Source organism: Lacerta agilis, chromosome 11 (genome assembly GCF_009819535.1).
Source record: "Lacerta agilis isolate rLacAgi1 chromosome 11, rLacAgi1.pri, whole genome shotgun sequence".
Lineage (NCBI taxonomy): Eukaryota > Metazoa > Chordata > Lepidosauria > Squamata > Lacertidae > Lacerta > Lacerta agilis.
The window spans coordinates 50,058,658-50,130,746 of record NC_046322.1 but is presented as its reverse complement, the minus strand read 5'-3'; the positions used below and the strand labels follow the sequence as shown (position 1 = coordinate 50,130,746).

Genomic DNA, 72,089 nt, shown 5'->3' with positions numbered 1-72,089 from the left:
TCTAACATTGCCCTTGTAGCCCCAGTAAGTGCCCTTGACACTTAATTGGACTTAATTGGTGTTGGGAATGGCGCTCTCTTGTGAGACGGCGAACTCCAAGACCCCTGAGCATCTTCCCAATGGCTCTCTCTGGCTGGCATGTACCTTCAGTCCAGAATGCCTTAAATCTGCGACCCTTCTCTTATGAGAAGAGCACACAAGTCTTCTAGCATCATGCAGCAAGAAGGAAACATCCGTAGATCTAAACTACGTTTATTTAGTCTATATACAGAGAATCCATTTTCCATGTCTGTGTTCTTCAACCTCTTGCAGAACAAGCTACAAACTGTGACAATGCAGAAGTGAAACTAAAATTTACAATAACAACACTTAGGCGGAAGAGATAAGATAGTCTTCTGTTCCCACACTCTCTCTCAGGCACTCATGTGATTTATACTAATCACAATAGCAAGCTGTAGCAGCTGAGGATATATAAAATCCTAACAATTGGGTGCCTGTGAACTCTCCGACCCCACCACGACATTGATAGCTCCTTTCATCATGAGGTGGTAGCTTACCTTCCCCCAGGGCCAGTTCAAGACATTTTGCTGCCTAAAGTGAAGGACAGGATGGTGTCCCTCTCCCAAGGCACAACCAGAAGCCATCTGGATTAGCAGTTGAATCTGACAGGCGAAAGGGCAGTATCTTCTACTGTACTTGAGGACCACAGACTTGAGGTGGGGTTGGACAGGGAAGGGCTCATGGCACGCACATCTTCAGCCACTCCTGGCACCTCAGCATCTGCTGCCTGAGGCAGCTGCCTCATTTTACTTTATTGTAGGGCTGGCCCTGCCTTCCTAGCTGTCAGGGACTGTACTGAGGGAAGGCTGCACTGAGGAGGAATGGTGGGAACCTCCCCCTCCCCCTCCTTCTGCTCCAGATCCTGAATCTTCCCAGGAGCAGGAGGACAGTATAGATTTGGAACAGTGGTTTGCAGAGGGACATTGTTCAGAAGGCAGAAGCTGGGAAATACTGGGTGGGGAACAGCTAGGAGAAGAAACACTGGGAGAGAGAGGGTTAACAGATTCACAGTCTCTGGAAAGCATTCCTCCACTCTGCCCAAGGTCAAGAAGAGCTGAGAAAGTGGCAGAACTGAAAGCACACAATGCACTGAGGGTACGAACTCAGATTACAAGATGTAGAAGTGACGTGGATTAATAGGGACATAAGGGGGTAGGATCTTTAATTGGGAGCACTGTCATTTCTAGGAGATGGGTTCTTTGTTCTCTTGCTGTGATTATTAAAGTTTCTAACTGGTAAGAAGACTCATTTTTCTTTGTTCTATTTATCTACTGCCACCGGGGGGCGATTGCCTGAAGCTTGACACCAGCCTCCTTGAAAGTACATAGAGTTGGCAGAGGAAGTGGGAAGAGATTTCCGTTTTATACACTCTCCAAGACTTAGTTTGGAAGCTGAGCAGAAAGTGGAACAACCTAGTAGGCAGGAGCCAAAGGGGAGCAATCTGAGAAACTGGGGAGAGGAAATCAGAGTGATTGGGGGTGGCAGAGAGGAGAAAGTGCTGAACACACACATGCAGGCTGGATCCAGTAAAAGACATCCACTTGAAACTGCAAACCTGGATCACATGGATCACATCTATCTCCATTGACTCATGCACACAAAGCACAGATCTGGTGCTTTTCATGGCACAAAAGACAAATCCTTATGGACCTCCACGAAACCCTTATGGATTTCTGAGAAACCACCATCCAATCATATGCAACCTTTAACCTATTTTAAAATCATGAGGATTCGTGCCTTGCATTGATGTGTCTGTGGCATTGCTAACAAGCATCAGATTTTGGGGGTCATTCAAATCAGAGGTGGACATAGGGGGATGTGACTGGTTTGCCCGCATCGGGTGCTGAGCCAACAGGATGCTGCAAGAGATGCCACAACAATGACGGAGAATGGAAGGAGAGTGGTAGGGTGGGTGGGCCAAATTTGGGTGTCGCACAGGGCACCCCTGAAATTTGAAAGCCCAAAGTCTGCCACTATGTACGTTCAAACCAATGTGTTCAATTTTGTTGGATCTGACTTTTACCCAAACCCATGGAAAAGTAAAGAACATGTGTGTCTCTTTGCCTGTCGGTCAGGGCAGCAGCGGAGGCATGGATGCAACCAGGGTGTGCCGGGGTACCCATGACACATTCTCAAAATCCCAAATTTGTTGACAGGCCCCAAATGGCTAGCAATTAGAACTGTAATGCCAGCAACTGCAAATGAAGAAACACAGGAAGACCATTATTTCTGTGGGTACTTGTAGCTGCAATTGGTGCTGTGTATGCCAAAAATAGGGATATCTGGAAGTCTTGGTTCTGCTGCTTAACTTTAGCACTCCTGACAGCAAGAAGTCTCTGAAACAAGAAGCCAAAATGACTCAACAAAATACAGCTCAGCTAAGAAAAATACATAGAAATTCAAAACTTATATGCAAAAAAGTATGCTTCTTAGTATCATTTGTAGAAATAAAAAATAAAAAATTATCATGTCTGAAACATAAACTTTTTTCTTCTTTTCAATTGAAGAAGAGTTATGTAAGTGAAAGGATTAAAAAATGAGGTGGTAATAATGAGTCACTGCCCTTTTTCGCAAAACGTGTTGCATAACCCTCCCAGCAATAAAGAAGAAGAAAAACACCACCACACAACACAACCCTAAAGCAGCCAGACCTTTAAAGCGAGTTGAAAGTTCTCTGTTACGAAACCTAAAGCTGTTTAAATAAAAGCAGAACTCTCACGCTTCCTTGAAAATTCACCACACCTACGTCTGGCGAAAGATTTGCCAACTGTCCAAAAATAGAAACTTGGAACACAATCGACACAGATATTGTGTCATCTGACAACTTCAAACAAAGCTCTAACACAGCAAACATGGAATTTGATATAGTTATTTTTTTATCATTTTTTTAAGGAGGTAGGGGAGAGGGGGAAATTCTGTGCAAGGCTTCCAAAGAGCTAAGGGAAAGTATCTGAATGGGAGCCAGTCCTATTGAAGTCAAGAAGATTGGCTTGGCTCTGGCCCAGATATTCCTGTGCAAATGGCTTGCAGATCGGGATTTTACAGAGTGATAACATTTCTATTGTGCAATAAAGACTTTGTCAGCTCTTGCTATTTTTGTGCTTGTAGCTGACTGTAATGAGAACAATTCTGAGCGTCGTTTCTATTCACCGCGTAAAACCCCATCTAAACCGAGCTATCAACAAGCTGATGTAACATAGTTTATATAATAACGCTGAAGTGCTTTGCTGCCTGATTATTGTTACAATTAACCACATGCCTTTTTACGTACGTTATGAAAGATCTCGCCTGTCCCAGTTAATGAAACGAAGCCCGGAAAACTTGCTGGGGCTCTGCAGCAAGTTGCCTGAAGGGCTGAGAGACAGCTAAGGTTATGATTGGTGCCATTTTTGATACCGCAGCATTTATCAGCCTGCATGACCTAATTCACGGAGCAAACATTAACCTAATTCACGACAGATGAGAACCAAAATTGTCTCTTCGTGTTTCGACACAGAGTACAAGAGGTGGCAAAGAGCACCCCTCTTCTTATGGCCCAGATCTGCCTCACCTTACATCACTTAGCGAGTGGTGCTGTTGCCTCCTCAAAGTGGAAGAAACCTAGGCAGTGTTGAATGTCACATCCATTGTCAGGTGTGTCCTGCTGGAAATAGAAAAGGTCTTTCCCCTTGGCCTGCCACTCAGCTGCCAAGTGCTTTTGTGACATCACAAGAAACCCACAGCCAATGGCAACAGCTGGGGAGGCATCATCTTCATGGCTTTGAGCCTCACAATGGCGGGTGGACCTATCAGTGATTGTGTGCTTGTTTATTTGGGACACAGGTGGAGCTGTGGTCTAAACCACTGAGCCTCTTGGGCTTGCTGATCAGGAGGTTGTCATTTTGAATCCCTCCAACAGAGTGAGCTCCCGTTGCTTTGTCCCAGCTCCCGCCAACGTAGCAGTTCGAAAGCATGCCAGTTGTGCAAGTAGATAAATAGGTACCACTGTGGCGGGAAGGTAAACGGCATTTCCATGCGTTCTGGTTTCTGTCATGGTGTTCCGTTGGACCAGAAGTGGTTTAGTCATGCTGGCCACATGAACTGGAAAGTGAGATGAGCACCGCAACCCCATAGTCACCTTTGACTGGACTTAACTATCCAGGGGTCCCTTTCTACATCTCTCAGTCCATTGTTTTACTAGAAATAGGACTACAGAGGAGCACAACAGAGGAGCCCATGCCCTACAACACTTCTCAGATGAAAATAGGGATGTCCTATACCATTGTAATAATAATTTTATTATTTATACCCTGCCCATCTGACTGGGTTATTCCAGCCACTCTGGACAGCTTCCAACATATATATAAAAACACAATAGAACATTAAACTTTTTTAAAAAAAAAAACTTCCCTATACTGGGCTGCCTTCAGATGTCTTCTACAGGTTGTATAGTTACTTATCTCCTTGGCTCGAGAGTCACATAACTCTGACATTTCTCCAATGAAAGTAGGGATGTCCTAAGGAAAAGCAGAACATTCTAGGATCAAATCAGAAACTGGGATGGCTTCTGTAAATCTGGGACTGTGCCTGGAAAATAGGGACACTTGGAGGGTGTGGGAGCCCTGTTGTGAAAATCAAGACCCATCTAGTCAGCATTGTGTTCTCACAGTGACTAATCAGACACAGGAGTTGTCGGGGGGGGGGGAGACACAACACACACACACAGAGAGAGAGAGAGAGAGAGAGAGAGAGAGAGAGAGAGAGAGAGAGAGAGAGAGAGAGAGAGAGAGATTGTAAACCAGGCATTGCCAAACTCAGTCCTCCAGATGTTTTGGGACTACAACTCCCATCATCCTTAGCTAACAGGACCAGTGGTCAGGGATGATGGGGATTGTAGTCCCAAAACATCTGGAGGGCTGATTTTGGGGGTGCCTGCTGTAAACCTTCTTGGAATAGCTTTCTCAAAGACCCAGCACCTGATTTCAGGAGTGCCTTCCTTCCTGTTGACTTCTTCACGTGCTCTTTATTCATTCCACCACTTTCGGCTACATGGAGTTCATGCAAAAATATTGCCCCTCCACTCTGATCCACTTCAACTACCCCATGCGGAAGTTACACACAGATACTTCTGCATCTCCCAGTGGGGCAAGCAAGAGGAGCTCATGAAGGAGATGGCTTGGGGAGAATCCAGAGGGTTGGACAGAGCAGTCTGCCTAAGGTTATCCCCCCCCACACACACACACATCACCAGTGCTTGAAGGGACTGGCTTGGAAAACTTGTACCATGTATACTGGTTTGCCCAGACCATATATTTTTGAATCATGCTTTTTACTCACAAGAAGGCTGCTTTCTTTCAAATGTTGAGATTCAGCATTTGAAAGAAAGCAGCCTTCTTCAGAGTAAAAAACACGATTCAGAAATATATGGTCTGGGCAAACCAGCCTAGCAAGAGAAGTTTTTAAAAGCTGGTTGGCCAACATACATTAATTGGCCACTGACCGACACTTCCTCTTGTCACAAGTGTTTTAGACCGCTTCCAGCTGTGTTCAAATGATATAAACATGTTGTCTGCATAAAATAATACCCCAATCAATTTAAATTGAGCTTACATGTATGCAGTGCAGGGAGTTGCACTAAATGATCCTTTGGGTCTCTTCCAACTTAACAGTACTGCAATTCAATGAGGTGCCAGTAGCCATCTTCAAATATCTTTGGGTTTGGGTTTGGGGTTTGGGCTGGGTGTCCATCAATATGCAGACAATACCCAGCTCTGCCTCTCTTTTAAATCGGAACCAGTGAAGGCAGCGAAGGTCCTGTGTGAGTGCTTGGAGGCGATTGGAGGATGGATGGCGGTTAATAGATTGGGGTTGAATCCTGACAAGACAGAAGTACTGTTCTTGGGGGACAGGGGGTGGGCTGGTGTGGAGGACTCCCTGGTCCTGAATGGGGTAACTGTGTTCCTGAAGGACCAAGTGTGCAGCCTGGGAGTCATTTTGGACTCACAGCTGTCCATGGAGGCGCAGGTCCAATCTGTGTCCAGGGCAGCTATCTACCAGCTCCATCTGGTACGCAGGCTGAGACCCTACCTGCCCACGGACAGTTTCGCCAGAGTGGTGCATGCTCTGGTTATCTCCCGCTTGGACTACTGAAATGCGCTCTACATGGGGCTACCTTTGAAGGTGACCCGGAAATTACAACTAATCCAGAATGCGGCAGCTAGACAGGTGACTGGGGGCAGCCGCCAAGACCATATAACACTGGTCCTGAAAGACCTACATTGGCTCCCAGTACGTTTCTGAGCACAATTCAAAGTGTTGGTGTTGACCTTTAAAGCCCTAAATGGCCTTGGTCCAGTATACCTGAAGGAGCGTCTCCACCCCCATCGTTCTGCCCGGACACTGAGGTCCAACGCCGAGAGCCTTCTGGCAGTTCCCTCACTGCGAGAAGCAAAGCTATAGGGAACCAGGCAGAGGGCCTTCTCGGTGGTGGCGCCCACCCTGTAGAACACCCTCCCATCAGATGTCAAGGAAATAAAAAACTACCTTACATTCAGAAGACATCTGAAGGCAGCCCTGTTCAGGGAAGTTTTTAATGTGTGATTTTTTTCATGTATTTTAATCTCTGTTGGAAGCCGCCCAGAGTGGCTGGGGAAACCCAGACAGATGGGCGGAGTACAAATATATTATTATTATTATTATTATTATTATTATTATTATTATTATTATTATTATTATCTTAAGAGCTGTCACGTGGAAGATGGAGCACACTTGTTTATTCCTCCTCTGGAACCAATGGATTCAAGTTACAAGAAAGGAAATTCCAAAGAAACTTCATGAATAACTTACTGACAGTAAAAGCTGTTTGACAATGGAACAGACTCCCTCAGGAGGTGGTGGACTCTCCTTCATTGCAGGTTTTGGAGCAAAGGTTGGGTGGCCATTTGCCATGGATGCTTTAGCTGAGATTCCTGCATTACAGGCGATTGGACTAGATGATCCTTGGGGTCCTTTCCAACTCTATGATTCTATATCTTCATAAAGGTCCAATGGATGCCAGCACAAAACGGCTGCCATTGGCAGAAAAAACAACAACAGGGTGCCCGGAATCCCCACCAGTGAGTACTGTCACAAAAAATTACATAAATAAAAACCTGCTCACGTGTAAGGGCAGACAATACACTTGTGTACTGTACTCTGGACTCCTGTGTGCTTTCTGATCGAATGAAACATTGGAATATTAAGACAAATGAATTAGTTGCAGATATTCTAGATCACAGTCTGTGTGTTTTCAGTTGCAGAGGCTGTGCTCATGCAAGGGCCGCTCCCTTATCAAGAGCATCTGTAGAAATGCAGAAAACAAATAAAGCACAAATACAATAAATTATCAGTTCCCGTTTCACAGACATTTCTTTTTATCTCCACATGCAATGCGCAAAACTTGATCCCTTATTTTTGTTTTGGGGTTGTTGTTTTTACACCAGAATAACTCTTCAATAGACTTCTTCTCCTGTAATTCAGAGGGTGTCCTCTCTAATTCATAGATGTAAATCCTGATTCTGCGCCTTTTTGCCTGTTATTTATTCAACTGACAACCACACGGAAGACCACTGAGATTATATTTAGAATGAATAAAAGCCTAGACACCCAGGCCACAAGCCACAATCCATAAAACATGTTTTTTAGTCAAGGAGTGTTCACTGCTTTGCGGTCAATCGCCATTTTTTAAATTGAAATAGTAATGTTGGTTTACAAGCCACAAGGTTAAAGTTATAGATGACAAGCCCAAAATCTGGCTCCCTGTCAACAGCACAAAAAGAATTAGATTAACCTTCACTTTCAAAATGCTTGTTGCTAATTGAATATCAAATCTCTGCTTTGTGCCTAACTAGGAAGCTGTGCACTTCACTTAAGGCAGGGATGGGAGATCTCTCCTTGCCCCACTGCATGACAACTGCATTGCTTCTTGGGCAATCTTCTGTGTCAGGGGTGGGCAGGAAAAAGTGGACACACCCAAGGTTGTGAGATGCTTGCCTTTGTACAGCAGGCTACATTCCAGCCCTCACTCGCTGGATCATCACCTTGTCATGGCGAGTGGGCTTGCACGCTCCTATGACCCTTGTCAGCGAAGCCATCGGGGAGTGAGAAATGTCCCTATTTTCATTAAGGAATGTTGGAGAGCATGGATACCATCCCCTGTAATGTCCTTTTTGAGACTGAGTATAGACACAGACTTCATGGCTTAGCATGGTTGTGCTTTTCTTGCTTTTTGCTTCACCTCCTGCATTGTGTAATATCTTGCCTGCTGAAGAGTTCCTTTTTGTATTTTGCAACATTTTGGATGGTCATAATAAAGGCAATGCCCAGCTGTGGATTTTGGAGTCTTCCTTTCCTTTCCTTTCCTTTCCTTTCCTTTCCTTTCCTTTCCTTTCCTTTCCTTTCCTCTCCTTTCCTCTCCTCTCCTCTCCTCTCCTCTCCTCTCCTCTCCTCTCCTCTTTTCTCTTTCCTTTCCTTTTCTCTTTCTCCTTCCTTCCTTCCTTCCTTCCTTCCTTCCTTCCTTCCTTCCTTCCTTCCTTTCCACTCCTCTTTTCTTTTCTCTTTCCTTTCCTTTTCTCTTTCCCCTTCCTTCCTTCCTTCCTTCCTTCCTTCCTTCCTTCCTTCCTTCCTTCCTTCCTTCCTCCCCACAGGTAACTAAAGAACATAAGGAAGCTTCCCTCCCTCCCTCTCCATGGTCAACCTGGCAGGACACCTATGGCTGAAAACCATACTCCTTTGTCATAGCATCTAACATAAAGTATGACCATATGGCACAAAATGTGTCTATTGTGTGTTCATTTCTTGCCCAAAGTTCACAAGTCAACTTCTCCATTAGAGCCGAAGTTCAAGTTTTAAGCTCTCCAGTGCTTGGCAATGGTTAATTTAGACACTGCAATAAGATGTACAATCAAATCTTTGGAAGCCAGTCGGAAACACGGGCTACTGCGGAAGCTTGTATTAAATATCCACATGATATCCACAAGGCTGATTCGGTGGAAATTTCTGAAGAAGAATGTGCACAGGAAGATGAACTGGGTAGGCTCCCCAGTGAGAGGGGGGAGGCCCTTGTTGCTTTGAAAAGCAAGGACAGCATCTGGGGTGAGAGCCCAGATGCTATTGAACAACAACATCCATGGAATGTACAGCGAGAAGAGACTGGAGAAGAGATAGTGTGCGAACCCATTACAAATAGCTGTTATGAAGACTGCTGCATTCTGGAGAAGAGAAAACAACATTTGAAGGAATGGGTGAACTGTTTGGGGGGAGACCGTGGGGGGAAGGGTAAGGCTAAGGGGAGGAAGATGGACAGGAGAGGGGTGGGGTAAGGGGGAATTTATTGGGACAGGAAAGGCTGACCACGGCACCCAGACCTCGGAGGAAAATTAGGTTTTTGAGAATGGAAGTAATATTTTGGTTTTGATTTATATGTGTTTTTTTTACATAACAATTGGATTCAGTGGAAATACTGGCAACAGTTTAAAGAGGTTAAGTCAAGAGAGGATATATGAGGTAGTGAGGTGTAATTTGAAGGTATATTTGATAATAAGAAAAATTTAATATTGGAAATAGATTTTAAAAATAGGATTTGTGGGTTATGTTAAATGGATTATGATGGTTTAATGATGTTTAGATGTAAGAAAGTAGATTTTACAAAGTTATGGAGTTACTAAAGAAGACTAGAAATGAACGCAGAAGAGAGGACATGAGGAAGTCTTATGATTAAGATTGTAAAGAAGATTAAGACAAGGATTTATTGTTTTTGTTTGTGTCTATTTGGTGTTGTTTGTTTAGTGTATGTATTTTGTGTATTCTGTTAATAGAAAATTTTAATAAATTCTCATTAAAAAAGGAAGCCAGTCGGAAACAATAAAAAAATAGAGAGGAGTGCAATGTTAGGATCAGGTGTGAGGTCATGTTTGGTTATGTGCAAAATTTCCTGGAAGAGTGCTGTTGTTTTTCTTATACCTTTGATACCTGTGTTTCTGTGCATTTATGCTTGGTGGCCTCAGAAGAGCTGCCTTTAGCATTATGGCACCGTGAATATAGTCAGAAGCTGGCTGAAATCTCTGCCGGATTAACTGGGAGGTTGAACTGTTTTCTTTTACAGTTTAGTGATGGAGTATAATCTCTGCATGGAAAAGGTTCCAGATTCAATCTTCGGAACTTCTAGCTAAAGGAACGTGGCACCAAGAATAGGAAAGACCTCCGTATCTGCCAAGTGCCCTGGAAAAAATGGAACACCCCATTTTTCAGCACAAGATCACAGCTGCCATTTTGGATGCTGTGCTCTCGCGTAGCACTTTCAACCTGAAAAAGGACGTTTTCGGGGTGAGAGCGAGGCACGGGTTATGTGACTCACCTGGGAGCACATCCCAGAAGACACATGTCTGGGGTCTAAAAAAGTTGTACAATATGGACCTCTGTCTATAAGTCAGGTTGGCCATTACAAGTGAGTTTATTGCACTAGGCTAGATAGGGCAGTGACCTCATCCTTTGTAAGCCGGCTCCTTGAACCATCAGTGGCAGGAATTTAACCATGAGCATTAAAAATAAAACACTTAAAAGATGGGCTGAGCTATTTAGGTTAAAGTAATCATCGAGTATTAAAACTGGAAACTAACTATAGGTTTCTGTTCATCCCTTTAGGCTAAAAAGTGTCACACATGGAAACAAATCCAGAACAGATTCAAGAGTAGTAGAAATTTTCAGAAAGTTTGTGTGACTCCCCCCCGCCCCGCAGTTCACTCTGGTCTAGAAAAGTTTTCATTTTCTTCTGAGGCATCGGGGATTGCTAGAAGGGCCAAGCTGTTAACTTGAGGGAAAGGCCCACTTTAATGTCCTTTGTTCACAATTGCTAGGTGTGTTTTTCTTGTGCTCCAGGTTGGATGGATTACTATACTTGGGGATCAGGGATTTGTATATTTTCATCTGGGGGCAGATTTACGGCATCCTGAGAAGTCATCGCCTTTCCGTATGTCACAGTATGGGAATCTCAAAATTAAGAGGGTATATTTATCACTTCCTCTGTGATTGTAGCCTAAATGGGTTGAGTGATGGTCCAAGTTGGTAGATGATATTTCACCTTTAAGAGGCCGAACTAGCTGATAATACATATCTACGATACTAGTACATCATTCTGTAGGGTACAGAATGCTCCCCAATGGGAATATTAGCTCCCCACTTATCCTATGACATTTCATGGCAACACACGTATCATTCAATTTATCTCCCAAACCTCTGAGGGTCTTCTGGCAGTTCCCTCACTGTGAGAAGTGAAGTTACAAGGAAGCAGGCAGAGGGCTTTCTCGGCAGTGACACCTTTCCTGTGGAACATCATTCCATCAGGTGTCAAGGAGATAAAGAACTACACAACTTTTAGAAGACATCTGAAGGCAGTCTTGTATCGGGAATTTTTAAATGTTTATGTTTTTATATGGGCTGGAAGCCGCCCAGAGTGACTGGGGCAACCCAGTCAGATGGGAGGGGTATAAATAATAAATAAAATTGTTGTTGTTCCACAATATAGTTGACCATCGGCCCTGCTGCTTGGATGGAAGGAATCCACTCATAAATAAATCTTTAGGTGGAAGATTTCGGAGGAACATAACCTGTTTTTCCTGACACAATCTGACATGCCTTACTGGTACTTTATGGTGTTCCTCATACAGAAACAGAGAGTACTTTCAGGGCAAGTGAGTTCTGCAACATCACGTTTCCTGATTACGAAATACTCGGCAAGGATCGCTTTTGCAACACAACTGGGTTGTGCAATGCAATGCGCCTAGTGGTTGCCATAACACATAAGACAAGCCTGACATCCTAGGATGAGTTATCAGGGAGTTGTATGAGTATGCAAAAACACTCAAAGAAAAATACAGAAAATAATGCAGAGAAATGCATATGGTATAAGAAAGGCGTGATGTATCCCTCAAAGCAAAATGAGTGTGCATGGCTTCTGTGTAGGAGATGGCCTGGGGCAGATTGGAGGGGAAAGTGCCCCCATCAGCCCACTGGGCTATGTAACATGAGCCCTGCCTCCAGAGCTTTATTTGTTTTTTTCTTGGGGGGCAGTTTATTTGGTTTTACAAAGTTACACACACACACACACACACAGAGAGAGAGAGAGAGAGAGAGAGAGAGAGAGAGAGATTCCTCCGAATCTTTTTAACCATGTATTACTGCATATTCTTCTATACTCCGATTTTTGTATCAAACCATATTGTCCATGGTGATTGTTACACTACAAGTGTGATCAAAATCCTGCTAATTTTTCCACCTGCTTACAGTGTCTCCTAAATAATTTATATCCCCCCCCCCATTCTTTTATAAAGTTATTGTCCTCTTGATTTCTCAGTTTTCCAGTCAGTTTTGCCTTCTGGGCATAGCTTAGTGTGCCATTCCTCTCTGGTAGGGACTCTTTCTTCTTTCCATCTCTGCGCTAGTAGAATCCCAGTGGCTGTTGTCGCATACATAAAAGGTCTCTTTTGCTCCTTTGGAACCTATGATTCCTAATAGAAAAGCTTCTGATTATTTTTTTTTAAAAAACAAGGTTATTTTAAGCACTCTTTTTCATTTCATTACATATCATCTCCCAGAAAGCTTTTGTTACAAGTCCACCATGTATGATAAAAGGTACCTTCTTCCTCTTTTAATTTCCAGCAGATATTTGTACTTGTCCTGTGCATTTTTGCCAACTTAGTAGGGGGTCAAATACTACCGGTACATCATTTTCATAGTTCCCCCCCCCCCCAATGCACAATATGCCGTAAATTTCAAATCTGTTTTCCATACCCTTTCCCAATCTACCATCTGGATAAAAAGGTAAAGGTAAAGGGACCCCTGACCAGTCGTGTCTGACTCTGGGGTTGCGGCGCTCATCTCACGTTAATGGCCGAGGGAGCCGGAGTACAGCTTCCGGGTCATGTGGACGGCATGACAAAGCCGCTTCTGGTGAACCAGAGCAGCGCACGGAAACGCCGTTTACCTTCCCGCTGGAGTGGTACCTATTTATCTACTTGCACTTTGACGTGCTTTCAAACTGCTAGGTTGGCAGGAGCAGGGACCGAGCAATGGGAGCTCACCCTGTCGTGGGGATTCGAACCACCGACCTTCTGATCAGCAAGCCCTAGGCTCAGTGGTGAAACCCACAGCGCCACCTGCATCTGGATATGATGTCCCAAATCCTTTGCCCAGTGTATCATTACCGACTTAACCTGTTCATCTAGAGCTTTATTTGTCAGTTTGGCTTCCCACTCAGGATCACATGGCTAGTTCTGCCATTAAGATTTCCAGTAGACCAAGATTGGTTGCTGGGACCCGATGGCGAAGGGCAGCACATCTTGCATTGTCCACTATGTGCCTGTCTTTCTTCCATGTTATATATAACAGATGGGGAAGGCAGAATAATTGCTTGGATCCTTGTCTTTTTTGCAGTCAACTTTGGAAACTGTGTGCTTAAGAAAGATGCCACCTTTCCCAACCAAATCATGTATACGGCTCAGTTCCCTTTCTCTGCTCCTTGCTACAGGCACAAATAACGGGTGGAATAAATCTGCAAAGCAGCAGGACTGTGAAGTACTTTCTTTCGTACTATTGTCCCCGTAGTTATTAGGAGCAATGAAGTGCCATTACAAAGACAGCAGTTCTGCAATCCATACGTGACCAGTTTGGATTTCAGCAAGGCATCAGTATAAACAAGCCGTAAGCCAGCTTGCCAACTGCAAAGGCCTTTAATACTCCGAGAGATCTCGAATATCCCAGTATTTATTTGCTGCTTTAGAAGGCAAGAATTCCAAACGGCGAGCAAGACTAGACACTTTGGGTTAAGGTCCAACTATAACACATCTCTGTGTTTTCATTATAATAAGCTGTGCACCAAATAAGGGCTCTTTTCTCTGACAGCAAAGGGGGAGCACGAGGATACAACCTGCTCAGTGTGAGAGCCAAGATTGCTGGTTCCTGGGATTACAGCAGGGGTCAGCAAACGTTTTCAGCAGGGGGCCGGTCCACTGCCCCTCAGACCTTGTGGGGGGACGGACTATATTTTGGAAAAAATAAATGAATGAATTCCTATGCCCCACAAATAACCCAGAGATGCATTTCAAATAAAAGCACACATTCTACTCATGTAAAAACACCAGGCAAGCCCCACAAATCACCCAGAGATGCATTTTAAATAAAAGGACACATTGTAGTCATGTAAAAACACACTGATTCCTGGTCCGTCCGTGGGCCGGATGTAGAACGCGATTGGGCCGGATCCGGCCCCCAGGCCTTAGCTTGCCTACCCATGAATTACTGGATTACAGCAAATCATTTCCCCCCCTCTCTTTGTGTGTGTGTCTTCTAGCATTTGAACTTGCAGTGATGAAAATTAACCTTTCTAATTTTCTGCATGATAAATTAGTGGCACATCAATTCCAGGCTAAGTATTGTGCAGATGCAATGTATTAAATGCTCATTAAACAGATATTACTAATGGCTGTAAGGCACCAGTGCAGATGCCCGAGGACATGAAGGGCAGACATTTAAAACACTGATGTGCAATTTTCTTCACTAGTCTCCCCTAACTACTGGCTGAATAGCTGTGGAAGGATGTTTAGAACCAGGGTAGGGGAGGCTCACTGACTGCAGGAATGGATGATCTCCTATTATTTTGATGGGAGACTTTGAGGAGTTCGTACAATCAGACACGCAGTAGAGAACAGCATGAATTTAATCCACCCTTGTGTTTATATTGCAGCCCCTCTGCAACGGTGTGGTGCAGTGGTTAAGAGCGGTACTCGTAATCTGGTGAACCGGGTTCGCGCCTCCGCTCCTCCACCTGCAGCTGCTGGGTGACCTTGGGCTAGTCACACTTCTTTGAACTTCTTTGCGCTAAATCGGTGCCAGGTAAGCCTTGCCGACCCTTGCCTTAATATAACACATCCATCTAGGTACCTAATAGATAATCCGCTGAATTTGTCATCAAACACTCTGAGAACTGTTCAACGCTTTTACCAAAACAGGGTGTAAAGGATTTTCAAATGTCTACAATTTCCTTTGCTTAGGCTTTCATAGCTGCATGCCTGAAAATCTGTTGCATCCATCTTCTAGATGTCGGTTTCAGGCCATTCAGACTTTGAAGTCTAATTCATGTCGCTGCTCCTCGACATTAACCAGAGTGCTGACCTCATCAAGATGACAGAGAGCCTTTACAAGACAGATGGCAATTTGTTGACGCTTAACACTTAAAAATGGACTCCATTACAAAGGCACTTTATTTAAAGAAACTATCTAAAGAAAGAAAACACAAGTACTCATAGAAAACGTAAATTGCTGACAGATTTGTTTTCAACCCAAGAAAGAAATGTGCTGACAGTGGGGTTTTGCAGAGTACAGTAACTTCAAACTTTTTTTTTATTCTTTTAAATAATGAGACAAAAATAGTAACGAGGGGGTGTTTCAGGTTTTGTTTTCTAATTACCATCTGTTTCTACTCATAAAATCATGCTCAGAAGAATGGATTCCATACATTGAAGAGCAATAAAAGACTGACAAGTATCTTTCCTCACCAGTAAGTCGCAACGTACTCAACTTCTATAGGTCATCCAAAAATACCAACTGCAAGGGCATTAAGATCTGAAATCCTGTTGAGTTTTGAAGTAAAGACTAGGAGGACTGACTTTCAATGACAATGGGACTGCTGCCTACAAGGAGAGGTCCTTAATATCATTAAGGTCTACATTTTCCTCCATCTCTTATCCTATGCATGCTTTAGAAGCCCTAAATGGTGTTGCTTCCAGACAGGTTAGGAACTTACTATCATTAAGGACTGAGTCTGCATCCACATATTAATTCCTATACCCACACTTCTTCGGGAGTCCAAAAAAGCGCTCCTACTGTCGCAGCCATTAACACTGCCTTTACTACCGAAATTTACTAACGAAAGCAGCAGACAGGCAAAAAAAAGCCTTTGGGTCAAATCTACTGGAAATGTTTCTTGTTTGATCGCTATGGAAATGGATGGGACACAAACTTGTAGAAGACAGCATCCATCAACTGTACCCATTTCATGGGAGAACTGGAAAACTAATACTTTGCTTTCTTGGGCTTTTTGATTTATGCTCTCTTTGAAATTGTTTCCAATCAACCGTCCACATAATTCAGATTTGCATTTGTGCTATACAGCAAACTCCCAAACATCTCAAGGCCCCTTTTGAGGAGGCAGCAATTCTGATGCTCGCTGCACAAACACAAGTGAAGAGCCAGTGTGTTGCAATGGTTAGTGTGCTGGGCAAGGAAGACCCAGGTTTGAATACCAACTCAACCATGAAGTCCTTGGCAGTTATCTTTTGTCAATCACTGTCTCTCAGCCCAACCTACACCACAGGGTTGTTTTGAGGGTAAAATGAGGAGGGGGCGGGGAACACTAATCACCGCCTTGAGCTCCTCAGATGAAAGTTGGGATGTAACTAAACCATCAGTACATTTATCTCCTGATGACGACTCTAAACTGCAAGTGGAATAATCTCCGAACAAATGCATTGCACTTGACTTGAGAGAATGAAATGGGACAGCCTATAAGCTGCGTGAAAGAACATTGAAAGGAACTTGGAGAACAGACCATGGAGAGCTGTTGCATATGCAATGCGCTCTATGTGGGGCTACCTTTGAAGGTGACCCGGAAACTGCAATTAATCCAGAATGCGGCAGCTAGACTGGTGACTGGGAGTGGCCGCCGGGACCACATAACACCGGTCCTGAGAGATCTACATTGGCTCCCAGTACGTTTCCGAGCACAATTCAAAGTGTTGGTGCTGACCTTTAAAGCCCTAAACGGCTTTGGTCATCTCCACCCCCATCATTCAGCCCGGACACTGAGATCCAGCGCCGAGAGCCTTCTGTCGGTTCCCTCACTGCGAGAAGCAAAGCTACAGGGAACCAGGCAGAGGGCCTTCTCGGTAGTGGCGCCCGCCCTGTGGAACGCCCTCCCATCACAGGTCAAGGAGATAAACAACTACCTGACATTCAGAAAATACCTGAAGGCAGCCCTTTTCAGGGAAGTTTTTAATGTGTGATATTTTTGTATCTGATTTTTGTTGGAAGCCGCCCAGAGTGGCTGGGGAAATCCAGCCAGATGGGCGGGGTACAAATAATAATAATAATAATAATTATTATTATTATTATGCAAGTTCCGAAAGCCTACGGAAAAAATCTCAAATGCGAAATCCACTTCTTCCTCTTTTTTACAATTATCATAAAATAGGGGTGTGATTTTAATATGGATCCAATGGACAGAAACAGCATTGTTGGAGTATTGCAACAACAGTGTGAACACAAGAGACCTGCTGCATCTGGCCAAATAGCCATTATAACCAAGAAACCTCTTCTAATACCGGCCAGCAAGATTCCTATGAGAAGCCCATAAGCAGCACCTGAGTGCAACAGCACTCTCCTCACTTGTGTTCCCCAGCAGCCGGTAATTCAGAAACATACTGCTTCTGACAGTGTTGAGATTATGTAAAAGTGTCTCCACAATCACATCCTGCGAGCCGACAACCGCAAAACCACAAAGGAATGAGCGCACAAACTGCTCCCTCTCCCCTCTCCTTTTGTCCCGAAGACAAAATGTGATGAACCGGTTGCTAAAGAAACCTGATCAAATTGTGACACGCTGTTTTGAAAGCCTGAGTGGAGTTCATCTGAAACCTCAACATAGCCAGTTGGCCTCTTATCTGCATACTATTCCAGGAAGAAAGGCATGACATTTCGTCATCGCAGCTGAAAGCCTAGCTGGCTCCGCACGTAGGTTCAAAGCAAATAAGGAGCACTATTGATATGATTGCGGTAACAGAATCTCCTTCGTTTCCACTCGCTGCCGTTACTACACTGGAATGGAGGAAGAGACATTGCTCAAGTTCCCAAGAACACACTCCCCAAGTCAATGTTTAGCTTTTTATTTGCTTTTGGCTGAGCTTATCGTGCAGAATGGAACACATGAGGTAATATGGTAGCATTCCTAAACCGCCTCTCCCAGCAGAATATGGAGGTCAGATCCTGCAGTTCTTACCCAAGTCGTTTACCTTTTCACAAAGGGCTGCACTAATTCCTATGGACAACCCACATGACTATGTATTGCTCACTCTAGTGAGAGTTGCTGCAGCAGACCATTTTCCAGACCAGACAAACATTGGGCTGGAGAGAGTACAGAAAACCTCTTTTAGGTTAAAAGCAGTACTGTATTCTGGAGAGATGTGAAAGAAGGATTGGGTAATCAGCTAAGAAGCATATAGCTTCCTCCTCTGCTAATAGATTGAGCTAACCAAGATTCAAACACTGTTATCTTCTATTTCTATGTTGCTATTGTATGAAATTTGAAGCTACTTGCTCTGCAGTATAAATAAAAAACATTTTACATGAGACTTCGGTAGTGGTGCCAGCAGTATTTCTACTTCAAAGAATCACAGAGTTGGAAGGGACCCCAAGGCTGATTTAGTCCAACCGTCTCTCAACACACGGTCCCCCATTCAATTTGAAACCATACCAGAACCTGCTTAGGTTTGCAAATGCGCTGGCAATTTTATTGTTGCACCATTCAGGAACTGTACTCATATCAGAACCTCTTGACAGTATAGAAACTTTTCTGACTGTATAGAAATGTTTCTGAAATTTTACACTACGGCATGTAAAGGGGGGGGAGTACAGGTGAAACTCGAAAAATTAGAGTATCGTGGAAAGGTTCATTCCTTTCAGTAATTCAACTTAAAAGGTGAAACTAATATATGAGATAGACTCATGACATGCAAAGCGAGGTATGTCAAGCCTTTATTTGTTATAATTGTGATGATTATGGCGTACAGCTGGTGAGAATCCCAAATTAAAATTTTCAACTTTAGGGTTTTCATCAGCTGCACGCCATAATAATCACAATTATAACAAGCAAACATATCTCGCTTTGCATGCCATGAGTCTATCTCATATATTAAACTCCAGTAGCTAATGAAAACAATTGCTTACATAAATGGACTTTTCCACAATATTCTAATTTTTCGAGTTTCACCTGTATTGTGCATTCCAACACAATACTTTAGCAAATGTCAGATGGTTTCTGGCAAAAGTTCAGCAAACTTACCATTTCTAATCAGGATTTATTTATGTAATGAATTAATCTTGCTCAGCTTATGATTGAGAGCAACCAAACTGCTCTTTTTAAAAACCAGATACTTTTGAGCAGGTAGGGTCTGTTCTTTAGTGTATTCAGAAGTTTTTGCTTTTCTTTCACATTATCAAGGGCCAGATCTAGTAACAAACACACAGCCTCTGACCAGTTTTGACCAATGCTTGTGCATACTTGTCCCAATATAAAAAGTGATTATTGACACTGAATATATTTCAGCCACTTTTACTTCTAAGTTTGGCAGTAGAATAATAAAAATCTGAGTTGTTGGAGAAAATTGATAACATTTGCAGAACCAAGGAAATGCTGTTTTCAACATTTTTTTTAAGCATGTGTGTCACTTTGACCCCTAAAAATAAATCATATTTGCTCTTTCCTGAAATGGGTTGCCCTATTTTCACCTCTGAAGCTGAAAACAAGTTTTTAATCACGTACACTACCAAGTGAAAAGTGTTTGGCTATTCCTGAAACATGTGTATGAAGTTGTCCGAGCCTTGCATATTTATGTGAGTTATGTCACAAAGTTAATCATTCCCAGGATACAAACATTCAAGCTAATGAAAAACTTCTTGTGCAAGCAGTTGTTCATCAGGAGCATAATATTGCATAATGCTTTCTAAAACATGTTATGTGATCAGAGTACACGGCTGCATAAAATATATATATATATATAAAGTGTGTTGACCTTTCCCAAGACAGAACTGGAAACATGTGATGTGCTGCTCTTGACAACTGTTGCTTATTGACAATAATTAAGCTTGATGATATGAAGGAGAAACTTGTCTTCTTTTCAAGTCTTACAAAGGAGCTTTGAAGTTCTTACTTTCTGCCATAGTAAACATAAAACCGTGGCCAAGTTGGCTTGGCTGCATTACTGTTGTCCATTAGGAATGTCTCCCATTAAAGCTGGAATCAAATATGCAGTTCAAGTGGTTCCTGACATTTGTGTGAGAGAAAACACATGCATTTTTACAAGAGCGCTCGATGAGCCAAACGAGTATAAAGGTCAGAGGAACGAATGCGGCCAAAGGAATGCATGGGACATCAAATCTCGGCACATAACAATGGCATCTGAAGGTCTTGAGCAATAACGTGAGCGAGAAGCTCTTACTTAATCTCCTACCAGTATTACCGAAAAGAACATTTGCGAAACCTTTCAGACAAGCATGCTGTAATTATAAGAAATACAAAGGCTTTTTTCTCCCCCTGCAGAAGACAATTCTGCACAAATACCTGACGAGACATGGCCTAATTAGAAAGCAATGTCCCCCCCCCCCAAAGTCAGTGAACAATCTCAAAACCAACACAGCAGTAGTTCGGCAGTTCTCAAACTCCCCCCCCCCCCACCGCCACAGACCACTTGAAAATTGCTAAGGGTCTTTGCAGACCACTTAATGATTTTTCTGCCTGTTTTAACAACTGGAATGCACTGTGCTAGATGTCGTAAGGTTTTAATTGTATTTTAATTGGTTATTTTATGTCTCATACATTGTATCCGATTGTGTCACAGTTTGAATTCCATAGAATTCGAGTTGTAATGCAACAAAACACGAAAGAACAAAAGGAATTAAAAAATGCAATTTTAAATCAATGTGAATATTCTTTAACTACAAATTCACAGACATGCTGTGGGCTACCTGCATGAAGATAAGCAATATGCAGAAATCTGAATCATTGATTGACATACCTTTGCGGCCTTTGACTATTGCCACAAGACTGTACCAGTTTGTTTTTTTATGAACAGTTGTAATCAGGGACAGTTACCCAAACCTGTCCCATTGGAATGGATAGACACAAACACTTATGATTAGATTGCAAACTGAGGCAGACTCAGCACAATGAGCCTCCAAGTCAATATTGGTAAGTTAAAGTGTTTGGTCACAGAAAAGAGCATAGATATACTGGGCATCATGGGAACTTGGTGGAATAGAGACAACCAGTGGGACATTGTTCTCTCTGGGCACAAACTCTAAAGGGGGGACAGGGAAGGGCACTGAGGAGGTGATACTGGGCGTGAGCAATTTAGTACGGAGGAACTACTGTGGTCTCCCTGACCAAAAGGCTCAAGGTGATCTTGGAAGGAGGAATCAATTAAATTGCAGCATCTCACAGCAATTCTGCAAAATATATACCAGGTACCGTATTGTCCCAAATATAAGCCACACCCACAAATAAGCTGCACCTTCAAAAGTCAAGGGGGGACTGAGAAAAGGACAATACCCGAATATAAGCCACTCCCTTAAAACTGGGTTACAGGCTGCGGTTGGTAGAATTGTAACTCCAAGCCAATTTAAGCCTTTTGATCTTGCAAGCCCGCAAGAGTTACTGTACAATCGCTAAAATCGCTTTTTAATTGCTACAATTCCGGAGGCAATCACACCCATAAATGGCAAATGAACAGTCTCAAACTCATGAATCGACAATAAAACATTTTTTTTGTTCCGTTTTACCGTATGTCTGTTTCAGCAGGGATATCGTAAAAGCCACTTTTTTGTAAGGTAGAGAATTTAAGCCACACTTTAACTTTTCACGGTCGGAATTTGGGGGGAAAAGTGCACCCCCCCCATCTTCTTTTTGTCCTGTCTGGTATGTTTGTGTGTCTGTTATCAAGTGTGAGTTTGTGATGTGTTGGGGTGAAGTATTATATACAGTCAAACCTTGGTTGTCGAACGTAATCTGTTCCGGAAGACCGTTCGGCTTCCGAAACGTTTGACAACTGAGGCGCGGCTTCCGATTGGTTGCAAGAGCTTCTTGCACTCAAGCGGAAGCCGCGTCGGATGTCCGGGTTCCGAAAAACGTTTGAAAACCGGAGCATTTAGTTCTAGGTTTTCGGCGTTCAGGAGCTGAAACGTACGAGAATTGAGGTGTTTGGGACCCGAGATTTGACTGTAATTACCTGTGAACATGTGTAGATATGCATTAAGGGGAACGGTTACAGGACTGTGATTTCATGTTGTAACTTGAAGAAACTTATGAACAGCAAAAAAGAAGTGTTAGTGCAGATTCTACTTGAGACTATTTATTTCAATGGGGGATTTTAGAATGCACTATAAAATTATGTATTACGGGAATATTCACTTTAAGGCAGTGGTGTCCAAACTTTTTCAAAGAGGGCCAGATTTGATGAAGTGAAGGGCCGTGAGGGCCAACCAAACTTATTGACCTTTTTTAGGATTGAAATTGTTCAGCTTTTTGTGATTTTACCCCACAGTTGTTGAACTATTTTTAGGGTTGAAACTGTTGAGCTTTTTTTGGGACTGAAGTTGTGGAGGTTTTTTTTAGGATTTTACCCCACAAAATAAACTGCCGCAGGGGCTGGATTAAACTGACCAGCGGGCTGGATTAGGCTCCCGAAACGGACTTTGGACATGCCTGCTTTAAGGAGATGGCTTGAACTCAAAGATTCAGCTATAGGATCACAAGTAACTTCTGCTTCTGCAAAGGAATTGCCACTCTCCCCCACCCCATTTAACCTCCACCTCTGAAATTGTCTCAAGATCAGTGTCTGCAAATGTGCGAGAAGAGAATCAGTACCAAGCGCATTGTATTCATAGAACAGGATCACTGGGTCTGAAGTACCATTTACAAACATGATTTTCATGCCAATAGGCTAATCACACCTATTCATCACGGTGAATGAGATACCAAAATAAAGGGAGATATACACAAGTTACTACTGTCTGACGTGCACAGGCAAAAGATGAGAATACAGAAATAAAATTTAATAAATACAATGACCTGGAAACACTGAAATCCAGTGGCTGAATAAGAAAGCAGGCAATGTGTTCTTATGACGAGAAGCACCTCCTCCAATTACAGAGTTTTTTTTAATGAAAAAGGTTGCTAGCAATGCCACTAATAAATCAATATGAATGTAATTTGATATTTCATCCCCTTTAATATAATATGAATTTTCTGTGTGGTTTTTCCTCTGAAACTAGTTTCAGTAAGTACTACAATCTTTTTATACTCCGCAACAATCAGAATTAACAAAGGCAATAAGCAAATACAAAGAAATGGACAGGAGGTAGTTAAGTACCGGAAAAAGGCAATTTCCCCTGAGAAAAATAAATGTAATGGACAAATAATTTCCTTATATTAAAATCAGTAATAATTAAAAACACAAGTGTTCAGACAATGCCCAAAAGTTTCACTTTATCTAGTCAATATTTTGACAAACTACCAGTAATCTTGATGAAATAAGCAGAGACATTCCACACAGAATTTATATTATTTCTGCATCAATTAGGCAGGCTCAGTCCCACTTAAGTGAATGTACTTGAGTGTGCATAACTGAGTGCAGGATCATATTAAATTACAACTTGCACATTAAGAATAGCATTTCAAATTTTTTTAGAGACAAAACAAAATATGGAGCTTTGTTTAACTGCCAGGAACTGCTCCAGTTTTTACTTTAAAAACTGCAACGCATGAAATGATCTTCCTAGCAGATTTATCAGCCAGCAAAATGATAAACCCACTGTACCATATATAATCAATGTTCATATAGCTATATAGTTGAAGGTTAATTTTAATGAGCTCTTGCATTTCATATTGATCAGCTTTTACCACCATACAGCTACAATGTAACCACATGCATGCCATGTTACATTAACAGCAGACAATGCCACATAAGTTTATTTGAAAAACTTGAAATAAGTCATATTAATAAATTAAATCTTATTCTAGAACGTAGGAATTGCACAACGGGGGCAGTAGTAGTCTCACTCTAAAGGCTTAGCATTCAACGTTGGGTATCAGTCAAACAGTTTTAAACCAATGCTCGGAGGCAGTGGTTTAACTGATCTGGTTAAAAAGGATAAAACTGAATCCACAGAAAGTTCTCTTAACTAGTGTTCTGAATAAGATTAGCAGCATAAAGCACCCTTGGGTTCTGTTTCCCTCCTTGGGAAGCAGGTGTTACCTGTGCTTTTATAACCTCTAGAGCAGTCTACTGCAATGCACTTTATGCGTGGCTTGGATTGTCTTCTACGTTCATCTAGCACAAAATGCCACTAACGGCTCCTGTTGGATGCAGGGCGGCCGGAACATAATTCATCCTATTCTACAGCAACTGCACCGGCTGTTAGCTTCCTGGCTCAATTCAAGCAGCGAGTTATTCCCCTTGAAATCTTCAATGCCCTGGGACACATATTCTTTGAATACAAATTCTCCCCATGTTAACCCAGTTCCTATATACGGTCTCTAAGTCAGACCCTGCTCTAAATACACCCCCATGCTCCCAAGATTAGGGAACAACTCTTCTGAAGAGATCTGAAGTGATATAGCTCTTACAGCTTTTCAGAGAGGACAGAAAAGTGACCTGCTCCAAACAGGTAGGTAGCCGTGTTGGTCTGCCATAGTCAAAACAATATAAAAAATAATTAAAAAATTCCTTCCAGTAGCACCTTAGAAACCAACTAAGTTTGTTCTTGGTATGAGCTTTCGTGTGCATGCACACGAAAGCTCATACCAAGAACAAACTTAGTTGGTCTCTAAGGTGCTACTGGAAAGAATTTTTTATATTTTTTCTACTGCTCCAAACATTGAGAGATGTTGAGCAGGCATTTCTAGTTCTGTACCTGCTGCTATTGAGTAACTTTTAAAAAGGATGTCATTAGCTGAGACTTTTTATTAGCAGCAACAGCAGCGTTTATGAAGTGAGATACAAACAGTCCACGTTGAACCTTAAGTTCTAAATATATTTGAACTTAGCCACCTTCCTATTTAGGGTGCTGGGTGTTACATTATTATAAGACGGTCTTTAGCACGTTTCTAATATATATTTGTAGATAATTGTTTCACCACCAGTTACTATCTAACGCGGAGCAACTTTAGAAATAGCAGAGATCAAACACGGCAGCCCTTTCGTATTTGGACTTTTCCGTGTCATATGTGAGAATGCATACAGCGGTGTTTCTGTGGGTTTTGATGACAAGGAATACATTTGTAAACATTAAATAGGGTTTAATGATATACATTTTTAAAGGAAACGTTTCCAATGAATATGCCATTCCTGTCCAATTCTCATATTTACCAAATAGTGTGGGTTCTGATTATCTCAGGAAATGGGCCAACTTTCCCACCAGTTAATGGACATGAATAAGTTTAAAGATTAATGATTTGCAATGGGTCTATTCTGAGTAGGACTTAGTTGAACAGAACCCCAAATGTAGAAATGATTTCCACAATGCTGCAAAAGAACTGCTTTTCACATTTTCCATTTTCCCCTTAGCTTATTTCACGTAGAACATCAATTGAAATGTGCTTCCACAAGACACTTAGCTATGGCGCTATGCAAACCTTCTGGTGACAACTTTAGAGTAGACATGTTTACTATCAGGCTATAATGGTGGTCGTGATTTTTGTGTGTGTATAAGACAGTCCTTACAAACATTTTAACATTATTCTATGAGGCTCTTTATTCTACATTGACAATATTCATGCATGCACACTACTAGCCAAAAAGTAGCTCCAAGGTGCATTCGGCATCAGGTGTGAAAATACCACAGTTCATGACCTATGTCGTGTTGCACTCAAATAAGCTCTGAGAGGAAATCTAAGTTCAGTCTATTTTATTATTAAAACTGGACTAAAGCTGAACTTTAGCACAATGGTATTAATATAGCAAATCACCCTTTTACAACTGTGCAACACCACAATAAAGTTTCCAAATGGATTTCATATACCAACAGAATATATGAACAGCTGATCACCCAGTTGCTTTTCCTCATCAATTCAGCTAACTCTATACATTCAAGTAGAGAACAAGCATGGTATTTGTGATCGAAAGATTCATTTAGAAACTTTATGCAGTCCATTTCACATGTTTGGGTGTGCAGAATTTTATTTTTTTTGTTCCAACAGCAGAAGACTTGTACATCTGGTGTTCTCTTAAGCTTTGTCTGCATTAGGCATTCAACATATTTACCCGATAAGGAATGCAATTCAAAGATATGGAATAAAGTGCTGTATAACTCAATGACCTCGAAAATACACACAGAAGTTTTGAGAAACTTTTAAGGGTAAATATGCATCTGAATACATTATAGATCAAAGTATGGGTGGTTAACGGTTACTTTCTTGGTTGCGATATTCCAGGTTCTGAGGCAAAAAAAGAAACCAGCTGAAAAGTCTTTCCTGTAGCATGTGTATTTCATTTGTTTTTCTAAAGGCGTATGTGTTGTTGTTTTTTCTATTCTCCCTTGTAGCGAGGGGGTCTTTTTTCTTTAAAAGCAAGAAGACCTTCAATTCTGTCTTTTGTTGGAATAGTCTAGAATGAACAAAAATCATTCTCAGTGCCCACATTTAAAGTTAAGTCTCATTTGCATGCACCTTCACCCTCTAGAGCTGTCAAGTTCAATTCATAATATACATACTGTACAGAAAGCTAAGGAAACCCGCAGCTGTTACAAATCAATCACGATTCTCTGTAGTCACTCTTTTGCTGATTTAAACCAGTGGAAGGGCTAGCACATTGAGAGCAGTTTCCAATATGCTCTTTCTACATTAAGATTATCCTGGCGAAGGAACATTGTAAACACTTATTTTGCCATAAGCACGAAGGTTGAGAAATGGATTCCTAAATCTGGTACCTGCTGCAAAGTTAAGAACTTTCATACCGCACCCAACTGTGAAATTTCCCAGGCTCGACACAGAATGAGTTTACCAAAAAGAAGCTGATTTTGGCTCAACTCAGTACAAGCAAAAGTTAGCCTCATTACTGAGCTCAATTTGAGGGTAAATCTGCATGCATGGTGAAGGTGACAATGCCAGACTGCTATGGAATGGAAGAACTCTGGCCAAGAAGCTCCAGCTCATGGCTGAAGTAAGCCTGAATGTATATTCTAGGGGTGCGCTCTGGCCAAAAAAATTCAGAACTGTATCTGTCACTTTAGAATGCAGCCCAAGTTACTCTGTGCTTGGTCTATATTCCAAGTCGCTCTGTCTGATTCAAGTCATATTTTACATAGGAAGCACCTTCTGCAGTAAGATAAAAGTTCCGTTTCCCACCACGGAGAACAAAAAACAACTATGACATTTCCCCCTTCTGACAGATGTGGGTGGAATTTGCAGGCACTCCAGAATAATTAAACCTGCCAAATGCATTAATTTTCATGGTGCGAGAGTAGGGCTCTTGTGCCTTTGATCAGAAAGGAATTCAACTGCTTTAAGCTTTTTCTAGTACAGAATATTTCCCCTACATACACGCTGTCCGACGGCTTGTTACTTGTGTGTGACTCTTGATTTATTTTTGGCCTCCACCCCACCTGCAAGAGAGAATAAAAGCTGCCCATGCAAATTTGGTGGGTGTCTAGGCCCAGAAAATCCTGCTGACCATGCTAGCTGGGGCTAATGGAAGTAGTGTGTCCAGCAACATTTGAGGTGCACCATGTTGCCCAACCCAGCTTTAGTAACTTATGGGAATATTTACCATTTGTTTTAACAGGGAGACACTAAGTGTGTGATGCATCCATTCAGCATAATGCATAAACAATGTATCTATTATTCTCACAAAAATACTGAATGCTTGACAGATATTTCCATATCGGCATTAACAAACATTAGCACTACCAACGGCAAAAGTAAGTTTTATATTAGGCCTATGATAATGAAAATGCAAGTCACTAACTACTTACATTTAGAAATGGAGAAATACAATCTTTGACACAGGTGGGGTGTTTTTGTTTTATTTTGGGTTTTTTTTTGCATAAATTTGAGGTACATACCTGAGCATAACAAGCTTCCTCAATTGCTAAACCGGTTAGCAGATCCACCTATGAAACCGATACATGAAAAGTAAAAAGATTTGTACACCATAATCACTGCTGGAGACATCTAAAAAACGAATTCTCAGAAAAAGGTGGCCAGTAAATCGAGATGAGCGCCACAACCCCAGAGTCGTCCGCGACTGGACCTAACGGTCAGGGGTACCTTTACCTTTACCTTTATTGCATTCACATGTATATAGCGAACAATAAGTGTTCCCGGAATCATTGAAAAAAATCTGGTAACCTTACTATAACAATATAATGAAATCCTGAGCCCAGCAGTCCAGTGTTTATGAACAGGTACTGCACAAAGGTAAGTGAAATACAGTGAAATGTAACAAGAAGCAGTCTCCATTTAGACCCAGGGACATTTAAAAAGCAGTTTAGGAAATCAATTTGAGGGGTTTGGTTTCAATAAAATCTTACCAATAACTGTGCTGAGCACATTAAAGTGTGTTTATGCAACGCAACATGATATCCCAAAAAGACTGGACTAGAGTTCTTTTCATAGGTGCCTTTATTTTAGATTTAATAAAAACTACTTTCTGTGAAAGGTAAGATAATGCGTAAAAAAACTGCTACTTGGTATTAATTCTTTAATTTTTTTAATAATAGTTTTTATTAAATTGTCAATTTTACATTTCCAAATAAACCTTTTACAAACTTTAAAATATCCAATGACTTCCCTTCTTCTCCTTCCTTGGTTCGTTTTACATATCATACATCCCTGCAAATTTTACTATAACCATTCAAAATCAGTTTTCCACTTTTACAGCCATCAAAAATTATTTACTCTGTTGAATTTATCTTAGTGCTGCCAGCGTTTTCAGCTGTATAGTTACTTTCCATATATTCAATAAATGTTTCCCAGTCTTCTTTAAATATATGTTCTTCTTGCTCTCTTATTCTATATCAGGGGTCGGCAAGGTTTACCTCGCCTCAATCCAGCAGAGATTCCTCCGTGGGCCGGATCGTGTGCGTCCAAGATTTGCGGTGCCTGCGCAGACACGATTGGCGGCACCGCAGAAGCGAGTCCCCGCACTGCGCCGGTTTAGTGCAGCGTGTGGGGTCTCACCAAGTGGGCGGCTCAGTTTACGGGCACCTGTGGGCCTGTTAAACAACCGGGCCTTAGGTTGCCTACCCCTGTTCTATATATTAAGTCTGCAAGTTCTGCATATTCTGTCAACTTAAGTTGCCAATCCTCTTTAGTTGGGACCCCGTTCACTTTCCATTTGGGGGCTAACAAAACACAGGCCACAATTGTTGCATACATAAATAACCTTTTCTGACACCCAGGAATTTCAGTCTGGGTTATCCTCAACAAAAAGGACTGGTTAAAACTGAAGGCTGAAAACATGCAGTGGTGAGATAAGCTGCATGTCAAAATTTGCTGCCAATCGCTAGGGTATGTGTATGCAGGTCAGAATTAAAGTTGCTGCGAAGGTGGGCAGCGAGGAAGCGCCAAAACCTTCCATTCCAATGGACGTCAGAGACAATAAGCAACCCCCACCAAAGAAAAATGATGGGAGAAGCAGTTTCAAAGGAAATGTTTGGCATACTTCCCTACCACTAATGCACTTGAAACAATTTCCCCCCATCTGCTTTAACCAACATCAGATTGGGTTTCTGTCACATTTACTTTACCCCGTAATATAACTTTAAGATTCCAGAGTTTGCTCCCCCCCCCTTTCATTCTGTGTCATGTCTATATTGCAAACATGAGATCGGAGATCATCTTGCTTTTTATTTATCTGGAAGCTGTCCTTCAATCCTTTTTTTTTTTTTTTTGCTGAAGAGCTGGGTAAAATAAATGTTTTAAATAACTAAACTGAGATAGCAGGCACAAACATGTTCTCTTACCTCCATTCCTTGATTGATGGCCAGTTTTGCAACTCTCATTGCTACTGGTCCCTAAAATTAAAAATATATTTAATTTAAGTTTTCCACATACAAAGGAGGATTTGTAATAAAATAAAAATAGCTTAATGACTCACTATGGCATTCTCATAATCTGATAGTAGTATTGATTACTGTGAGAAGAGCCATATTTTCACTAGTCTGCTAGACGTCAGGGAAAACACCACAGAAAACAAGCACATTTTGGGGTAAGTGTTTGGGACCTCATAATTTTGGCATCCTAAGCTCAACAGTTCTACGTACTGGTTGTGTCTGCCGTTCAAGGAAGTGCTCTTTTACAGGTATATATCTTAACACTCCTTTAGTAGTATTTGAAAACTGGCCTAGAGGTTGCAATTGGATGGGACTGCACTCTCTTTGAAAAATCAAGTACAGTGGTACCTTGGTTCTCAAATTTAATCCATTCCAGGAGTCTATTCAACTCCCAAAACAGTTTGAAAACCAAGGCGTGGTTTCCGATTGGCTGCAGGAGCTCCCTGCACTCAATCGGAAGCCACGTCAGATGTTCGGTTTCTGAAAAATGTTTGCAAACTGGAACACTCACTTCTGGATTTGTGGCTTTCAGGAGCCATTTTGTTTGGGAGCCAAGCTCGCCAAGTTCGACTACCAAGGTACCAATGAACTCAGCTTCAGAGTTCTTCTGGACTCAGCACCATTGATGGATGCTGGTGACTGCAAATGCCTTTTACTAGCTTCGGAAATGACTCTAGGGACTTTGCCTCAAATATTCAAGCCCAGCTTACCTCCAAACATGACTACTGTATTGTGCTTTATGGGGGGCTACCTTTAAATACACCTCATTTGGTATAGAATGCAGCCAGCTGAAGGCTTTACAAGGCAAAGTGTTTGGTTCATTGGTTACCTGTTCACTTTAGAGCCCCAATTCATTGTTAGTCAAATATCTGATGGGCACGTGCTAACCTACCCGTCATCACTGCAAATTAGATCAGCAGGCACAAGAGATAGGACCTTTTGTATGGTGGCCTGGTATCTGTGGAATTCCTCCCAGGAGCTTTATGTTTGGTTCCTTCCTTATTTAGATGGACTCCGAAGGCTTTTCAATTTTGACGTGTGTTTAGATAGGGCAGGAAATTAAGTTGCTGCTGTTCAAGTGTTTAATTTGTTTAATCTGGATTGTTAAACTGGACTAGTCTGTATTTTATGCTGCTAGTTAAGCGCAAACACATACTGTTTTGCATTTTGTATTTGAATTGCTTTTATCATACAGCTGGTGAGATGTGAGGCTATTTACTCTGAAAAGTTTCATAAATATCCTGAAATTTAAAAAAGTAAGTGAAAGTTTATTTAGTTTTAAAACTAAAGACTCTACCAGCTCATAATTTACAAGTGTTATTAATCATTTCTATTATCTCGTAACTTATCTTTCTTATTCTAGTTACATTTAGTGTATAACATTCTATGAATCTCAAGCATCAGTCTCACATAATTTCCCCCAATGTGTTCTTTCCATACATGATCTGAGCTATTCTTTGACCAAGTTGGCATGTTCCATGCCATAACCTCCTATTTTCAGTTACTTTCAGCATTCAAAATACCCTAGCATGGTGCATTGAGTGCCTTTGTAGATTGCACAAGTTTGCCGCGATAGCAAAGTTTCATTAAACACTATCAGACAGGAAAGAGCATAATCAAGCCACAGATTTGGAAATTACTTCCGACAACCAGCATTAGCCGGACTCAAGTGTAACTGATTGTTTCAGTGGGACAAAAGCTGTTAGATGTACTCATTACAGATCCAGGTTATTCTACAAATGCTTTTGAGTACACTGGTTGATTGATACAGTTGGACAAATAAAGAAAACAATGGCTTGGTTTGCACATGATGGTAAGCCAAACTATGGTCTATTGCAACACACAAACTCCCAGGGAGAAGCTTGCAGCCACTTTGCTCATCCAATTTTTACTCGCATGACATGCTGAGTGGTTTGGTTTAGCATGCTGTTTTTAACCTCGGCTTGTAGTTAAGCTCTCTCCTTGCTAACCACAAGCCAAGGATCAAAACAGGTTAGGACCGAATTGGACAAACAGAAGAAACTGGGAAATGTTGGTATACTATTAAATGAACACTTTACTTTGCTTTCAGCATTGGCAAAGCATTACTAAGGTGATGTAAAGAGCAACTACCATGATTTGAATTGTGAATGGGATGTATCTGGTGGAAAACAACCAGTAGATATAGCAAAACTGATAATCCAGAGGAATCTTAAAATGTGCTCTCTTGAGTCATGTGAATTATAGAAGAATTTTCAACCACAATGCCATTCTGTACAGCAAGACCAGAAAGTAACGAAATAGACAATTCATTATAAATATGTATAAAATACATTTTTTAAAGAATATGTAAAGCTACATACCTAAACACATTTACATGCATACAAATCCCATCAGTTAATGGAATTTGCTTGTGTTTAGAATTTGAGCCTCCAATTACAAAGTGCCTGTTCAATACTTTTTGTTCATGCAGAGAATCTGTAGATTTTAGTTTGGAAAACTGAATAGGAAATTCTAGAGACAAAGAAATAACAAAAAAATTGCCATGGTGAGAATTCAATAAAGGAATGCCCTGTTCTACTGACAGCCTCATAGAAACAAACACGGCTAGGCATGGATAACATGCATGGAAGGTTTAAACATAACAGTAATCTTTAAAATTTAGCCTTAATTAATCTTTGTAAAAGTTACAACAAACAAAAATATATATGGATTTAAAACACAGTGATAATAATGGCAGAAGGAGGAAATGCTTAAGATAGTTCTCAAGTAGTACCACGAGGAACTGATAAATATGGTGTTTGGCTTCTATTTGTTTAATAATTATGGTATTTAAGTATAGTTTGTAGCAATCACGTTTTTAGCTTTTCCCCAGTTCTTTTCTCCACTCCACTTCAATGAAAAGTAACTGATCATTTAAACAACTCTCTTAATTTGGATTGTACCTGAGGTAAAAATTCTCTTGCCAGAGATAACGCCTTTCTATAAGCAGCATCTCCTGCGTCATTCTGTTCCACGGCGTGGCTGACCAATCCTATTGATTTTGCTTCTTCACCATCAACTACACGTGCAGAAAAGATCAGTTCTTTTGCCAAAGACACTCCAATTGTACGTGGTAGCCTTTGCGTCCCTCCTGTGGTTTAGGAAAAACAAGAGATCTTCAGTAATTTAGCTTAACCAAGTATTGCCACTAACAAACATTTATATCCCACATCAGCCACTATAAGGGTTATCAGAATGGCTTACAATAATTAAAAGGAACCCAGCTACACATTACACTCAACTGGCCAAACTTCACCTGTCCACTTTCACCAGCCAATAGGTACCTGCTCTCAGATTTCCAAAAATACTTAAAATATACAAAAATCTGTGAAACAGGTGCAGCTTGCAGTCCTAGACCACTGTTACCTATACAGGAACAACAAGTTGAAAATCATGTTGTTCTGTCAAAATGGTAAATGAGCCTTTATATTACTGGAAACAATATATATTTACAATGGAAGGAGGCTTCCCTAGAACGGAATGCATAATAATTCTTGAAATTTCCAAGGGGAGGAATTTTAAGTACAGAAATCATTGGTGATGTTACACATCATTTGAACCTGGTTCAAAGCAAACTCCACAGGTTCAGAAGACCTGCCTCATGGCCTGAGTACACACAGGATATGCTTCACCTCTTCAAGGATTCTGTCTATGCTCTCAGTCTAAACAACGAAGAAGTATCCAACAAAATGGGCAAGACGCCCCTATGACACCAACCAGAAGCAAATCAGCATTCAAATAGAGGCTCAAGTCAATGGAATCTTTAGCCACAAAATCTCCTAGCCTCATTCTTGAATCTCCCTATATGTGTGGAATGGCAATGCCCAGCACTTCTATCAGGTTACAACTACCCAGCAATCAACATCCTAGCACAGGTTTATTTTATTTTTTAAAAAAGCAAACGAAACACAAAGACGCTGGTGTGGTATCAGAGTATATCTCTATGGATTAATTCACCTATTCACTTTTAATACAATAAGCAGCTCTCTCATCAAGAAACACAGAAGCTGGTATTTGGCCCAACAGATAAAGGTGCGAATTCTAGTTATTATTAAGCAACAGGCTAGTAAGCCTTCTAAAGAGCCATATCAGCTTCAATCAAGCACAATCTGATAGTGTAGACTGCAGGATGTTCTGCAATGATAATGTACAAAATGTGTGTACTTCCTGCCAACCACAAACAAAATAAAGGAAGTTACACCCAGTATATAAAGTAACTACTTAGAATAGACAATCCATCAAGATACTGCAGATGATTACTGTTATTATTTTTTATTTTTTTATAGTGTGACATTATTGAATAGAATAAGAAGGCTGTATTTCTTTAAAACAATGCTACTTTATTTTAAAATATAAAAGTGCAAGTTTCCAATTGTGGCAAACATTTCTCTTGCCTCAGCATGACAATTTAGGTTTCCACTAATTCTTAATCCACTAAATAAATAGTCAATTAGGATAAGTCAGTATGGAAATAAAAGAAGCAGTGGACATTCAAGTCCTCTGCACCATTGCCATTTAGAGGTTGAGGGAATATTACTGTTTAGTTCCATCTCAAGAAAAATGGAGGTGGAGAATAATCTTTTAACTGTAACTGGCCCAGCCAATTAGTCAAATATTTACCCCAACATCCCTCAACTTTCTCACCTTTTTAAACTTCTTTCCTTCCTCCCAGAACAGCGCAGGTTGGGGAAACAGGACCAAAAAACCCATAATATTCACTTGTGGCTTGGAAACTGGTACCAAGCATGCTGCAAACTCCTCTCTCCTTTTCATTCCTTTTCCCCCTACAGAGCAGAAAGCACTTTTGCAGACTAGGCCAGTCCCACATTCTTCCAGTTCCTGTAGCACCTCCATGGCAGTTCTCAGGTAGGAGTTCTGATGAATGCACTCCCAGCCCAGATTGTGGCAAATCGTTTAGCAAGGTTTATAATCTTGCAGTCACTGCAGAGTTTGTACTGACACTGGAAGGTCCTAGAGTAGGCAGATTACAGATTTTTTAGAGCAGGGTGGCTAACATGTGTCCCTCCAGCTATTGCTGAACCACAATCCTATCACTCCTGAGCACTGGCCATGTTGGCTGGGGCGACAGTGTTGTAATTCAGCAACAAATGGAAAGCCACTGGTTAACCACTCCCCAGCCACTCTGGTCTAAGAGAAGCCTTACGCTTTTATGTATGTAGGAAGATATGGGCATCTGGGCACTCAGTTTTTCACAAGTCTAGGCTCCACCATGCTAATTTTCACCAAATACATATATGAACAGTTTTTAAGCACCTCAAATTATTCTCCATGAAAGTAAACCTAAATCTAATCCTGACCAGAAGTTAAGGCACATTAAGAAGAAAAGCACAGTAGGGCATACAACTAAAAACAGCTACAGTGGTACCTTGGTTTGCAAACGTCTTGGTTTGCATACGTTTTGGATTACAAACACGTCAAACCCGGAAGTACCTGTCCCGGTTTGCAACATACAACCCATTTTGGGGGGGATTACGAACACATTTTTTTGGAGGCCCCACTGGCAAAAGCGTGCCTTGGGTTACAACCTGTTTTGGTTTACAAACGGACCTCCAGAACGGATTATGGTTGTAAACCAAGGTACCACTGTATTCAGAAATAAATCAAAAGTTAAAGCAGTACAAGCTATAATTCAAGTAAAGAGTACAACTAAGAAATTCATAGCTATGGAATAAACAACATATTGTATGTCTTCTACTCATAGTACCACTATGTCATGGTTGCGATGCCCCCTAGCCTTGGCACCCAAAGCAGTGGAACCAGTGCTGCTGCTCTAAATCCACCTCTTGATATGTACCATGCTAATTAATACAATGAGTGGTGAGGAACTCAAGGAAATTCCACAAGGTGGGTTATGTTTTGTTCAATACAGTATTGTGTAATTTATGGGTATCCAACCACTGCATCTATACATTTAAAAAAGCATCAAGAAAACTTTCCCAAGATAAATATAGTGAGAGGATAAATATTATGCATCACTAACAATAATTTTGGTCTAATCGAGCAGCTAGCTGGTTTTCATAAGCTGCCATAAGAATGATTCTTTCATAAGATTCAAATACCCTATGTAGAGTATACAAGGCTGGAATATAATCAGCTAACAAGACTATTTCCAGACATGTAGCAGTGATGGACTGCAATTAGTAACAGGCCAATGGTTAAATTATTTCTAGGGCACTTGGTGTTATGTTCATGAAATAAGAAGTGGCCTTGCTGCCAGTGCATCATTATTTCTATGACTGTGTGTTTTGACCACCAAATAAATCTCATAGCTTGGATCAGCGCCCCAAACCAGTGACCTACTTTCAATGGGGTGGGGAAAGAATGGAAAATCATCCTGTGAGAATAGATTAGCTGAAAGTCTTCATGTAGCAGAATACTAGCATCCTGTAAGCAACAGTTGAACCACACACACACACAAAAGCTTTCTATTCTAATTGATCACTTAGAAAAAGCTATTTTATACTATTTTCACATTCCAATACACAGCCTCAAAAACCAATGATTCAAAATTTTACTTTTAGGGACAGTAACTTGTTTAAAATATTTTTCTATTCTGTAATCCAATTTTGGAGTCAAACTAAACCCATTTTTTAAAAAGCACAAAAATTGCTTTACTTTATTAAACCGAGAAGAAGTTTTAGAAAAAAATAATTAAGGCCACTGTTCTAAAGACATCTGTGGGAATAGCATGGTGAATAATATGAACACAGGCATTTGTCCATAATGACAGATCTGCAAACATTAAGGAATCACATATCATTTAAGAGATGCTGCTGATATAACTGAACCAGAAACAAGTCCTACTAGCTATTCTTACTTTACTCAAAAACTTGGCATTTACTAATATACATATAAGGACACCGAAGTTTGAAAAATGTTTCACTTTACTTTTTACACACTCAAAAGTGTACAAATAAACCCTCCTTCAGATGTAGGGGTTAATCTAACAAAAGCTTCATAATCAGGATTTCACAAATATTACCTTGGCTTACCAGCAAGTCTCCAAATGTGGTTTCCACCAATTGCTTCCCATCACAGAGGCTAAATTATTTCACATTTGGTTTAGGAGTAGTACATGAAGACTTCTGCTGTATCCTACCTACTCTAACCACAGTGCAGGCAAGAGTTTGGAAAAGGAAATATATATTGCCAGATGTCCTTCTTGCCAGAAGGCCAGCAGCATTTACAGATTAACAGTTTCTCACTTACAAACTACAACTCATATCTACACGTACCAAGTGACAGATCAAAATACTATGCATTAGATTAGGACTTTGAAAACCAGGATTTTAACATTGTTCTCCAATATTCATATTGTGTCTCTGATGCATCAGCTCTAGAAATATTTATCAAGCAAATTACAAAGAGATTCATTTGAATTAAGTCTTATTTTAACTTCTTCTTTAAAAAAAGGATGTACAAACCACAGTTCTCTGTAATTTACAGAAGCAGAACTAATCCACCTGTTTCTATTAACAATGTGCATACTTAGTTTAATTACTTGGAAACCAGGGTGGCTGTTCAAACATCTGCTTTCTACACTATTAACCATTTCCCTTGAGGCTATTTATTTAAAAAAAGAAACATAAAATAATTATTACCTAATATTTTAAATTCAAACAAAACTAAGTATTCAGCAGACCGGCAAAGCTGAGAAATGTTTTATTGCAAAAATAAGCCCTTATATAAATCACAGATTCTGATGCCAGAATCTGCAGTTAGTTGCATAGAAACATGCAAACTTCAATTTGATAATTATCTGAAAATGAAAAATTAAGATCTCAAACTCTTCATCAGTCATGTTGTTAAAGGTAAATGCCACACACTTCAGTTGTAGTAGGGAGAAGAGAAATGTTTCCAATTTTTTCTACACACACACACACACACACACACACATGTTGTTGTTTAGTCGTGTCCGCCTCTTTGTGACCCCATGGAACAGAGCACGCCAGGCACTCCTGTCTTCCACTGCTTCCCACAGTTTGGTCACTCATGTTGGTAACTATATATATATATATCAACAACAGAAGCGCGCGCGCACACACACACAACGCACACACACACTCACTCACACTTAGCCAATAAAGCTAAACAGGATTATAACTGACTTAATGCTTCCTCAAACTATAGTAAGATGAAAATAGTCAGTCATTCTATAAAGCAGCTGACACCACACTTTTAATACTGGCAACTATTAGCCACCAGTAATGGACATCAATGCAGCCAAAGGAAATAATAATCAGAAAAACACAGAACCTTGAGAAGTACTTACATGCCCAGGATTCCACTGATCATCTCTCTCTAGGGAATTTCCATCCCTCACTTCAAAAACTAGTTCTCCCTCCCCCTAAAACTGATTTAAATATAAATAATTTTCATCTACATTCTACAACATCTTATGGGAGCGGGTGGTGCTGTGGTCTAAACCAGAGCCTCTTGGGCTTGCCGATCGGAAGGTCAGCAGTTTGAATCTGCGCAATGGGGATGTTAGAAAAATGTGTGATAAAAACTGAACTTATCCTGGGGCCGAACAGCACCTCCTAAGCATCACCCTCTGGAAATGACCATCTAAGTAGGACCGGAACCACCACAAAGCAGTACCACCCAGCCCTAACTCAGCTAACTGCTCCAGAAAGATACCCTAGTTGTATCAAAAGCTGCTGAGAGGCAGAGGAAAATTAACAGGGACACATATTCCCTGTCTTTCTCCCAACATAGGTCATCCTACGAGGTGACCAAACCGTTTCTGTGTAAAATGTAAGCTGATTTCTAAAACCTTCTTTAACACTCCAGAGATAGTTTTGATGTGTTTCAAAGGATATTAAAAGAAATACATTTTAATTTTAAAAAGGTTTAATTTGCCAACAAAACCAAAGACACATATAACAACCGAAGCTTATTACCGTATATCACTATGAGAAGATTTCATACCTGCACCAGGAATGATAGCTAACTTCGTTTCAACGAGACCCATTTTTGCAGAAGTAGCTTAAAACAAACAAATAAACAGACCAATGTTAGTTCTTATAAAATTTGCATGTGGCTTTAGAAAAAAGAAGCCTATACGAAATAAGCTGTTGATGCACTGAATCTGTTTTTTTAAAAAGTATTTAAAGAGGCATTTATATATTTTTATGTATAAAAAATTACAGTGAAGGCACCTGCCTGATATCAATAGGCAGGAACTTCCTAATATGCATACACCACACCACGCTGAATAAATATGTTTGTAAGTTGGAACCGTCTTGTGAAATACACTTTTTCTTTTCTTTTTAAATATCAGTGGTGTTTCTGTGTGAAAGATGGAAGGCTGCAGAACCAACAGACAGGATGTATTTTGTTCATTAGTCCAGGCTTCTTCAATATAATAACACAGGAAGAGTGCAATCCCATATATACGTACAACTACTCAGGATTGTTTGGACTAGAGAACAATACGTATAGCAAACTGGAAGGCAGATCTGCTTGACAAGTGAACCAAGTGAAACACATATGACATGGGCAGGATGCAGAAGACTAGCTAACAGGACAGTAATAATCTCCATCATAAGAGAGAAGCATGGTTATGTATTTTGCATCCTATTCAGGATCTGTTAAGAGAAGAGTGTTTTCCATAATCTTTTGGCAGCCAGTGTGACATGTTAAAAGTACAGGGGTTAACTTTAAATTCCCACCCAGCTGTAATGATGACTAGGTAGCCTTGAGCACCACATTGCTTCTCAACCTAATCTACTTTCACATTATTGTTGTGAGAAGGGGAGGGGAAGAAATCTCTTTAATAAATAAAACAAGTGTGTGAATAAAATGGGACAATCCCACTTATTCTGTGCTCCTTGACAGGAAGAGTGGGATCCAGATGTGATTCTGGTAATTCTATTATTCTTGAATAGTATAAAATGGGCAGGATAAGTGATTATATTTTAAAAAGCCAAGGGATACGCCTTAGTGATTACATTTGTAGTCTTCCCTAATCTGCAAGTTTAGAGCAGTTTATAGAACTGTCTAAGAACCAAGTATCTCTAATTGTTACCAAAGGACTTACAATCAACTAATTATAAAAGGAAACAAAACAAGGCAAAACAATGAAAAGTAGTACAGGTAACTCACAACTTACACTTATTTAACATATGCACTTGCAGTTTTATGTGTGTTGCCGAAAAAGAGAACACACACACACACACACACACACATATATATATATATTAATGATGTAAAAACGGTATGCCAGGGGATGGAGAAAGGGACCATTTTTAGCTGGCGAAGCAGGAACAGCTGGCAATGGTGGTGCTGTTTTCATTGTTCTTTCTCTTCTCGATAATTACAGGGAAACACTAAGAACACTTTCAGCTTAATCATGTGCATACCTACTCAGAAACGAGCTCCAAGTAGTTCAATGGAACTTATTCCATGTACAGTGGTGCCTCGCAAGACGAAATTAATTCGTTCCGCGAGTCGTTTCGTATTGCGAAAAATTCGTCTTGCGAAGCACAACCATAGGAATGCATAGGAATTTAATTCCTATAGGAATGCATTGAAATTTTCGTCTTGCGAAGCACGACCATAGAAAAATTCGTCTTGCGAGTCACCTAAAAATCGCAAAACCCTTTCGTCTAGCGAGTTTTTCGTTGTGCGAGGCATTCGTCTTGCGAGGTACCACTGTACAGGAATGATTCTCAGTGGGTTTCCCCCCTCAACTAAGTAATATGTGGCAATTCAGGTAGACAACTGCCTGGGAAACGCTTTCCAGCCAGCATCTTATGCTGAAATGCAATAAGCTCTTATATGGGAATTAGTCCAGTTGAATTCAGTGGGACTTATTCCCATATAGACATATACAGGATTGCACCATTAAGCCTGCCCCCTTATCCTCTAACTAGCTTGTTACCTACAGTGCCAAAAGTTACCAACCACACTGAGTTAATCTACTCTAGATGCTCTCCAAAGAGTAAGAACCTAATGAAAGTGCAACCTTTACCAAAGCGAGAGAAACGCTAAGCTTATAAACTGTGTCATTATCTTAACGTTCAAAATTACGTAAAATAAATTCAGTATTGAAAAAACAAGCTCTCCTTGGTAACAATTAAACAAACCACCTACAATATTAAGAGTGTTAACTGTAAAAAAAGAGAAAGCCTTACCTGCCACTCTTATGTCACAGGCTAAAGCTAATTCTAGGCCGCCACCTAATGCAATGCCATCTATTGCAGCAATAGTTGGTACTGGAAGGTTAGCTGAAAGGTAAAACAACAATTAACAAAACAGAGATATGGAATCATTTGCATAATGCCCTTCATTCATCCCCCGCAAGCATTTTTTTAATAACACAAAGTTGATTCAGTGAAAAAAATGTTTCTGTAGGCAAATTATGCAGCCTCTGTTTTTTCTATACAGTATCTCAATTGTAATCTAAACTCTGACCACAAAGACATTCAGAATGCGAACAGCAATGCAACACTGAATGGTAGGATGATTTCAAACTTCAAGGTAAGTGAACGTGCAGTATTCAGTTGACTCTGCTTTTCACCATAATAAGCAACAGCTGTGACTACAGCAGGATGATCAGTTTGTTTCCAGTCTGTGTCAGTTTCGCACATGTTCATTCATAAGTTCATCGCATCCCATTTCAGCATCAAACTGCTTTTGTTTAAAAACTGCACAAAATTTGCATGATTTCATGATACACATCTTGGTACTTTTAAAAGAAAAGAACTGTATCATAAAGTTCGGAGATATGTAAAAACCAAAGGATAAAAATGTTCCAATCTGCCATATATCCAAGAACAGTAAATCATGTCAGCTCACTTCAAAATGCAGAACAAACGAAATCTTTGAGCATTCCTATGGAACAGTTGCTGGATTTGTTAATACACTGGTGAGGATGTAACTGAGAAGTTGCATACTTGTAACATAGGAGTGACTACATAGCCAAATCCCAAGGTTTGCAAAAGTAGTTTGTTAATAATAGTCTCTTAAAAATCAAAGTTAGTAAAGCCAGCTACTACAGTGGTGCCCCGCTAGACGAAAATAATTCGTCCCGCGAAAATTTTCGTCTAGCGGGGTTTTCGTCTTGCGGAGCGGCAATGGGAGCCGCGCTCCGCAAAACGAAAAAAAAAAAAGACGAAATTTTTTCGTCTTGCGAGGCAGCCCCATAGACTTTTTCGTCTAGCGGGGCAGCCTCCCGCTAGACGAATGCTTTCGTCTAGCGAGTTTTTCGTCTAGCGAGGCATTCGTCTAGCGGGGTACCACTGTATTAATTTTATATTGTTACTGGAAAAACCATGACTTTGAGCTGAAAAGAATAACTTCCTTTGCTATTTAATTTCACAAAGACTTGGGTTTGCTCCTTTAGGTGGGGAAGACGACAAAACTTAGCTTGTTCAGTAAACTCACAATACATAATCATTTATTTAAAAAAGATAAATGCAATTATATTTTAAATTAGAAGCAGCAGTAAATCAAAGTCATGTCTGGAAAACAGCCCAATGTTCCATGATAGATTTCAATCTGTTAGGTATTTTACAGTGTTAATCATCATTGATAGAAATATTTCACAAAAAGGAGTATATCGCGATCCAATACTACTCACCTTATTTTTTAAAGTTAGACACACACACACACACACACAGAGAGAGAGAGAGAGAGAGAGAGACTATTAACAAAGGAATGTTTCTACAGTCACAGCTAGCTGCCTTTACACCTTCAACCACATCCTTTGCATCAGCAGGTTAAAAATGATCCAAATAATCAGGAGATTGAAATCTCAAACTCACACCATAGTAAATTTTGCCCTCTGGTTGGGCACAATCATTTAGAGCAGTGATGGTCAAATTTGGCCCTCCAGCTGTTTTGGGACTACAACACCCATCATCCCTAGCTAACAGGACCAGTGGTCAGGGATGATGGGAACTGTAGTCCCAAAACAGCTGGAGGGCCAAATTTGGCCATCACTGATTTAGAGTACTGTACAGTGGTACCTCTGGTTATGTACTTAATTCGTTCCGGAGGTCCGTTCTTAACCTGAAACTGTTCTTAACCTGAAGCACCACTTTAGCTAATGGGACCTCCCACTGCTGCTGCGCCACCAGAGCACAATTTCTGTTCTTTTCCTGAAGTAAAGTTCTTAACCTGAAGCATTATTTCTGGGTTAGCAGAGTATTTAACCTGAAGCGTATGTAACCTGAAGCGTATGTAACCCGAGGTACCATTGTATAAAGAAATGTTAGCCAATCTATGCGAGGGTAGTTGAAGTCACCCATTTACTACAATGTTTCGTTTTGGGGGTGCTTCCTTGAATTCATTCATCTCAATATCTCCCTGAGCATTTTGATCAGAGGCACAACAACAGCACATTCCCAGTACAGTGGTGCCTCGCAAGACGAAAATAATTCGTTCTGCGAGTGTCTTCATATAGTGAATTTTTCGTCTTGCGAAGCACCAAGGCAGAATAGCGGTTTTCGCGGGGGGGGGGGGAATCGTCTTGCGAGGCAAGCCCATTGACTTTTTCGCCTTGCGGGGCAGCCTTCGGCTAGCGAATGCCTTTCGTCTAGCGGGGCACCACTGTACTAAACTACTCTTGGGGCTAGGTATGATTTTGTGAGCAGTCTGCCCCTTTCGGCTTTTCTAGCTTCTTGGACTCAATGCTCTCTGTGACACACGCAGCTACATAATCTCCAGTATGTCCTTCTCTGTCCTTCCTATAGAGTTTATATCAAGAGATAACTGTGTCCCACAGGTTCTCTCCATTTCACCAGTTTTCCATTAAACCCACGACATTAATGCCATTCTCTAAGACCAAGCATTTGCCTTGGTGGCTTCTAGCATTTGATCTGTGGTGCTTTGGCCTGCCTGAATTGCTGTCCTGTGTCCCTGCACTTACAATGCCTAGTTCTCCACAATCCCCATTTAATTTTTCATCATTTTTAACATCCCTAATATTTTAAGACATCAATAATTTTCCTTTAAAACCCACATCAAAGTTGATCATTTGAAATTTGTGGTGTTTTGACTTATTTATACTAACTGTGGGACTGATCTGAAGAATTATTTCTCCAGAGGTTCAAATCAGCAATGTTTCCTCACTGGGTTTTGTAAACAGAATGATCTATTAATGTTCTGTTTTACCAAGTACTTTTAACATTAAGTGCAGACCTGCATCAGTAATGGAAATCTCAATGCAGAAAATGAAAGTGGACAATTAGTCTTGGTGTTCCTGTGCGGCAAAGCATACATCTCTAATTTTAGAGTAAAAAGCAATACCAAGAATAGCAGGCTTTGATATTTTCCCCCAGTCTCAGTGTCCAGGATCTATAGTTTCCAGCTTAGTACAAAATGCTTATTTTTATATCAAAGTGGTGTTTAGCAAAACACCAGTACTTTAACAAGAAATAAAATCAAGAAGCAATGTAGGGAAAGCACAAAACAACAAACAATTTTAAGATATTGATTGTTAGAAAATGCTTGGATCATAAGTATTCAAAGGCTGCATTCTGACAATCATACTGACTTAACAAGCCTAGGTATGAATTAGCCTTCTTGCTATACACACAGCCCATTCTCCTTTCACACATGAGTAGAACAAGCCAAGATGTCTTCTGGAGTTTTCCATTTTGTCCGAATTAGAAAACAATGTTAACAGCTTCAGATCAAGACAGAATAGTAAATAATAGTTTGAAGTTGGCTTAATATTCTGGTTTGTTCCAAAACAGGAAACTACAGTTTATTGCTTGCTTGCTCCTCTATCAAGCAAAGGAGTTTACAGCCAAAAGCCTCGCTCCTATCTCCAGTTATTAAGCAGAGACACGGTCATCCAAACTCACCCAGTAACTTCCACCATTTAAAACAATAGTGGATGCAGGCTCAAATAATTTTTTTTAAAAAAAAAACAAAAACGAAATCTAACAACTTACTTTTAATAGCAATTAAACAACAAATACACAATCTAGAGAAGTGATGCATGGACAAGAACCAACTCTGTTGGAGAAAATACACCGTAAAAAGACAACATCTTACTGCAACATTTGAAATATCTTTCCAACAGGAGTGGTATAAGTTAGAGTACAAGTGACTAACAATCCTTCATAAAAATCCAAGCTTGTTAGTATACTTTATAGTACAGTTTAAGGCATAAAGTATTATTATTATTATTAAAATTTATATACCACCCTATACCTGTTCTCAGGGATGTTCACAAGATAAAATTACAATATAAAAACACTAAATACAGTGGTGCCCCACTAGACGAATGCCTAGCTTTGTAGTAAAGCTTTGTAACTACACCCAGAGTTTGCACATGAAACTCCCAAAGAAAGCCTATGATGTTCTCCCAGGATCTCTCTTCAATTTTAAAAATGGAACATGACTATACTTTTCTACTATGACCTAAATATGTTTTGGTGGGAAACTCAAGAGTATCGCAGATTATATTCTATTCCTTTATCTCAGTCAGCCTTCCTTTTCTACCTGCTCTATTTCATACCCTTGTTTGTCCTCTGTATGTGTTATTTTCTCTGGTTTAGTTAGAAACCTAAAGTCAAGACATGGCCTTATGTTTCCCTTTCAAGCCACATCTCCTTTTCAGCATTTAGGAATTAAATTGTAGTTTTGCTGGACACAACTTGCCAGTAAAGCTCTCATCTGAATGTCTACTGACTTTGCATATGTGCCTCCTAATTCTCAATTGCTGTTACTTCAGATGAAGTACCAAATTATGTTATAAACTGGATCCTTTGTTTATCCTCTTAACCTTCTGTCCTACACCTCCCTGTGGCCCAAACCCAGAATCATTTACATTTCGAATTTGCCCCGTAGCATCTAGATCTCCCTCATCTCCTGCCAGATTCTTAGCCCTTTCCTTTCTCCCTTATATGACAACAGTAGTTTTTCCCACCTCTGTGTTTATCTGTCTTCTTTCTCATCTACTTAACTAATCTTATAAGCTGTTGTTTCAGGCACCATCTTGTGTGTGGCTCTCATCTGTATTTATACTCACTTTGCATGTACTCACTGCTACATGAGAGGAACCTCCCTATTACACACTGTAACTCTGGGTGCAAGATCTGTGGAAAAACACTTCTGGAGGTGACATATCCATACATCCATGCAAGTGTGCGCATGTGATTTGGCACATGTTAACAACACAACCTGTGAATGTGGACATTCTAGCATCTTACCCCAAAGAGCTAGAAGTCTTATTTCAGAAAAATACTTTATAACAGAAGTGCAAGAGATTCTGGAGCAATGATTTCCCCAATATTGGACAATATTAGAACTTATCCAAATAGTAATGCATTCTCAATTGCTATTATTTCAGGAAGGTGAAATATTGAATTAGTTTTGTACATTTCTTAATGTTTTAGAACTGTACACTCATAAAATAGTATTTAAAAGTAAAAAAGCTAGCAATTAATAATACATTAGTGGTTGTTTTATTAAGGTATAAATGTGAAGGAGTTTTGGGAGGCTGGTTTATTCCTAAAAGGAAAGACTTCAAAGCTTTATGCATAAACCATTAACTCTCATATTATGATTTCATAATATCTGGACAGAGTAATTCATATAAACAAACTATTAATAATATACTGTTGCCTATGATCAATGAGAGTTTCACTTACCCATTTCATTAATAGTTGCCCTTGCTTTTGAGACAAAAGAGCTTACTTCACTAGAGTGCATTTTGACTCTTTCTTTAAGGTCAGCACCTGCAAAGAACATTGTCTGGTTACAGTCATATTCAGGTTTTATAGTAGTATCAGCTAGAAAGAAACCATAAATGGCATCATTCATACTTTCAGGAAAAGTAACGTGAGCATTTGCAGAAAAACCTATGTGTATGATTACTGGTATTTCCTGGCAATATCAGGGGCTCCTGACTCACCTCTCTTTACCAAACAGTGCATATTATGTATGAAAATATTTATATAAATAATTTACTGAGAACTTAACATACATTAGGCACGAGAGATAAAAAAGGAACAGATCTGACACACAAAGGCCTGGTACAGGCATAATAACCCAAATCCCCCAAACAAGGCTAGGATACTGAAAACACCCTGAGGTCTCCTTCTGCCAATCACGTAACTCTCACAAGTTACCGTAAGTCACTCCTTCCTACGCTTTTGAGAGGTAATCATAATGCAGTGTTACACCTGAACCAACACTAACTCTGATTAGCATCAAACCAATGAAGTTTTGCAACCAAGGAGATCGGGAAAGCTGTCAATGCTGGATCAAGAAAAAGAGATGCACTCTCAATCATTTAGAGAAGGCCTAAACAAATCTATCTATATGTAACACAATGACAAGGGATGTAAAACAATACCACACTGGCACTCAGCAAGTACAACAATTAGAAGGTAATGCCCATACACCCCTTTTATTGCAATTGCCATAACCCTTTTGTGAAGGCAGCTGTCAGAAGGAAGTATGATGAGCTAAAACAGAGAGGGGTAACCTTGGCCCTGCAGTGGCTATCAAACTCCCAACTCTCTTCAGCCAAAATGTTAAATCTCAGGATGGTGGGAGTCATAGTCTAACATCAGGAAAGCCATAAAATCTCAATACTGGACTAAAAGATTCCTTTTGGTTTCTATAAGGGTGAGTCATGGGCTGTAGCAGGGTGTCATGGAGAGGAGAATGAGTCATCAAAAAATAAACCAAGATTAGTACCAGGTGGATGCAACTCTTCATGTACCGTAGATACCACATAACCCTGAAAAACAACCTCTGACCACAGGGTTCCAAGCACTGTGATATTGAGAGGGGTACATATGTGGCCAACATATTTTTTAAATCTAAAATATAAATGGTAAAGAACAAGGCCATCCTAAAGTATAAATGAGATATTTGTCAAAGTTACAGAATTTATCCAAGCAACAAAACAGATTTTATTTCAAATTTCATTTTTTTAAGTTTTCCCTCAGAAAGAGCACTCCCTAACAGCTGTTACAAGCTTCTGTACTTACAATGAGAAAAAGCTTACTGAAATGAACACCAGCTACTGAAGTATTTTTACCTAGTCTAAAAACAAACCACTTGTCCGCATAATGGGGAAAAACATTATGCTTTGTAGACCAAATGCACGTGTACGCATAATTAAATGTGACTCAAATGTTTCATATAATCATCCCACTCACAGTACAGAAATAGCTAATACATATATTAAAAACCAAAGATGGCAAAAATCTAGTGATGCTTTTCTTCTGCTAAGAGAACATAAAAAGCATGTTTAACAAGTGAAAAATAAAAATAAAATGAAAGGCATGTGCCAGAACTTGAATTAAAAGTGGCTTTTATCATTTTTCAATAATACATATCTACATCAGGAACTTGCAGCAGGCAACATTTTTAAAAAACAAATTTTAAAATTAAAATAAGCTAGCTATTTGTACCATAGCAAACCCATTCCATATGCGCCTTTCACCAAAGCAACAAAACTCAATCCACTTCTTATCTTTCCAATCATCATTACTTCAGTGTTGGCTAATGAGCCTTCAATTAATTAGCTCAAATTAGCCCCCCTCCTATGACCTAAAACTGAGTATACAATGTAATGAAAGTATCTTAATTAGATGAAAAAGAAATTAAACGGAGTCTTAATACCTGATATTCACTGCTCTCCTCCCCACCCCAATGCTACATGATTTTGTTCAATAGCCCTACAACTATTACATGATCTGGTGAAGTGTTGGCTTCCTGTCCATTTTCAAACTTATTCAGCAACACCACACCAAACAGATGCCATTCACCTCCAGTAGATAACAAATGACCCCAGATGAGCACTTGCACAAACTGCACCCGTTTGACACAAAGTGCACTCTGCAAAATGAACCAACCACACAGCCACCATAGCACTACCATTTAGCAATGACCCATTTAGACACATGGCTTTCTCCAAGTCTTCTAGCTTCAAAGAGCTACTAGTATACAATGTCATATCAGCAACACAGAATACATATCTGAACACAGACTTTCATAATGAACACACTTTCATAATGGCATAATGAATATGATATTTATAAAGTAATAAAAGTATGCAATCATGTGTTCACAATACTTTTGATTTGAAAAGTGCAACGGATTTATCAGTTTAAACAAGTATGAAAATTCTCTCCTATAGCTGGCTAAACTGAAAATAGCAGAGATAATGTTCAAAAGCATGCATGCATTCTGGCCTTGAATGCTTGATGTCTGGTACTGTGGTGAATTTTCTGTATTTATCAATGCTATTGATCTTTAATAACTAAACTAAATTTTGACCATAAGTAATACTCAATGGGAACAAACTTGAAAATGTAGTTTATTTAGTATTAATCAATAGAGAGACTGATTAACTTAGCTTAGAATCATTGCAGACCAAATAATATGTGCTCTCAACACACTGCCAAACATACTCAACTATACAACAAACATTTAGAAACACCCCTGTCAAAAAAAAATTCTAAGACCTTCTGTGTCACTGATTGAAAATTATAGCACTTTATTTCTCTAAGGAGTATAGCAGATGTTATATAAATAAAAATCCAAAAAGGCTGAATTTGCTAAAATAAATTTTGGAGTTTCTACTGATTTTAATTATGTATTTCCAAACGGGTAATAAAATTAAATTTGCATACCAGCACAAAACACCCCAGGAACTTCACTTCGGAATATAACCGTCCGTACTTTTTTGTCACTTTTCAAAGCTTCCATAACTTTTGACATCTATAGAGAAAAGGTGTGCAAATTATCAACACTTATTTTCAACGCTTCCTGTTCATAGAAGACTAAGTAATCTTCCACTTACCATTTTTACAAGGTTTTTATTAAGTGCATTTTTTGCATGTGCTCTGTTTAGTCCAAGTACTACAATTCCTATACACAGGAAGAAAAAAAATAACTGAAATCAGTAGTGTGCATAAGGTTATTTGGCATGAAACATGATTGTCTCTCTAGTTGATCTATATTAGTAACTGCTTGAATTAAATCAGATCCACTAAAACCCATTGATTTTATAGAGTATACTATGAGCATAATTTTGGAAATTAGTGCACTAAAATATTTGAAAACACTCTTCTTAAGCACCAACAATAGTTTTTGTTTGGAAAATTAGTTAACTACTAACTCTTTATCACTACAACAAAGCTACTGTGTTGATAATGTTAAGTCAACAGAAAGCAACAGGCACTGACCACATGCAATACATTTGTCCATGTTATTTTAAAATGCAGAAACATTTCAAATAACCTGCCTAACGAAAAAGAATCACTGTTTTTAAGACACAGTAACAGCTGGAAAATTTAAGGGGCAGCTTAAGGAGAGATTATAAATTTGGGCAGTAACAGAAAGAGCTCCTGGGCACGAGTGGTTGGGTGAGTACAGTTAGACTGCAAGCCGAAGTACGCTTACTAGAGAGTAAGTCGCACTGAACTCAGTGAACTTCTAAGTAAACATCTTTAGGATCACACCGTTATTAAATAGGATTCTAGAGTTTTCCTTTTCCTCCCCTCCTCTCATGAATTTCTGTGGGTTTTCTAGATAAAAAACTATGATTATATTAAACACATATTAGCCAAGCTACTGGGTTATGAATCTAAAAATGCATAAAAAACTATTAATCCATATAAAATTTCAGTCTGTGAACTTTTAGTTACAGAAGATTGTAACAGGCACTATTTCATGAACCCTAGGGGTCTTCCTATGAACAAAGTCTACAAACTCCAACACTGCATTTTATGTGATGATTTGATGGGGTCACATAGATTTACTCCTATATATGCATTGTGCACTTGAGTCCTTTTATTCCATATGAATACAGAAGAACACTCTCCCAAAAAAACAGAATGAATACTCCCCCAACATTTTTGAATTAAACAACTATTCAACCAATACTGTGCCCATGATCAAAACAAAATAAAAAATAAAAAAATTCTTTCCAGTAGCACCTTAGAGACCAACTAAGTTTGTTCTTGGTATGAGCTTTCTTGTGCATGCACACTTCTTCAGATACACTGAAACAGAAGTCACCAGACCCTTATATATAGTGAGAGGGTGGGGAGGGGCATGACTCAGAAGGGTGGTGGGAATGGTTGATAGGCTGTAGCTACTGGTAATACCACTGGACACAACTTGCATCAGAATTTAAGCCTTCCTCTACATTATACTTTGGTTCCAATCCTCCCATCTACTTTTAGCAGAAGAAAAATGCATCAGGAATGGTCAAGCCTCTAAGAAGAAAACCAAAAGGTATAGGAATGTTTAATCATGCCTGAGTTCAGAATCCTCAACTGCCTCAGTCACTGCAGCAATAAAAGTACTGAAGTGGCAGAAGACAGTACATTATGCCATATGAACGGAACTGAAATCAGGCTGTAGCATGTTCAAAGAACATCACTAGGAAATTGTGATTCTCACTAACTTTATTTTCCTTCCAGTTGTCCAAGGTGCTCAAGACCTGAATCCAATCTTCCAAATCCTCATTCAACAATATATCGCACACTGGATTGGAGAAGTGATGGCAGTTCCTCACCCTTTATTACGAGTTGTCCCACACCTTATTACAAGTGGCCAGATTACACTTTCAAATTTTAATATTGCATTGAAAATTTGAAGCACAAGTCTACTGATATTTACTCAGAATTAAATCCCATTGAGTTCAAGCTGCTTACTCCCAAGGTGTGCACCATATTACAGCTTTAATGTGCAAAATACAAAACTACTTTATTCTATAGAATTAGGTAAATGGGTAAAGGTAAAGGACCCCTGGATGGTTAAGTCCAGTCAAAGGCAACTACAGTAGTACCTCTGGTTACGTACTTAATTTGTTCCGGAGGTCCGTTCTTAACCTGAAACTGTTCTTAACCTGAAGCACCACTTTAGCTAATGGGACCTCCCACTGTTGCTGTGCCGCAAGAGCATGAATTCTGTTCTTATCCTGAAGCAAAGTTCTTAACCTGAAGCATCATTTCTGGGTTAGCGGAGTCTGTAACCTGAAGCGTATGTAACCCGAGGTACCACTGTATGGGAACTGATGTTTGTCCACAGACAGCTTTCCAGGTCATGTGGCCAGCATGACTAAACCGCTTCTGGTGCAACGGGACACCGTGATGGAAACCCGAGCGCATGGAAACTCTGTTTACCTTTCCTTTTTTTTTTTTTTATAAGATTTTTATTATTTTCCAATAAAACAAGAGAAACACATAGCATAACATAAACACCAACATTAACACAATAAAAAACACATTACATAAATACAATCAACAAAGAAAACAATTAAAACAAAACCAAAACCAATACATACCTAAACTGGAACACCAATCTTTCTCTTACTACTTAACAAAATCTAGTTTCTGATCTTCTAAAGGGACCTCCCCCGCTTTCCCTCCTCTGCCTTCAATACTAATATACTTTGGTAACATCCATTTTTAACATTACAATTCATTATCCAACCTTTTATAATATCATAAAAACTTAACATCTTATAGTATCATGAAATAATTCTTAAATCAATCTTATACTTCTTTTCACTTAAGCTGCTGCTATTAATCAGTTACATATCTCTTCACTAATTCAAAATTCCCAAAATCGTAACATCAAAATCTTAAAACTTAACATCAAAATCCTAAAATCTTAACACACTATCTTCAGGGTACCATAAATCCATCCTAATTCAATTTTTATCATTTTCACCCTATTCCCCTTCTCACCATTTTTCTGCTCTCTCCCATGCCCCCCCACCATTCATCTTTACATTTCCCTCTGTTGTCCTTGTTCAGTATCATCTTAAAATTTATAAATCTCCTCCTTGGGCGCCTCAAGAGGCACCAGCTCTCCTCTCCCAGCAACTCCATTTCGCAATTTTGGTTTCCTTCCACTTGTGTCTTCAAAAATCTTCTCAGCTTCATCTCTGGACTCCCACTCCAGAGACTGAATCTCGTAGCTCCAGTCAAAACATCAGCCCTGTGTTTCTCACTACACCAGGGCCGTCCATTTACCTGGGGTTGCTGAATCAATTCGTCCCATTTCTCCAGCACCTGCCCCAGTTCCCTGAAGAAGTCTACTTCCAAATTATCAAAATTTTCCCAGATCTGGCTGGTCTCTCCTGCTCCACAACAAATTTCTTTGAAATTACGACCTAACCAGTCCATTTTCCGATTCACAAACTCCAATTGCAGAAGGATTGTTCTTTGTTCCTGGGTAATACCCGGGTCTAGAATCAGTTTAAAAGCGAAAGCAAGCATGGTTGGAGAAAACAAAGGGTGTCAAATGTCAGTAATTTTCCATCCTGCGTATTAGTTTTCCAGCGCCATTTTCCCTGAGACAGGGTGCCAAAATTAATTCCAAAAGCCACAGAAGAGATATTTCCAAAATCTTCAATCCCTCAAATTGGGATTTAATCCATCTTCTCTGTCAAAGTGCTTCGTAGCAACATTGTGTCTAGTAATGCAGCTGCAGCCGCTTGAAGCTTAATTACCTCCTCTGCACAACAAAGGAGAGGGACGGGCTTCCTTTTAACATCCCTCCCGGTTGCCAATTATTCAAATGTAAATCCAATTAGTCCCACACTTACAGCAGCCGGGGTTCTTCTTTTTTCTTTGAAGTTAGCAGGAAAAGCTTGGTGCTCAGGTCTGGCAGAATTGCTGCTTTGATCTCCCGGGGGGGTGCATCCGCCTCTCCAGTCCCGTGTCGGTAGCTCCGCTCGCTTGATTTTCCCCCCTTACGAGGGTCAATCAAGAGCAGAGACGGCACGTCTGGGACCCACGAGGCCGCGGTCCACGGGACGCTCTTCCCGTGGCTTTAAGGGGCCCTTGGCGCAGACAAGGAGACCCCTAAAACCCCCCGGGGACTGGAACTGACTCAGCTCCGCTCCGCCATTATCCGGCACCAAACCGGAAGCCGGAAACTCTGTTTACCTTTCCACTGCAGTGGTACCTATTTATCTACTTGCACTCGTGTGCTTTCGAACTGCTAGGTTGACAGGACTGTCTAAAACATTGTTTCCCAAACCTGGGTCTCCAGCTGTTTTTTGGACTACAATTCCCATTATCCCTGACTACTGGTCCTGATAATTAGGGATAGTTATAGTCCAAAACTGCTGGAGACCCAGGTTTGGGAAACAGTGGTCTAGAGATCAGGCTTCCTCAACCTCGGCCCTACAGATGTTTTTGGCTTACAACTCCCATGGTCCCTAGCTAGCAGGACCAGAGGTCAGGGATGATGGGAATTGTAGTCTCAAAACATCTGGAGGGTCGAGGTTGAGGAAGCCTGGTCTAAATCTAAGCAGCAGTCCAAATGAGAATCTAATGCTATCACATAATAGTGACTCCAAATAAGGTGCAACTAGCATCCTGAACTTATATCCTGCCCTGGGCTTGTGTCTATGTGTACGTGGGAACTAGAAAACTAAGAAGTGAAAATAAAATGAAATGAAACAAGCCACTTCGAACACAACGACAGAATTCAGCATCCACTGGAACTCACTTGGGGGGCGGGGAGAGAGATGCTGGAATTCAGCTGCGCATGAGCAGTGGAGATGAACCGGCATGCACGTCGCTGCCCCCCGCCTCCCATTTAAAGGGTCCGCCCCCCCCCCCATTTAAAGGGCCAGCCGCCCAACGTCATTATTTCTTAATTTGACAAGTCGGTTGGCACGTCACGAGTAATTTCCGCAGCCGGCGAACGGGCAGAGCTCAACGGAGCCCGAGGGAAAGAGAAGCGCCTCCCCGTTACGTTCATATACACTTCCTTACTTCCCGGGGCGTCAGGATACGTTGACACGTGCCGACGAGGATCCAGCCCTCCACCCCACCCCCCGTTATAGTCACCTTTGTGCTCGTCGTCCAAGTAGCGCACCCGCAGCTCCTCCTCGCCGCCCGCTTTCGCCTCAGAACTGTAGCCTCTCGCGGCCGAGAACGGCAAGGCCGCGAAGCCCCTCAGAGGCCGCGAGGGAGAGCAAGAAGACGACGACGAGGACGAGGCGGACGGCGAGGAGGAGAAGGAAGACGAAGCGGCGGTCGCCACCGCGGCCAGACCCGTTCGGCGACGCTGCAGGAGGCTGAGCGCTGCCGCCGCCGCCGCCGTCACAGTCGCCGCCATGTTGTCTTGTTTACAAGCGCGCGCCGGGCAGCGGCGGCGGCGGCCGCGGCCTCTCCTGCCTTCCCATTGGCAGCGCGCTCGCCACGTGACCGCCTCGCGGCGACACGTGATTCCCTCCCCCCTTCCTCCGAGCGCGCCAAGTCAGAACCTTCCGTCGTCGCTGCTCGGCTAACCGTCGTCTCCTCAGCGCTTCCCGCCAGGCAGGTCAAGAAACGGCGACCTTAAGTTAGCCAGGGCTTGGGGGCCTTCCTCAGGTAGCTTAATCGTTCAGGGGGTTTGTTCGGTTTTTTTCCACGTCAGCCGACGCGGTAAGGTTTTGGTAGGACTCCCCCCCCTCGCAAAAAAGCCCCTTCCACGGTCAGTTAAGGTTTTGGTAGGACTCTCCCCCCCGCAAAAAAGCCCCTTCCACGGGAGGGGGAATGGGGCCGTGGAAGGTCGCGATAGCTGTTGACTCCACATCCTTCCCCCAAACTGGAAGCGTACAAGCCAAGGTCCCATCGGCTCCAATAACACCACTACCAATAATAATAATAATAATAATAATAATAATAATAATAATAATAATAATACTTTTATTATTTGAATGCTGCCCATCTGACTGGGTTGCTCCAGCAATAACAATAATAGGAGCCAAGGTCCCACCGGCTCTAACAACAACAACAATTTTATTACTTGTATGGTGCCCTGGAAAAGACCCTGATGTTGGGAAAGATGGAGGGCACTAGGAGAAGGGGACGACAGAGGATGAGATGGTTGGACAGTGTTCTCGAAGCCACTAGCATGAGTTTGGCCAAACTGCGGGAGGCAGTGGAGGATAGGGGTGCCTGGCGTGCTCTGGTCCATGGGGTCACGAAGAGTCAGACACCACTGAACAACAATGTTGCCCATGTGACTGGGTTGCCCCAGCCATCATCGTCACAACAACAACAATGATTTTATTACTTGTATGCTGACTCCACATCCTTCCACAAAACTGGAAGCGTAGGAGCCAAGGTCCCATCGGCTCTAATAATAATAATAATAATTTATTACTTGTATGCTGCCCATATGACTGGTTGCCCCAGTCACTTGGTGCGGCTCCCAACAGAATATTAAAAAAATAGGTCAGGGGGCCAGTCCCCCCCAAAGTTGATGATGGGCATTGCCATTCAAACAGTGTGTGCTTACTGCATCATGGGATTGATTGTGTGGGGCTGGGCTTACCTGCCCCCCCCCCATTTTATTCAAGTTGGCACCATGGCTGGAAGATATTCTTCCTAATCTCAGGCTTTGGGCCTTCCTCAGGTAGCTTAATCAGGTAGCTTTTGTTTGTTTTTTACACATCAACTGACGCAATACAGTTTTTTATGACTCGCCCAAACTCCTCTTTTCCAGAAAAAAGCCCCTTCCATGGTCAGTTAAGAAAAAAATAAATAAAATGGGGGTGTGGGAGGTGAGCCTCTCTTCCTGTCAGGATAGCTGCTGACTCCGCTCTGGGCGGCTCCCAATAGAATATTAAAAAAATAGGTCAGGGGGCTGGTCCCCTCAAAGTTGATAGGTATTCAAATGGTGTGTGCATGCTGCATCACGTGATTGATTGTGTGGGGCTGGGCTTACCTCCCCCCCCATATTTTATTCAAGTTGGCACCCCAACTGGAATATATTCTTCCTACTTTCAGGCATAAAGAAGGAGGGCTTTGGGGTCTTCATCAGGTAGCTTAATCAGTCGGGTTTGTTCACGTCAGCAGGGTTTCTCAAACTTTGGTTTCTCTTTAGCTGTTTTGGGACTACAGCTCACCATCATCCCTAGGTAGCAGGGCCAGTAGTCAGGGATGATGGGAATTGTAGTCCTAAAGCAGCAAGTTTAGGAAAGCCTAACGTATTACCATTTTGGCATGACTTGCACAAACTTCCCCTTTTTGAAAAAGCCCCTTCCATGGTCAATATATATATATATATATATATGTCTGGATAGCACAGACTGACTCCATATCCTTCCCCCCAAACTGGAAAATATTCTTCCATAATCTCAGGCATAAGAAGGAAACTGATTATGATTTGTTTGGTCTGACGTATAGTTTGGTCTGCCCCCTTTTTTCTTCCCAACCCTATACTGCATATAACACCAGTATCTCACAACAAATGTAATTGAAGAACCTGAAGAAAGAGACAATGCATGTGCTTTTGAAAATGGGGAATTATTTATTTTTTTAAAGAAGAGAAGGAATGTGTGCCAGCCCCCAGTATTTAAAGAGCCCCCACCCCTATTACATCATTAGAACCCGAACATAAACCTATGAAACTAGAAAAGAGCAAAAATATCAATGTTTGGTCCAGATCCTAGGTACTGCACCCTCACTAAAGAAGACTGCATGGATGATTCACTAAATGAGTGTAGGATGACGTGTGTACTTTTGAGCTTATGGCCTCAAATTCTCTTTTATCTTATATACTGCTTTATTACAAAATGACGACTAGACTACTGATCCTAAACTGAATAATTAGTTGCCCAACCACCCTCTCCAGAACCCACTGCTCTCAACTGACTCTCAACTGCCTCGCATTCAAACTCCCTTTCAAATCCGCATCCAGTCATCACTCACCACCAGAATTCCACAATCTCTCTTTCCCCTCCCTCCCTCCTTTACATTCCCATAATAATTCTGATACAATTAGCTTAATAACCCTATTACATTCAATATTTTATACATGCTTCTCCCTATAACCATACTGTTAGAAGCACTTGAGCTTCCCATTCCTGTTTCCTAGGAAATGGGGGTGAGCAAACTGCAGGTTCTCCATCCCTGTTTTAAAAACCAGGTGTCTTCCCCCAAGTGATCCTGGGAATTGTTGTTTGTTTATTTCAGTGAATAACTTACTTGGAAAATCAATACTACCCAGGTGTTTAAGAAAGCACAACAGAGACTCCACTTCCTCAGAGTATTGCGAAGGAACAATGTCAACCAACATTTGATGATCTCCTTCTACTGGTCCGCAATAGAAAGTGCCCTTTCATACTGCATCACGGTGTGGTACGCTGGTTTGACAGCCACGGATAGGAAGTGCCTACAAAAGGTGATGAATACAGCACAAGATATTATGGGCTGTCCCGTGAATCCGCTGGATGACATCGTGGAGAACCATTGCCTCAGGAGAGTGAGGAAAATCCTCAGGGATGATTCACATCCTGGCCAGCACTTTCTTGATCTCCTGCCCTCAGGCAGAAGATATGGAAGCATGATTAATCACACCAACAGGGTAAAGAACAGTTTCTATCCTTGGGCTGTTAGGCTACTGAATGAAAAGATAACAACAGGGCAACTGACTTTCGGGTTAGGTGGATGTGTGTCAGTAAAGGAGGGGAATTAAGACTAAGAGAGCTAAGTAGGGGGTGCTCGTGTCATCTCACTGTATACAAGTTGTATACAAGTATTTCAATTTGTTAGGGGTTCTGGGGATTGTAGGTCTATAAGAGGAAAGCCACAATGGCACGAATCATTTTGGGGGAAGTCATGTGCTTTAAAGGTGCATTGGATGCTCTTTAGAACATAGCATCATAGAATTGTAGAGTTGGAAGGGACTCCAAGGGTCATCTCGCCCAACCCCCTGCAATGAAGGAATCTCAACTAGATGATCCATAGCCGATGGCCATCCAAGCGCTGCTTAAAAACCTCCAATGAAGAGAGTCACTGCTTCAGGCCCTAAGGCCCTCTGGAGCAGGAGAAAACAAGCTTGCTCCATGTGACAGCCCTTTAGACTTTAGTTATTGAAAGGTATGCAAATAGTGCGGATTTCATATCAGTGTTATGAGAGTGTAAGCAACAAATTTCTCTCCCCTTTCTCCACATTATGCAGAATTGCAATGGTAACCAGAAGGCTAGAGTTTGGAGCCCAACCAGGGCTGGCTGTGAGCAGGATCCTTGCATTGCCAGGGCTTTGACTAGATGACCCTTGGGAGCCCTTCCAACCCTGCCATGCTATGATATCAAGCAGCTAAAGGAATAAAAAAGATGCTTCTGAAACATTTGGGAATAATAGGAACACTCTCCTCACCAGTGGCTTCTCACAAGAACTTGCATCTTCCTTAGGAGAGAGGCAGTACAGAAAAAGAGGGAAAGGCTCAGAGTTCAGGTAGGTGAAAATGCCAATTGAGTGCCCTATACTATAGGAATGCTTCCTTTCCGTGTCCCCCACCCTCATGCGCCAGACTGGTGCTAGCATGGCTGGGAGCCAGGTGCCTGCTGATTCCTCAATTTTCTTTGCAGGGAGGGAGCCTTTCCCCAACATATACTTTGTTCTGGCAAATCCTTGGAAATACATGATGACTCGCAGGTACTGGGACAGAGGGAAGGAAAGGGTCCTTGTGAAACACATTTGGGGAGTCTGGCTTCCAGCAAGTGCTTTTCAGAAGCATTGTTCCCTCCAACAGAGGAGGCTGAGCATAGCCATCACGGCTAGTTGCCTTTGATAGGCCTCTCCTCCATGCAATTGTCTAGTCCTCTTTGAAAGCCATCCTATCCAAGATGCTCTTGTGCATCTGATTCTCCTCTGTTTCCTTGCTCCTGCAAGGAGATGACTATTGTGAGATCCTTTGGTTAACATCTATCCGGGCTGGAAAATATTAAAGAATCAGAGAACTAGTGAGCTTCGCTTGAAGTACAACTGATCAAAGGCAGGCAGATCTGTTAGCATCTTGATAAAGATGCTCAAATGACAGGATGCTATCATACCCTGCAAGCGTCTCAGAAAGGCTCCCAAGCTGATGGAGAAGAGAGCAGTTAAGTGGTTAGTGGGGCTCCAGGTTGCTCTTTCCAAGTTGCCAAAGAAATCAATGTCACAACAGTTTTTTCCTCGCACCTCCCCATGATCCCATGTGGGGCCTTCTCAGACATATGCTGTGTCTAAACCAGCAGATCCCACCAAACCAAGTAATCCAGTCAGAAAAGGAGTGTCCGCAGTCATACCAGAAATAAGCAAAATAACTAAACAGGTATGAGAAGTTACCCCAGAACTGGCCCTACTGAACACCTTCCACGATAACAATGCCCACTCACACTAGAAAGAGTTCATAACCCACCGACAGCATACGATTCAGTATGCCTAACTTAACCCGACAACCCCCCTCACCTACGCACAAACAAATCCCACTGCAGCCAGGCAAAGAAATCAACCACACCCTAGGCCACCCCAACCTCTCACCACCAAGGAAACATAACAAGCGAATAGAAAGAGAACTTCCCCAAGTGACGCTGACAGAAAAACCCTAAGCATACACTAAATAAAAGAACTTGAGCTTTGCCACCCCAGTCCCTCTCTCCTGTCGTCACCCCCCCCCCCGCTGCCTCTTGAGCAGAGATTATTGCTTTTCAGGACTGAGCCATGCATTGCAAAAATGTTCTGTGTTTTGCTGTGTTGTGGCTCCAATGAAACAATTGTTTCTTTTCTGTTGGTTGGACTGCTTTGTTCCTTGACAGAAAAAAGGTGGTTGAGGTGGTTGGGATAAAAAGAGTTTTTTTGTTTTTGTTTTTTGAAGGGAGCAAAACTGCATGAAACTAGATGCAAATGCTCATCACATTTTAAAAGTTTTGGGTGTTGGTTTACTGGTAGTTCTTTTGGCAATGGATGTGTAGGTGTAAACAATATGAATTCAAAAAGTTATGTCATGTATGGAGTCAGTCTTGTCTGGAAATCATACATGGGTCCTCTTACATAGAAGCACTCTCCCTGTCCATAGATGTGCAGAGGATAATTGCTGTTTTTAGCAAGGCAACAATTACACTTTCCTATGTAAGAAACAAAGTTGGGGCTGCCTACTAGTTCAACTTTATTTGCACTTTTCTTTAGTGCTGAAAAGCATTCTTTATTAGTTGCTAGGAAAATGTTTAATTACAGCTAAGCATGTGCAGTTTAAAATATTCATTGCTCATAATGTTACAGTATGACAGTATATAAGTAAATTGATGCATATTGTATATAATTTACAGCACAATCCTATACTTCTCAGAAGTAAGTCCTATTGGGTTCATGTAGTTTACTCCCAAGTAAGTGGGATTACAGCTGTAACATATAATGTATTCATGCAACTAATTAATAAAACACATTATTGTTTATACTGAATATTCTTGATAATACTGTACACACTGTGAATAATACATTTCTTTGTCAGAGAATAATCCCCTAGAAAAGCCTGTTGTATGTTGCTGTTTTTAGTGTCACACTGCAGTTTTCAAAATGCCCAGCAACTCCTCCTGTTGCACTGGCATTTCAAGTATGAGTCAGAAGATTTGGATGAAAGCAGAGTTTTCCATATACAGAATTCCTTCATTGTTCACTGTGGTTTATTTCATCCCACTCATTTAGAAGCCAGTATGGGGGGGGGGGGGTCATTTTGTTGTAAATATTTTCTGAAGTCATAGAAATTAATTTTAAAACATTATTGAAACTGCCTGCATCTGATGAAAGAAGGTATTTATTACCCGGAAAGGAGACATTGAGTAGCTGTTAAGTCACAAGGCTACAGTCACAGGGAATGTTTTGCTGGTGAATTACCGGTATATAGCTGTCATGCATCTACCATAGGAAAGTAAGAGCCTGGTTGGTTGGCATCCACCTGTCTTGGGACACTCATATTCCAGCTTCTATTTACCTTTTTTTACCACTCTGTGTTAAGTGAAGATAGGAATTTGGAAATATATTGGGTACTGAGCATTTGAACTCCTGCACAGCTGAGTATCCTCAGTTTGTGGATTAGGTGGTTAATGGAAGAGGGGGAAGAATTTGGTTTTGTTAGGCCCTTGGAATGTTTGGGGGCAAGCCAGACCTATCCAAGAGGGCCAGGATCTACCTGAACTTAGAATAAAAAAGGTGGCAGGAACACCTTATAACATGATTGCAAAGGGAACATTGACAAGAGCTGAGGAATGTCTGCTTTGGAACGTAACTTGTAATGGACCTTGGGAACGTAACTCCTGTAATGGACCTTGGGAACAACAAAATATGAGGAAGATGAGTGAGTGTGACCTGTTTTTCATAATTGCAGCCCCTTCTCATTTCACCCAGTGGTGCTTGGGGCCAGAGCCGCTGTATTTCTGCCTTTCAATAAACACATGTTATGTTAATAGACGTTGAAGAGAGAAAATGTGTAATAGCTAGAAATGCTTACCCTCTGAGTCATAGTGGTAGCTATTCAGATGAAGCCACTCATGCATATCTCACAATGTGTAAATTTGGTGCCTTTGTGAAACTGGTTTCTGGGTTCTTTTCTCCCTTATTATCAGTGGACTCCAGGAGCTGTCTCTCGACTAACAATGCTTATTAAAGTTCTCAGTATCATACCACCTACCTGGAGCTTTTATGTATTCGAATGTATTCATTTTTGTTTGCCAAGAAAGTATGAAATAACACTGCAGTTTGCTGCTTTGTTGTGTTCAGTTACATTTTGTTACCTTGGGACTGACTTTCCCAATCCTGTTTTCAAGCTTTTTCAATGTCTTCTGCGGTTTTCTTTGTTTAAACAAGCCTATGACAGAAACATATTCCCTAATTGTTATCAATCATTCATAAACAAGCAGCACACATGGCATTCCCCCTTTGGCACTCTGCCTCTTTAGTGTATTTCAAAGGCATCTGTTTCCTCAAATTGTCTATTCCCTTTGTTTAGTGCAGCACTGAGTTTCTAAAACTAAATAACCCCATATGTTGATTGGAACATTTTCTTTTTCCTTTAAAGGTTTCTGCCTTTTAAAACTATTCATCCCAAAAGCACAATTTTGGTAAGAATTTCCTAGCAGCTTTACTCCCAGCTTACGGGTAAATGAAATAGATTTAAGAGTGTTATATCTTGGACCCAAGCACTGATTAGAAGCAAATTCCTTTGATTTAAATAATTAGGATTGAAGTGTACACTGAGGACCAGTCCTAGTATTAGGCAAAGTGAGGCACTCCCCTTAGGTGGCAGATGCTGTGGGGTAGCATTCTCCTTTATTGGAGGACAAACTGTCCTGCATCCCCTAAACTTACCGGCTGCCTTCATGTTGTGAAGGATACTATTCTATTGCTGATGTTGAAGTAAAAATCAGTTACCAGCCTACTTGGCTTCTGTATGAGGGATTGTAGTGTCTTTGGTTGTGTTGAATGCTGTAATTCCGGTTGCGCAACAGAGATCCGCTTATGCAATAGAACTCCACCCTTCTATTCTCTGCCCTACATCTTCCTGAACACCCTCATAATCGGCTCTAGAGGATTGATTGGAGGACCTTCCAGAGCAGGTTTTGGGGCATGAGTGGAGCTCTGAGTATGCTGCTTAGATACAACACATAGTCTGTTGCCTCAGGTAGTAAAACATTGGCCAGGTCCTGTGTACCCTATATTGTGTTCGAGAATTCTTCTAAGAGATGATTCAATCAGTATAGAGAATGGGTAGCAATGGGACTTGAGGCTTAAGGGCAGGTAATAAATACGTAGCAACAACAATGAGAGCCAGAGGATGGGTAAGTGGGAAGATGGGAAGGAGCTGTTTTCATCAAATTGATACAACAATTCCCTTTTGACTAAGCAACATGTCTTGCCACATGAGTCCTTCCAGAGTGTTAGCTCCTTGTGGAGGAAGAAAGAACCTCAGACAACACAGAAGACATGACTGCCCTGGTAGCTGAATTGAGAGACGAAAAATCTGTCCTTTTATATCTCAGTCTTATAATAATATTATGAGATAATCAATTACTATTTATAAATATTGTTTGTTGGAAATAACTTTTTATAGGAATCAAATCAACCAAGGATTTTTCTGGTGTGTTAAACAGCAGCATGGCATAATTACATTTCTGTTCTCCTGCTTTCTTTACATGGATTCAACAATAGTAGGCAATTGCTGAGTTCACAGTGAGTGAATGGATTCTACTAGATGTCATGAACTTTGAGATAATATTTACAAAATTGTTAAAGGGTTACTTTTTTCAACTGAAAACCAATTTTGGAGCTATTATTTGAGAACATACTATATTTTGCAGAAATGATTTTTAAGTGCAATGTAGTGGTATAATAATGGAAATGTATTTGCATTTTTATCATGTCATATAATGTTTGTATTTCCAAAGCTATAATAAGTATTAAGGGACATGCCATATTAGGGGTTATTTTGTCATTGTGCATAAAAAACATTGGTAGACTTACAAAACCTTGCAGAAAATTGGGCAAGGCACCCATTTCAGAATCACTCAAAGAAAGATTTATAATTTGGCATAATATTTGGACTGTTCGGTTATTTTATAATTTGGAATGTTTTTAATGTGACTTTTATTGGATTCTTAAATTGTTAAATTAATATTTTTTTTTTTTAAGAGACCCACAATTTCAATATACACGTGAGAGAGGCAACATATGCCTGGTCTATCCCCTACACATCTGGAGTAACTCTTAGCTTGGTTACTATTTTCCCTCCTTGAAAAGTGTATCGAGCCAAAGGAGGAAGTTGTATGAGGAACACTTCCTACTTCCTGTTTCAGTTTTTTATACTCTTCAGCTTTATTTACTCTTCAAAGCTCAGATCAGCACCTGAGCTGCCAATCCTTTTCTCACTTCCCCTTTCAGCTCTATGTGCTATTCAAGGCTCAGATTGGCACTTCAGTAGCTGAAGAGAAAGAACAGCTACTGAGTGGTAGTGGATCTGGGAAACCAGGGGATGGGGGAGGAAGACAGTGACTGGGTGAGGCAAAGAGGGGGTTAGGGAAGGGGGTGTTAGTGAGAGAAGGCACACATATACACAGATCAGATCCAATGAAATGGATCCTCTTGAAATTGCATATTTTTATGGGTTCCCTCCTCCAAACCACCATCAAATCACTGGTCACATCTGTTTCTATTCCTTGAACCTGTAATCGCCAGTGCTTTGTGTTATCAGCTGCCATGCAAATGTCATAAATAAATCATTGAAATCTAAAGCTGTAATGAGAGATGTGGGAGGTAAGATTGAGGGATTACAGTGGCCCAAATTAATTTATTTTTTTCCTAATTTATTTATTTATAAGGTGCATTTTTAAAAATAATAATAATAGTGAAGTGGTATATAACATATCGGAATAAAATCAGCAAAACAGTTTCCCCAAACTCATCATTTAAAATATTAATACTAATTGTATGATTAGTTGAGAACACAGTAGAGGCAATTGAAGTAAGACTTTTTTGCTACCCTTATTGCCATATTATAGGTGGGATTATGTGCTCTAACCAGGGCTTGGTTGGCCTCAGATCAAGGTTTGTGCCACTGGCGCGCTATCTATCTATCTATCTATCTATCTATCTATCTATCTATCTCTTATCTGTCAGTCAATCAATCCATTAATTAATTAATATACCACCCTATATCCAGAGGTCTCAGGGCAGTTCACAGAACAAAATCAGAATATAAACCCACAAATTATATAATCAAAATAATAACAACCCAATAACCCCCCCCCAAAAAAAACCCACATTTGTAAAGGGCATAGGCTCTATCCGTCATCCATCCTGTTTTGTTACATGCAACTTCCTAGAATACCAGTAGGCACTGCAGATTCCACAACACCAGAGAGGGTGATCAGAAGCGATCATGCCACATCTCCCCATTCCACAGCAAGATGAGAAACTTGACAGGATCACCTGTTCTATCCACCGGAAAATCTCTCAAGAGCATTCCGGAATCAATCAGGATCTGTAAATCTCCAACTGCAAATAATCTTAATAAACTCCACCCTTACAGAGGAGGATAGCTGTTGTGAGCTGAAACTTCACTGGGAAATTGACCTCTACCCTGCTTTTAAAAAGGGATATACCATTGCCCCACACATTCTTGCAATTGCGCCCATGGATTTAATACTCTGGGTTTGAAATTGCTGGTTTAGTGTATGTTCAAGAAAAGATTGTGCGGTATACCCGTTTAAACTCTGATGCTTATGAGAAGTCCAATAGCAGTATCCTATTTTTCCCCTGCAACTGCAACTGATATTCATATTGCCTCTGATGCTGGGAAATATACAGGCAGTATCACTAGCAGCCATTGTCCTCCATGAATTGGTCTTTGTAAGAGCCCTTTTAAAACATTGATTCTTAGTATCATAGACAACTTAGAAGTAAATATTTACTTTTCACATAGCATCTGTTCCTGTGTCCCTATATACAACTTGGATCCGTAGTCCTTTGTCTGGAAGGTACAACTGGCAAGTTTGCAGCTAGCTGGGAGAAGGAAATTGTATCTGCTTTGGAAGAAATTAGATCCCGTGTTTTGTTGGTTCTGGCAGCAGTTGGCAAGTTAGATTTACACCACCAAACACCTTATTAAAGTTAATGAAGACTGTGAGCAATAAGAGTAGATTAATTGGTTTTCTCATGAATTTTGTTGTAAACTTTCAGTGTGGCGTATTATCCATGCACAGTGTTTATGCACCATTTTTGAGCAATTTCACTGTCATTTCCCCTTAAATGAAATCTGCAGAAGTGGTTAGACTCTGTACAATATGAACTACCCAACAATAGATAGTACCGTATGGGTAATGCATAAAAGAAACATCCTGTGTATTTTTCTGGTCTAGAGAAAATGAGTCATAGGCATAATTAGTTGAGCAGGTCAGTATCAGCTACTGAACTGAACATTTTAAACGTGGCTTTAGAGTTATTTGCTCAGAGGATATTTTGGTAAATCCTGCTGTTCCTATGAATTAGCTTATTTATTCAGAAGAATTGAGTGTACCATACCCTGCTTTGCATATATTTCATTTAGGAATAGGGCCATTGCTGTTCACTATCCTATTTGATTCCGTTCCACTTTTCAGCCAGGAAACCTGCTTAGAAATAAAAATTGCCCCAATATGTGGAGTTGTCTGTGGCAGTCCTTTCTGATCTCTGACTGTTGGTGTCAAACATTTCCAGGCTCTTATCTCCACTGGCAGGGGGGAGAAGGAGCTGTAGGTGTTATTCAGGGGCCAAGACCCTTGTGTGAACAGTTACTGGGTATGAATTACAGCTCCTAATGTTTCATTTGCAGGTACTTTTTCATTATTAACCTTTCTGTTTTGCCTGATGGAGAGTTCTGTCTCGAAAGCTTGCATAACCCTACACAAGACGAAAGATACCTGAATTATTTTGCGTCTATGATACTTTGTAGATAATAATTTGCAATGCACAACGGGGTGCGGGGTGCGCTTAGTCTGCTGAAGCAACTGTGTTTGGGTAAAGACAATGCGGGACCTGAAGTTGAGTAACCCTGAGTGCATCCAAATGTGCATACTTTGAGTGGTGAAACCCCTATGTGAATGCACTCAAAAAGTGCAATCTTCTCTCAGGAATCAAGAAGAGCAGTTCTCTGTGATTGGGGCAGAAACCAGCTGTGTACTCTGTTGGTTAGCTAGGACGGGGTGGAGAGCCTTTTTCAGCCTGAAGACTGAATTCCCTTTTGGGGTCACATGCCAGTGGTGGGTGTGGCCAGAAGCAAAATTGGGTGGAGCAATGAATGCTTTATGTAGTCATGCAGCCACACAACCGCTTCTCTGTCTTCCCGCCAGGCAATTGAGAGGCATTATCTGAGTTCACAGGCACGTTTCAACCATGCGAAGCATGGCCAATAGGGATTTGTTGGAAGGAGCCCAGAGTGGCTGGGGCAACCTGGTCAGATCAGTGGCATATAAATTATTATTATTATTATTATTATTTATTATTATTATATCTCCTTCCCCTCCCTCCCAAAAACAAGTTGATACAATGTGACCTAAGGTCACCTTTGTGACCAAATCTTTATATTGCGGACTGATCTCTATACATCTCGGTGTGTTTTTTTAATGGAATTTATTTAAAACCCCAAAACAAATTAGAATCCAGAAAAACATCACTTTTGATAAACTTGTAAGCAGCATTTCAATAAATAAAAGGCAGAGCCCCTGCCTCTAGCACTTAGGGAGGGGAGGTCAAGGCCGGTGACTTTAAAGCATTAGATTCACTATCTGGCAAAAGCATTAAGAAGACAGAGAAACTGTTCATTCCACATGAGTTTTAAAAATATATCCTTTATTTTTTTAAAAGGATAGCTATATGTACTCTTGGGTTCAAACCCCTGCTCAGCCATGAAGCTTACTGGGCATCTCAGTGTTTTTCGATCTAACCTGCCTCACAGGGTTGCTGTGAAACTAATATGGTGTAATTCCCCGTATGCTGACTTGAATTCCTTGGTAAAATTGCGATGCTTATTGCGGTTGGCACTCCAATAGACTTTGAACATGGAAAGGCTCCATCCAAGTTAACAGTCATGTTAGCTTCCATCAGGACAGGATGAAACATGATAAGATGACTTTATATTTAAATCTAAGCTGAAACCCTGAAACCATTTGCTCAAAGAAATACCATTGAGATCATTTAATTGTGTACTTGTCTCAGTGCAACTGCTGGTGACTTAAGTCTTGTGGGCTTGTGGTTAGGTTAGCTAAATACTGGAAAAAATGTGTGTCTGCCCTCTTCCCCTAAAAATTCCAACACTTTTGAAGAAGATGAGACTTAATTAGTTTTGTCCTCAAATTTCTATGATTCATACTGTGGAATTTCAACTATGTGTCTGAGACAGAATTCTTTTGAAAATAATGAGCTCAGAAAATTGCAAATGCTTCAAAATGTTTTTTTTTAGAAACAGGCATCTCAATTTGCAGCTTGAGATATTCACACATTATTAAGAAGTTGACTTAGTTGATCTTCTGGAAAAAAAACTTGTGCCGTTTGGCTTTCCACATCATAAATCACCTTTAAAGTACATTTATAAGCTCAGTTCTGTTTTATCTTCACATTTGAAAGACATCAAGAACCAAATCTCTCCTAATGTTACCTGCATAGCATATCCAAAGAAACTAAGAAGAGCAGTGAATGTGTTCTAATGTGCAATGCAATAGAAATATTACCGTACTTTTCCATGTATAAGATGAGGGTTTTTTTACTCTAAAATTATGTTCAAAAACTTGCATCGTCTTATACAAGGATAGTGAATGGGGTCGACAGGTGATTGGCTGTAGCTGCAAGCAGGAGCTTGTCAGCGACGATTGTTGGCTGCTAGAAGGGCTGCTTTGGATTGGCTGCTGCTTCTCTAATTGGGTTCATGATTGGCTTCTGCAGCAAACAATGCTGTTGATTGGCTGTCGCTGCCACGATTGGTGGCTGCTCTGGGAATGCACATGATTGCCAGTGGACAGCTTTTCTCAGTCGGGTAAGAAATTTCTTGCTAGGGAAGGGTCTGTTTGCAATTGGCTGTTGCTGTGGCAAGTGGGCCAGCGATTGTCAGCGTTGATGCTGTGTTTGAGCAATTCTTGGCAATTCCTCCCCCCCAAAAATGTAAAACTCTGAGCAATCCTTTGCAAAAAAGCTCAACAACTCTGAGCCATCTCTCCACCCCCCCCCATTTTTTAAATCTGAGTCCCCCAATACAGGGGGCGTCTTATAGATGGGGGAGTCTTATAGACGGAAAAGTACGGTAATTGATCCCAGAAAATGCTGTTATCAAAGACAAAAGGCTGGGAGTATGAACAACCATAGCATGGGTACAGATTTTGCTTGTAGCACCAAAGCTGTGGGGTGAGTGGGTATTCTATTGCTTGTAATGGGTCCTAGTTCTTTGGAAATAGCAAAGGACCACAAGCAAAAACACTGTGGCAATAATAATAATAATAATAATAATAATAATAATAATAATAATATATTATTTGTACCCTGCCCATCTGGCAAGCATTTAAAGGCTCAAGCCAAACGTTTCCAGGTACCAACTAAATGCATTTGAATGAGTTTCCTGTCTGACGCTGCAGAGTGGTACAGACATCATATATGCTCTTAAACCTTTTCTAGTTAATTTTCACATACCAGAAGACCCGTCTAAAGTTCATTGCTACACTATTCTTGCACAGGAAGGTTCCCAGCTCTCTGAAGGAAGCCGTGGTTTGCCTTTGATTAAAGGAACCATCATTTGATACAGATGAATAAAACTGAGGTTTGAAGTTATCTGGTTTCTCAAGTTGATCATTCTTTGGCAAAGTGGTCTTCCACCATGGCTCCCCACAATAATAGCATTCCTACTTAATGAACATTAAAAACCTGAGCATATTGTTAACTATAATGCTGATATAATTGGAATTCAACACATTCTTGATGTTTCTTCAGTTGTGTCAATGCTCTCTAAAAAGACAAGCTGGTTGATTCATGTTTAACTAAGGCTGAGGTCTCTCAGCCTAACCTACCTTTCACAGGGTTGTTGGGAGGATCAACTCAGTCGTATCACCAGAAAAAATATTAGGCTAAGAAAAGGGAAGGAAGCAAGCTTTGTCTCACGTGTTTTGTTTGTAAAAGAGAAAAGCATACAAATGGTCTATTCTCTACTGCCAATTTTCTCTTAAGTAAATCCTATTGATGGTGATAGAATTAACTTCAAGTAAGCATGCTATGGATTGCATCTTTATTTTAATTTCTAGTTTATCTTCTTATCTGGCGATCACTCATAGCTGAGTAAGATTGTCTTCCATGAACACGGTCTTAACAGTGAGTCCGTAAGTGACTGTGGAGGCCAATTCTGGATCCACATGTTCTTCCACAGTGGGGACATAGGTTTCTGGGCGGGAGTTGATCACGGTGTGGATTTGCCAAGCGTTCCTTCCTCTTAGCACATTTCTCCCTTGTGTCCTGAGTTCGAACTTCTTCAAAGTCCATGACACCTTTGGTAAAGGCTGTTCTGCAACTGGAGCGCCCACAGGCCAGCGCTTCCCAGTTGTCAGTGTTTATACTACCTTTTTTTAAAAATTGCCTTGAGACAGTCTTTAAACCACTTTTGTTGACCACCAGCACTACGCTTTCCATTTTAAAGTTGGGAATAGAGTAGTTGCTTTGGAAGACGATAATCAGGTATCCGCCCAACTTGACCAGTCCAATGAAGTTGATGTTGAGGAATCATTGCTTCAACACTGGTGATCTTTGCTTCTTCCTGTACACTGGTATTAGTTTGCCTGTCTTCCCAAGTGATGTGTAAAAATTTTTGGAGACACCGTTGATGGAATCTTTCGAGGAGTTGGAGATGGTGTTTATAAGTGGTCCATGTTTCACAAGCATACAGTAAGGTTGGTAATACAATAGCCTTGTAAACAAGCATTTTGGTTTCCCTGCAAATGTCCCGGTCCTCAAGCACTCTGCATAATGTCTGTGTGTGTCAGGGATTGCCCAGCTCCTCGCAAGGAGAGGGAGAGGGGAGGTCCTACTATGGAGGAGAGCCGGGGCAAGGGTATTCCTTGGGAGGAGCAAGGGGAGAGAGGTCCTCCTCTTGAGGAGGAGAGGGACAGGAGGACTACTTGAGGGGAAGGGCTGGTTGGAGTTCCTGCTCATGAGGAGGACAGGGAAAGAGATCCTCCTCGGGAGGAGGACTGGGAGCAGCTCTTCGCGTGAGGAGGGCTCTCTACGTTACAGGGAACCCCAGCCACTTCTGTCGATGGACTCCTCCTCCTCTAGCCTTTCAACTGAGTTCTCTCCAAGGGAGGGGGAGCTGCAAAGGCTTGGAGACTTTGGGCAAAGACCCAGCACCACCAGCCAGAGAGGAGTTGAGGGAGAATGCCGCTTCCGGCACCGGCACAGCATCGGGGGGTCAGGAGGTACCGCAGACATCATTTTAGGGTGCCAAGACTTTGGTGTTGGGCGGGAAACCGGAGAGGGGCACTTCTGGATTCTGCAAGTGACTGAGCAGTCATGTTTTGAACTAGCTCTACACGGTAAATAGTAATGCACAATAAATAGTCTGAAGGCTCTGTCGTTACTCATGAGCAACACTTGGGAAGATCCTGACAGTGGTGTGAAACATTTTTTTCCCTTTTAGAAAACATAGGGCTCTGTGCAGTGGGGGTCGGGCTACGTTTTAGGGGGCTATTGGGTCCCCCTTAGTGCCACCTATAAAAATAAAAATGGGAGTTGTCATGTACAGTCCCCTGAATTTCAAAGCAAGATAAGAATGATGTAAATAAATAAAAATAATCTTTATTAGTTATCATCTTGTTCTGGAATTGAGTTCATCCTCA

General features: G+C 40.9%; 1 protein-coding gene across 3 annotated transcripts; it reads right to left on the bottom strand.

The window, feature by feature from the left end:
* Positions 1 to 25,183: 25,183 nt before the first annotated feature.
* Positions 25,184 to 55,083, bottom strand: AUH (AU RNA binding methylglutaconyl-CoA hydratase). Of its 3 annotated transcripts, XM_033163867.1 has the most exons (10): positions 54,792 to 55,083; positions 49,775 to 49,842; positions 49,605 to 49,692; positions 46,605 to 46,691; positions 41,133 to 41,225; positions 38,926 to 38,982; positions 32,877 to 33,064; positions 29,863 to 29,913; positions 27,961 to 28,008; positions 25,184 to 26,504 (listed from the first exon to the last, which is right to left on the bottom strand). In XM_033163867.1, exons 1-10 carry the CDS (start codon positions 55,060 to 55,062, stop codon positions 26,427 to 26,429), a joined length of 1,029 nt encoding a protein of 342 aa, XP_033019758.1. In that variant the 5' UTR covers positions 55,063 to 55,083; the 3' UTR covers positions 25,184 to 26,426. The 3 variants fall into 3 exon arrangements, with proteins under 3 accessions (XP_033019758.1, XP_033019759.1, XP_033019760.1); XM_033163868.1 differs by lacking the exon at positions 46,605 to 46,691; XM_033163869.1 differs by lacking the exons at positions 25,184 to 26,504; positions 27,961 to 28,008; positions 29,863 to 29,913 and adding an exon at positions 32,355 to 32,445.
* Between the last annotated feature and the right edge of the window lie 17,006 nt (positions 55,084 to 72,089).

What these genes read in the sequence shown, in the direction of transcription:
- AUH (XM_033163867.1), bottom strand. Translation starts at nt 55,062, where the DNA reads ATGGCGGCGACTGTGACGGCGGCGGCGGCGGCAGCGCTCAGCCTCCTG. An exon ending in TCCTGGGGTGTTTTGTGCTG is followed by an intron (nt 46,692 to 49,604) that starts GTATGCAAATTT and finishes TGTTCTTTGCAG; the next exon opens with GTGCTGACCTTAAAGAAAGA. An exon ending in CTGTGACATAAGAGTGGCAG is followed by an intron (nt 38,983 to 41,132) that starts GTAAGGCTTTCT and finishes GTTTGTTTTAAG; the next exon opens with CTACTTCTGCAAAAATGGGT.